Source organism: Globicephala melas, chromosome 9, assembly GCF_963455315.2.
Source record: "Globicephala melas chromosome 9, mGloMel1.2, whole genome shotgun sequence".
NCBI lineage: Eukaryota > Metazoa > Chordata > Mammalia > Artiodactyla > Delphinidae > Globicephala > Globicephala melas.
In genome coordinates, this window is record NC_083322.1 from 88,083,753 (window position 1) to 88,155,841 (window position 72,089).

Sequence of the window (72,089 nt, forward strand, 5' to 3'; positions counted from 1 at the left end):
AAGAAAAGTACAAAGCAGGTTACAATATAAACGTGACCTAAAACGCTGACACTTGCAATACACATTGACCTTGCAATACCCTGATTTGTTTTCTCTAGAATTTAAACGAGGCTTTTGGAACCAGATTTTTAAAACAAACTAAGCACGGTCCCTGAAGAGCCTCAGGTGACACCTTTTTTGTTTCTTTCCTAAAGTTCCCTGACAAAGTTTTCCAAATCATTCCCCTGACCTTAGAGCTGCTGGAAGTGGCACAAGTGGCTTGACAGTTTGTTGACAAGAACAGCAGCACTTCTCACTTCATTGGAAACCCACAGAGGCACGTTCCAGGTCATTAACTGACACTTTGAGGAGGAGTTGCTTGCTGCACTGGGGTAGTGGGATTACGGAAAATTTCTTTTACCGTTTTCACAGCCTTTTTTAAAAAATTTTTTTAATGATTTAAAAAATAGATTACAAGTGCACAGAATGCAAATAATAGAAATTCTTGATTCATGGCACACTCTCAGCATTGTTCCTTGCACGGCTTTATTTTACTTTGTTATTTTTATTCGCTAATGAACACCTGCTGAAACCAATGCCCAACCAAGAACTAGACCATCACCACCATTTTCCCTTGACTTCAGGGCACCCTCTCTATCCCTGTCCTCTGCCTCTCACATAGGTTGCTCCTCTCCTAAATTTGGTGTTTGTCATTCTTTTGCTTTTTAAAATGAATCTTACCAAATACGCTTATACACCTAAATAATATATAATTGGGTTTGCTTGGTTAATAAAATGATTATCACATTGTATTTTGTTTTCTGTACCCTGTTCTTTTTACTCAACACTGATTCTGAGACATCCATGTGGTAACACCGTAGTTCATTATTTTCACCTCTGTGTTATAGTCCATTGTGTGAGTCTACCAAATTCTCTATATATTTTCTCCTGCCAACAGGTATTTGGGTCATTTCTATTTCTTTTTCTAAAACAAGCTTTCCTGCTATGAACATTCTCCTATCTATTTCATATTACACAGGTGCTAATGATTCTTTTGGGTATGTACCTAGATGTGGAATTACTGGGTCTTAACGCGTGAACTTTACAGGTCAATGACAAATTATTTTCCAAAGTGGTTGTATTAATTTACACTCCTACCAGCAATGTGATCACACTGATTCACATTCCCTTCAAACTTGACATGTCAGACTTCTTAACTTTTATCAATAGTTGTAAAATGGTATCTCTGTATGGTTTTCATTTACATTTCTCAAATGTTTCTTTGCTCTATTTCCTTTTCTGTGAGATGCCTGTTTGAATCTTTTGTGCAGTTTTCTATTAGGCTACTTTTCTTTTACTTCTTTGTCTGTAGAAATCTTTATATATTCTGCATGGTAATTCTTTTTGTAGTAATAACTTCTCCCAAGTTGTAGCTTTTATTTTCTTTAAAGTATCTTTTGATCACACGTTTTGATGGCTCATTTTCATGAATCTGAATTTGTTAATATCACCTTTTATGATTATTAAACTTGTCTTGTTTAGAAAATTATTCCTTAATATCAGAAAGACATTCACTTATATTTTCTTCTAAAAGTTAAAGTTTGCTTTGGACATTTAAGCTCTTAATGCTTCTAGATTGGATTTTTATATATGAAGTAAGAGCTGATTTCAATTTTTTGGCCCCATTTGTTTATTAGTGTTTCCTTTCCCACTACTTCCAGTGTGTCTATACCTCCAGTGTATAAATCTCCCGTATGCACAGGTTTGATTCTGGGCTCTCTGTTGCATCCATCTGTCAGTTCGTTGGTGCAGTCCTGTACCAGAACTACACTACCTTAATTACTATAACTTTATAATAAACCATTGTATCTTTGATAAGCACCCCCCCATTATGTTCCTTCTTCAGTAATATCTTGCTTAACCTTGGTCTTTGGCTCTAAAATTTTATAATTTTCCTCTGTATAATATTTGCACAACTTTTGTTAGAGTTTTTCCCCTGGAATTTATAATTTTATGCTGATTGTAAATCAGTATTAATATTTAAAAGTAATATTTTGTGTCTGATATATAGAAATGAAATTGTATTTTTTGTATTCATCATATCGAAGTCTTCTATTAGTCTAATTTATTTTTAGATTCTTTGGGGGATTCCTATGTAGACATTTATCTGTAAATAATGAGTTTTATTTCCTTTTCAACCATTATGTGTTTAAATTTATTTTTCTTGACTTATTGTGCTGTAGAGGGTGTCTATAAAGTACTGAAGCGATGAGAGCACTTTTTTCCTGATTTTCAAAAGAAAACTTCCAATGTTTTCCTACTTAGCATGATTTTTGTTGTAGTAGTTTTATTTAAGATTGGATTCTAGTGAAATATTTGCCGTTTCACACAACATTCTGTTTTCACTCAGTTTGCGAGAACTTAGCCATCAAGCTACTCATAGCTGCAAGAGAGCTGGGAAATACAGTCTTTTAGCTGGTGGCAAAGGGCAAAAGGAGTTCTGTTCATTTGATATAGCAAGTCAGAATGGATATTTGGTTGGTAATGAGTAGGCTCTACCATATCTTGGGGATATTGCCCAGAAACCAAGATGGGCAGTTTGGCTAGTATCACTTGGATATCTTGCAAGATTTTAAAATGTCTTAGGCCTTTCTGTGAAATTATAAAAACAAATAATAACATTGCAAAAAAGCTGCAAGTTACTTTCTTAACCCACAGGTCAACCTTGTGTACTTCCTGATCTCAGAGCTCCATTCTGGACCAAATCCAAGACTCTCCTCTTATCAGGGAGGGAAGAGTAGAAATCACATCACTGATCATTTGATTTAAGAGGCTCAAAGTGGAATTACCAGGACCAGAAGTATGAAAACATTCACGGTAGAATGCAAATTCGAAGTCTTAACCGGTTGTAATCGTCGGTGTCGTTTGTTACCCCTGCACTTTTACATAACTGACTCTAGAGTGAGAAAACAGTTTACCTTTTGTAATTTCAAGACTCTAGGTATATATCATGAAATAGCCCAGCAAATACGGGCTCCTGAACTGCAGGAACAGTATATCCATCGTTTGTATCCCTGCATCTAGCAGAGGGCCCAGCACTCAGCAGATCAATATTTGTTGGATGAAACTGTTTTCCAGAAATGTTATTAGCCATTTGTGTTTCTACTTTAAATGTTGTGCATTTACTTTTTTTTTTTTTTTTGCGATACGCGTGCCTCTCACTGTTGTGGCCTCTCCTGTTGTGGAGCACAGGCTCCGGAAGCGCAGGCTCAGCGGCCATGGCTCACGGGCCCAGCCGCTCTGCGGCATGTGGGATCTTCCCAGACCAGGTCACGAACCCATGTCTCCTGCATCGGCAGGGGGACTCTCAACCACTGCGCCACCAGGGAAGCCCGCATTTACTTTTTTAATCAATTTGAAATTTATTTGGGGGAATAATATTGAGAATCTAACTTGCTTTTCCCCTAAATGTCCAATTTTCTCAATACCAATTAGTGAATGATGCTTCCATAATCCACTGATTTCTGACATCTCCTTTTATTCTAAGTCACTGTTTATAAGATGGTATATTTCAGGGCTAGCTATTATACTGATATGTCATTAATAAACTGCCTTAGTTATTCCTTTTAAAAGTCAAAATTACTCCTAGGCTCAAAACCTGCAAAGGGTCCTCGTTTAGTAAAACCAAAAGGAACAGTATCCAGAACATTATAAAACTAAAATATATCAATAGGGTAAAAATAGAAACAACCAAAACCAGTAATTTCACAGAAAGAAGAATATGAACATTAAAAAGTGATGTTTAACCTCACTCATAATCAGGGATATTAAAACCAGGGCGAAATATTTCACACTCACCAAATTGGCAAAAATTAAACAGTGAAGCAACTCCAAGTGTTGGTAAGACAAACAACAGGCTCCTTCATCCACCACTGGAGGGGATGTAAACTGGTGTAACCATCTGAGAAATGGTCTAGCATTACCCAAATTGAACAGGCATATACACTACAGCTCAGCAACTCCACTGTATTATTCGTAATAGCAAAAACTCCAAACAATCAAAAAGTCCATCAATGGGATGGATACACGAACTGTGGTATATTTATACAATGAAACTACATCAGTGAGGATGAATAAACTACAGCTAAATTCATCAACATGGATACATTTCAAAAATGTCAAAGACAGTGAGCAAAAAATACCCCCATGATTTTATTTTTATAAATTTCAAAAGCAGACAATCAAAACCACAAATTATTTAAAATAGTAAAAGCTAAAGGAAGAGATTGGTGTAATATTTACAACTGCAGATCCAATCACAGAGGGGTAGACTTTGAGGAGCATTGGAATGTTCTGTTTCTAGGTTGGACAACTGTACATTTTCATATACTTTTGTATATGTGCTGTATTTCATAACGATTATTTTTGAATGGTACAGTAGGTTGAATATCAAATACTAATCCTTGGAGTTTATAAACGTTACCCTGGAAAAAGGGTCTTTGAAGTTGTGATTAAGAATCTTGAGATTACTCTGGATTTATCCAGTGGGCCCTAAATGCCATCGTTAAGTGTCCTTATGAGAGGAAGAGGGAGATTTCACACAGACACGCAAGAGAAGGCAATGTGAAGATGGAGACAGACATGGGAGTGACGTGGCCACAAGTCAAGGAAGCTGGCAACCACCAGAAGATGCAAGAGGCAAGGAGTGGATTCTTCCCCAGAGCCTCTAGAGGGCAGACACCTTTATTTCACAGATGAAAAGATTTTGGACTTCTGCCCTCCAGAACTGTGAGAGAATAAATTTTCGTGCCAAGCCATCATGTTTGTAGTAATTTGTTATAGAAGCCTCAGGAAATGCATACAAATGGTGAAGAATGGGAGAGCTGCCTAAGAAGGGTTGCTAAGGAGACCTAGTAAAATTCCAGACATTTATAGTAAGATCAATCTGCACAGCTGAATGGTTTTGTCCAGCAATATTCTGCAGTCTTAATGTAGGAACAGAGAAAGCTGAAAGAATGATCTGTGGTTGGGCTTCTGCTAGGCAAGGAAGTAGAGGATGCTGGCATGAGAGTGGAGTAGCTAGATAGGGAAGAAAGTGAAACCAGAAAAGGTGGCCAGAAAGTCAGGAGACTGACCAGCAATTCTGATAAGATCAAAGAACAGATGCAATAGGAATTAGAATGAGCGAACTAGAAAGATGGCTGGTTTGGTAAGAAAGATTTCAGAGGAGGGGCAATTAGGGTAAAGAGATCTAGTGTGTGGTTATGGAGCTACGAGAATCAAGTGTAATGGAGTCAAGGAAAAGCAGAGCACCGCCCAGGCACTTGAGAATGATACTGTGATTAAGGCCCTATTCATTCATCTGAGATCTCTACCACGGTCATATACCTCCCTTCTCAGTTCTGATGATACACCAACACATAGTGTAAAAAGACTTTAACTTAATGTAAATCAATTTCTCTAGTTCTTAAAACAATCTGGTAATGGTCAGAACAGACTTTACATTCCCCATGTGGGATAATGGCTTGAGACTCCTTTCTGTAAATTATTGCCAAATCTAGTTTTTCAGCTCTGTCCAGAAGGTACTTTTTGTCAATAGGAAGCGATACTACTCAAACTTTAATATACATACAAAATCACTGGAGGAATTTGTTAAAGTGCAGATTCTGGTTCAGTAGATCTGAAGTGTGGCCTGAAATTCTCCATTTCTTCAGGCTCCAAATTGATGCTGATGGCTGCTAAACAGTGGCCAAATCAGATTAAATATTTCCCTCTCTAAAAAGGTGATCCTTAAAAGCATGGCCCATTTGGAAGTGATCTTCCCATCAAGGAAATGAAGCTTCAGCAGAACCAATGATGAATCTGTCACTTCAATCTCCTGGGGTCATGATGATGGTTAATGGGGTACTGTGAATACCCAAAGACTATCAGTGTGTGACAGGGAATCAAAGCTATCCCTTGGAAACACACGAGATAGTTCATATCCATTAGAATAAGTGAATTTAGCAAGGCTGCAGCATATAAGATCAATATACAAAAATAAATTATATTTCTATATAAAAATATTGATTATAATGGCATCAAAAATATTAACTTCTTAGGGATAAATCTGACAAAACACGTACAGAATCTGTACACTGAAAACTACAAAACACTCCTGAGAGAAATTAAAGACCCATATAAATGGAGAGCTGTATTATGTGCATGAGTTGAAAGACTCAGTATTAAGATACCAATTCTTCCCACATTGATCTACAGAATCGACACAATTTCAATGAAATCCCCATGAGGTCTTTTTTGTAGAAACTGACAAGACGATTCTAAAATTCATATGGGAGCTTCCCTGGTGGCGCAGTGGTTAAGAATCCGCCTGCCAATTCAGGGGACACGGGTTCACATGCTGCGGAGCAACTAAGCCTGTGAGCCACAACTACTGAGCCCGTGTGCTGCAACTACTGAGGCCCATGCGCCTACAGCCCGTGTTCTGCAACCATAGAAGCCACCGCAATGAGAAGCCCGCACACTGCAACGAGGACCCAATACAGCCAAAAATAAATTTATTTATTAAAAAATAAATAAAATAAAATTCATATGGAAATGTAAAAGACCTCAAATAGTCAAACAACTGGAAAAAGAAAAACAAAGTTGCAGGGCTAGGCCTACCTGATTTCAAGACTTATTATAAAAGCTACAATAATCAAGACTGTGGTATTTGTATCAAGATATGGGTCAGTGGAACATAGTGCAAAATGACCCATATGTATATGAACAACTAATTATTTTACAAACATACAAAGGCAATTTGGTGGAGAAAGTATAGCTTTTCAACAAATGGTGCCAGTACCATCAGATACCCATAGGCCAAAAAAAAAAGGAACTTTGGTCAATATCTTGCATCACGTACAAAAATCAACTCAAAATGAACCATAGTCCAAAATGTAAAACCAAAAACAATAAAACTACTAGAGAAAAAAATAGAAGATATTTATGACCTTGGGTTATACAAAGATTTCATAGATACAACACCAAGAGCACAATCTACACATGATCAATTTGAATTCATCAATATTTAAAACTGCCCTTCGAATAAGAATGAAATGACAAGTCCAATAATGGATTTGTATCTAGACTGTATTCTTTTAAAGAACTCTCAAAGCTCAATAAAAAACAAATAAAAGTAGGCAAAAGTTTTGAATAGGTACTTCACCAAAGATATACAAATGGCAAATAAGCACATTAACCATTACAGAAATGCAAATTAGGATCACAAAGATATACACACCTATTAGAATGACTAAAATGAAAAAGACTGACCATACCAAGTGTTGACGAAGACGTGAAGTAACTGAACGTTCACACTGCTGGTGGGAATTTAAAATGGCACAACACTGCAGCAGTTTCTTAAAAAGTTAAACACTTCAACCATATGATTCTGCAATCCCACCCACTCCTAGCTGTTTACCAAGAGAAGCATATGTTCATACAAAGACTTTTATATAAATGTTCGTAACAACTTTATTTGTATTAGCCCCAAACTGGCAACAGCCCAAATATCTACCAGCAGGTGAAGGTATAAACCATATGTGGTATATCCACACAGTGGAATAACAGCTATAAAAAGAATGAGTTGTTGATATACACAACATGGATCTAAAATAATTATGCTTAGTGACAGAAGTCCAACAAGAAGAATACATGTTGTATGAATCCATTTACATACAACTCTAGAAGATGCAAACTAACAGTTAAAGATCTTTGGTTGCTGGGAAATACGTGGGATGGATGGGTGAGAGGGATTATCAAGGAGAATGAGAAAATATTGAAGGGTGATAGATAATAGGTTCATTACCTTCATGTGGTGACAGTTTCATATATACATGTATATTTAAATAAAATAATACACATATACATATTGGGTTGGCCAAAAAGTTCATTTCGGGTTTTTCTGTAAGGTTACAGGAAAACCCGAATGAACTTTTTGGCCAATCCAATACTTATTGAATTGTGTTCTTTAGATATGCGTTTACTGTGTATCAATTATATCTGAATAAAACTGTTTTTAAAGCTCTAAAGAGCTGGGGACTTCCCTGGTGGTCCAGTGGTTAAGACTCAGTGCTTCCACTGGAGGGGGCATGGGTTTGATCCCTGGTCAGGGAATCAAGATTCTGCATGCCACATGGTGCAGCCAAAAACAAAAAAAATCTAAACAGCTGTATTTTTCAAATTTGACTAGCAAGCAAGGCTTCACTTGTAATTATTATTCTTATACACGTAAAATCCAAATTGTAACAGTTAAGAAATAGACTCTGTATGACAATATTATAAAATATATTAGTATTATCTTAATCAGTTTAACTGATAAGTATTTTCCATCTATTTGTCCATTCCACCACACAAGAATTGTTGATATTGATCAAATTTTACATATCACTAGAATGACCAATATACAATATGGTGTAAATTTGCAGTTTTGTGGTTAAGTTTACTACACTGAAACAAAATGGCAGCTATTATATTTTCAAGTGACTATATAGTTTTCTTTTTCATGGATTCCAATCACAAGTATAATGTAACTATAATTAGAGAAAGATAATAGGAGAAAAATGACTTACTCTAACTTCCAAACACAATGAAGAAACAAAACAATCATTGTTTGCAGATGATATAATTATCCACAGAAAAAGTAGGAGTATATACAAATTATTAAAATTACCAAGAGGTATAGAAAGACTGCCTTGTAGAAAATCAATAGATAATAGAAAAATCCTGTACACCAGCAGTAAAAATTACAATTTAATTTAGAATATAACTTAAGTGTTACTATGTATAATAGTAACCAAGACACAAAGTAAATCTAGGTCTTTATGCAGAAAATTATAACTTTATTGAAGGACATAAAAGACATAAATGGAGAGATATACTTTGCTCATAAGTACAAAGCCTTGGCATTATAAATATGACAATTATCCCAAATTGATCTATAAATTCAATGCAATTCTTTTCAACTGAAACCCCAAAGGTTTTTAGGAACTTGCCCAGCTGATCCTAAAATTTCTATGAAAGGGTATAGGGCTCATGACAGCCAAGACCACTGTCAATAACAATAATGATGGTGCTGTGGTGCTTATCCTCTCAGATGGTAATTCTTTCCATAAAGTAACATAATTAAAGGGTGATAGAGCTGATATGATATTGGTATAGAACATAAAGAGCTACAAATAATACGGAAACGATAAATGAAAGAGGGAACAAAAAGAACTTTAAAAAATTTTTTTTCTTTTTTAGGTAAGAAGTGGGTTTATTTAGAGAGAAACACTCCACAGACAGAGTGTGGGCCATCTCAGAAGGTGAGAAAGGCCCAAAAGATGAACTTTTACATAAAGGGTACTATGAAAGCTGGCTATGAATATTAAAAATTATAAAAATTAGATCCCTACCTCAAACTATATACAAAAATATACTCCCAATGGCTTAAAAACCTAAAAACTAACATTTTCAGAAGAAAACAGGGGTGGATATCTTTGTGATGGTGAGAAGAGGACTTCTTAAGACACAAAAAGCACAAACTATGAAGACAGTGAAATCAGTATTACGATAAACTTTTGTATGACAAAAATCACAAAGTGAAAATACAAGCTATGGACAGGAAGAAGACATCTGCAAAGGATTAGTATCCAGAATAAAGAGCAACTCACATCAATACGAAAATGACAACCACAACAGAAAAATTGGCAAAGGATATGAATAGGCAGTGCAGAGTCGGGCAAACCTAAGTGGCCAATAAATACAGAAAGGGACCACCAAACTCAAATAGCAATCTAAGAAATACAAATTTAAAAACATCAAAGACACTATCTCAAATCCATCATACTGGCAACAGTACAATAACATCAAGCATGGACAAGAATACAGGGCCACAGGGACTCTTACATATTGTTAGTGGGAGACTAAGCTGATACGATACATGCACCTTATTGATCAATTCTGTAATACCTAGGTTACAACTGAAAATGTGAATACCTCACATTCCAACAGTTCTACTTCTAGTGATATGTCCTAGAGAAGCCTTCACACGTTTTGCAAAAGTATTTATTTCAGTGCTATTTGTGCTATTTCTAATAGTGAAAGGTGAGAAAAATCTACTTCAGTAAGGAAAAGGCTGTATCTGTAATGTTTTATTTCCTTAAAAAGACAAAACCAAATCTGACATAAATAAAACAAAATGTTAACATCTGTTTTCTTTAGTGGTGGAGACTTGGTTATATACTATTTCTTATACTTACCCATCTTAAATGCTACACAATTTTAAATTTTTAAATTAAGTGTGAAACATAAAGTACATAACAAGCAACTGACCTTAACATTTACAGTAGACTAAAAATTAAGTATTTTTATCTAAGTGACTTCAATTCACAAAAACATTAGTAATAATGCTGTTTACAAAAAATTCTTTGCAACCTATCACCTAGTAAGTCAAAGCTTTTATTGCTTCTGTCCTGGAAATTATCCTATAAATCACTTAACCCTGTAATGTTGACTCAAAATCAGAGAGTGAAAGGCAACAGAATCGACTCTTTCCTAGATCTACTGTGATCTCATTAGCTATTAACATTTAATGTCATTAACTTTACGTACATCTAACATCAACAGAAAAATATACATCAAAACATCTAGGACTCTGAGGAATATAAAGGGAGACTCATGTAATCCTGAAGCTCATCCTACCTCTCTGCCCAAGACCACCACCCTCCCCCCACCTTAGCCCTGTGGACTCAAGAATCTCTATCTTACATGCTATCAGAATTTAGTAGTCATAGGCAAAATTTATAAAGTAATGCTAAACACTGTTCCAAGGACTTTATATTTATTAACTCACTTCAACCTCATAAATACTTTGTGAGGTTAGCATTCTTATTCCTGTTTTTCAGATAAGCAAACTGAGGCATACAGAGGGTAAGTAATTTGCCTGAAGTTAATGAGCTAGTAAGTGGTGAAGCCAAGATTCAAATTCAGGCAGTTTGGCTCCAGAGCATACACTCTTAATCAAGAATCTTTGCTGCCAACTGGACAGTCAATTAGAAAAGGTTTATCAGTAAAACTTAATCTGAAAGTTACAAATAAGCATTTTAAAAATGAGATTGAAAGAAAAATGGATAGAACCAGTGTCTCCAAAGCATTTTTTCTTTTATTTGTTGCCAAATATTAAAAAAAAAACTATTGTGATATTCTATTTCTTGCTTTGTAAATCCATTCCATTTTGCATTGCTCATGCCTTTAAGAGGAAAGTTCCTTTGTAATATAACAATCAGTGCACTCTTTCCTTTAACTTCTTTATTAAGCTGGTTGCATAAAAGATATACATTCTCATATTGACAATGCTTGTCATGAACAAAAGCAACAAAAATAAGGCAATAGAAAGATGTGCTTCACATATAAACAATTATGTGGTAGTAGGAAATCTGGGCCTGTACAGCAAAAATATTAGGTAGCAAAATGTGAATAAGCCCTATATTCAGAAGACACCCAAATGTGTGAGCAAAGACAGCACACCCATAATAGAGCCCCCTTAGGTTCCCTGTTTATTATGTATAATTCCTTAATTATCCATTTGTGAAATAAGAATAACATTAAGAAACATGAGATCCAAATTGCATTCATTTTCACAATACCAATACTAAACTCAAAATAGCAACTTCATTGAATATAAATGTTAAATGTTTCAAAAGTAAAAGGCAACCTTCATTTTTTGTAACCCTATGAATAGTCTGCAAAAAAAGGTAGATTATTTTACTGTACTTACAAGGAGATGAGGCCTCAGCCTGCACTGAAGGAGTATGAGCAACAAAGGACAGCAAACAAATATCACTAGGAGTAATGCCCATACATATCAAAACATCTCGGTGAACCATGTTCTACTTATATAGCCAATCTATTAAATAACCAACATAATGGAAGCTTATACCTCATGCAAGAGAATTACTAAATTAACTATACATCTAATAGAAATTTCTAAACCCCACTCCCAAAACAACTTTAGTACACCTGTCAAGTACTGTAGGTCATTTAGAAAAACAGAAATAAAACATACATGCAGCCTTTGTATTAAAAATTTTTCATAACATATAAACAATGTTCAGATATAAACTGTGAACTAAATGTTTTTTCTAAATATGATTTACGTAATCAAGACTTTCTTAAACAAAGACAGGTCTTAGGAATATGATCTGTACAAACTTACAGTAGTGTATATTCCAATAGAGATTTTCTTCCTATTATGATATAACAATATAACTCTTTTCTCAGTGAAGATGTATGTTAAGGCTTAAGGTGTAAACACTTTGGAAGGCAAACAACTTAGTGAAGAAATTATTGTCCATTTAAAAATGTGTATCATCTCATAATAGGCCCCAGAATTTTCAAATTCACATGTGAGAATACATTTACATCTTAAATTTCTAGGAAAGGCACAAGCTTTATGTAAAAAAGCAGCAAAATTTTAAACCCACCAATTTATTGAAAAAGCCATTACTTTTATTAGAAACAAAAAATGCTTCTCAAGATGTTGGCAACAGGTCATAGTATAGACATCTACTTCAAACAGTGTACTGTACTTCTCCCTTCAATTATATTCCAGTTGGAGGAGGAATACCTCCTTGGCTATGGGAAGTAGAAGTATTTGAGGGACTGTGTAAGCTGGTCTCCTTGTACACAAACCATGCATTTCCTCCCCAAAGTATCATATTCAGAAAGCCAAAGATCTAAGAAAGAGAAAAATAAACATGAAAATCTAGTATATAATTAAAATTTCATAACTTTGTTTTCCTGTAAATATTAAATATCTACAGGCTGTCTACCATTATTTCATTTAAAGTTTGAACTACACATAAAGTGGAATTAAAAAAGGAAGACTTTGCATTTCAATGCCAGATTTGGATACATAATGACTTATTCCCAATGAAATCTCTAAATTTGTAACATATAAAATCATGACTAAAAGATACCTTATTTTTGCATGCTCATTATTACAAGATGGGATTAAATTTGAGAAAAGTAACTAAAACCTTCCTTTTATTACTTTATATTTAGACTTCAGTGCTTCCCGGTGAAGAGGAACACAGGAATCCATGGTTCCTTCTTTGGGAGGGCTTTTACTTTTCTCCCATCTGAATGGTTATAAACATCCTTTGTGCATCTTTTCCTATTTCCCTACTTTATCCCCCTACCACCATCTCCCTTACTTCCACAGCTGCAGCCAGAAGAGAAAAGGAGTCACAGAAGAACTTTACTTCACATCCTGCATTAGTCAACCTAAAATAAATTAGCCTTCCTAGGTATAAATCTGAGAAGATTAAAGTCTCAGAGATGAACAAACTGAAGATACCCTATTTTCGGTTTTTTATAAATACAAGAATAATAGTGACTTATGAGGTAAGAGTGAGGTAAAAAGCTTGAGCACTATCATATTACTGAAGGCCAACTGCTTTCTATCTTTTTGTATATTTGGATATAAAAACAACATTTCTGAAACTGTCCATCTCAGATCACTGTCAATATATATATATATAAAGACTTTTAGATTACAAAGTTATAAAACAGAAGTTTGATCAAATTGCTTTATAAGGCAGGACTGACTTTATCCACTGGAAAAATATTTTCCTGAAAAGACATGAGACCTCCCTAAAAATAATACCCTTGTTATATTAATAATGTATCTGTATTTGGATAAAATAACAGACAAAATAATATTGAAATTTAAATAGACCAAAATTTTAGGATTTTTTAAGGAACTCTAAAAGTATTTTTTCATACACCCAAAGCAAATCAGATTAGAGAAGGGGCTTGCTTTAAAGTCAGATCTGGTTCAAACCTTGGCTTTGCCAACTTACTAGTTGCATCACCTTGGGTGAATTAACATATGAGCTACGTCTTTTCCCAGTTGTAAAATGAAGACAGTAATACCACTTTCCACATTCCTCTCAGAATTGTTGGATAACTTAAATAAGATATGAGTGTAATGACCTTAGCACACAGCCTTAGTAAATGTTAGTGACTATTATTAGTGCCTTTTGGGTCAAAGTCTTGCCTAATCAATGTTAATGAAAAGAAAGACTCAACCATGATCTTGTTCAAACCTGTTTACAAGTAATAATTTTCTTTAAAAACTTTTTTTTGTTGTTATAAAGGTAAAGACTATATGATAACTCGGATTCTGATAAGGCTGGTAAAAATAAAATACATTCATCCAGAGATTTATTAAAAACTACTGTTTTCTTGAATCACTAATAAGGTTTTTCTAATAAGTGAAATAACATATTTTATAAACACTGCATACTTACCACAGATACATTTAGGGATCCCATACTAGTCACAGAGCCAAAATGACATATCACTCTCTGTTGATTACAAGGCAGAAGTTCCTGGACAATATTGTGACCGGTAGCTGTTTTAATATCTGTAAGAGCTTTAGCCCAGGCTGAAGTGCTCACCAACCACAAAAAAGTGGCAACAAGAGTAACAACAAAGTCCTAAAGCAAAAATAAGTATGAATTAATGATGAACAGTTAATTTAAAGATACTAAATTTCAAATCCATGATGAAGGAATTGAGATCACAATGAACCCTATGGTACTGAGAAATGGCCTTCATGACATACTTCATCAAAAAGGCCACAGTCAACACAGCAAACACTGCTGTTTACTATTGCCAGCCCAGTGCCTGAGATACAACAGTAAACAAGACTTAGTTATCTCCTGAGGAGTCAGATTTTCACATGGAGAAATCAAAGTTTTACACAGCCCTCACCACAACTTATCTAAGCCTCTCCCTCTCAGGATCATATATTGGATCCTGTTATCACTAATAACTGTATACCTCCATCATCTCTGTTTTAATCACCCCCTCTCCAATATCACCTCTCTCTTTCTAGCTTACTCCCTCTGACACCCCAACCTCAAAAATCCTTTGACCTCACTGAGACCTACAATCTCATCTTATTTCCCTCTTTAATTTATATTCTGAGGTCATTCATTATAATCTCTTACATATACTCTCAATTCCCTTACCCTTCACCTGCTTCCTCATACTGCTCTGGCAAACCTCTAACTTTAGTTAAATCTACCTCTAATAATGAAATCGTGAAAAGCACACATCCTGGATAACTAGTCTCTTTTTAAATTCATGACCACAAAATTTTAAGAAGACGCATTATATTAAGAAAGGGACAACAAAAAAAATCTCTCTCAAGACACCTTGTCACTATGTTTTCTAAGAAAGTGTTTGCCACTTATTACATTCCAAGAATAGGACTGAAGTTTTTAATATTTTGGATAATCTTTTACTGAACTAATAAGATAAAGAAAAAAATTTATTTTCCTTAATCTATTCTGCTGGGGAACTAGAATTCTGTCAACGAGTACTGGCTACAAAGATCTAAGTAACACTTTTTTAAAGTCTGCATTTGGATAGTGTAAAGTGTAAGTTCCACCTCATTTGGTCTTCCTTTAAATTAACAACCAAAGTGGGAACAATATAAAATTTGTATCTTTTAATGTTATGTATTCTAAGCATTCAGATATGCTCAAGACTATGAGTTCTTACATATCTGCAGCAAAAATCTTTCCAAGCTCAGAAATGGGTTTTGGAGCTTATCACAGAATTGTTTTGTTTTTTAAATAAATCTGGTTAGTTTTAAATTACTTTTGCCAACGAACTTTTAGTCATTTATGTCGAATAAATACCAGTGGTCATGTATGAGATATAGAAACTGTGATATATATAGCTTGTCCACCGCGTCAAGATGGCACTGAAATAAACGTCTTGTAATCAGAGAACCAAAACAATGACTAATTTTACAAGCATGGTGGTACAATGTATTTGCATTTTGCATTTGAGCTCCCCACTGCTACTGGCCCTCTTAAAAAATGTATATCAAAGAGAAAATAGAAACATTATAGCTTAAATATTTTGCACTGGGGGAGTACTCCCTTTCTTGCTGCTGTACTCTGCTGTACTTTGTGCTGCAGGTAAACATTTTCTAAGCACTTGCTAGAAATACAATGCCTTTTGAAGAACTAATAATTAGTATGAGGTTATCACATGTTAAACAAGTTCTCTTTGGGCTAAAGTTCATAGTTTTGACCAACAGATGTCAAATCCTCTTAATTTTTAGGTTTCTTCCTTCCAAATTCCTAATTAAAAATACACTGTTTTTTTCTGATTATGCTCTTTATGTCCACGTCGTTGATGGCTTAAGGCATGACATTCTTGTATTTCAAAAGCAGGTACTTTTCTGAAAATGATGCACGAAGTAATCTTAGGGTGAGGGGAAGTGGGAGAAATGTGGGCCTCTGAAGACAGTCTGTGCGACTCAGGACTCTAGTCTCGCACAACCTGCCTGTGACAGCCCTAGTACTACCAATAAGTTAGGATATGACTCATAACAGGTCTTTATGATTTGGGACACCCTATCTTTGTTTAGTTTCACTTTATGCTATTTCCGACCCTCCACATGGCCTAGAACCCTTACGCTCCTCCTACTTACCATAAAAAAGTGCTACATTTACTTAAAAACTGAAGTTGATTTTTAAATGTCACAGTTGAAATTCTCCTAGAAATACCTTAGCAGAGAATTGAGAACATTGATAAAAGAGCATACCCTCATTAACAAATAGCACTTAAAAAAAAAAAATCCATGTCGTATTTGGCTATAGTTAAAAATTTAGTTATCACACAAAAAATTTTTTTACATTTATACAGTTAAATTAAAAGTAGAATCCAAAATTTAATTTAGAGGCTGGACTTTTACAAATAAGAAGTATCCACCATACATTATACCAACAAAAAAACCACTTACGGAACTAATTCTGGATTATTCCTCTATATGACCACTAATTGATTACTCTGAGGTGAAAAGTTACTTTTGACGCTCTGAATGATACAACTAGATCAGTTTTATAGTTTTATTAGACAGAAAAACCCTCTACAAAAATAGACCTGAATGCTGCTTTAAAAAGTGTCATATTTTTAGGGCTTCCCTGATGGCACAGGGGTTAAGAATCCACCTGCCAATGCAGGGGACACGCGTTCGGGCCCTGGTTCGGGAAGATCCCACAAGCTGCGGAGCAACGAAGCCCGTGTGCCACAACTACTGAGCCTGTGCTCTAGAGCCCGCGTACCACAACTACTGAGCTTGTATGCCATGACTACTGAAGCCCGCGTGCCTAGAGCCCGTGCTCCGCAAGAGGAGAAGCCACTGCAATGAGAAGCCTGCGCACCGCAACGAAGAGTAGCCCCCGCTCACCACAACTAAAGAAAGCCCACGTGCAGCAACAAAGACCCAAGGCAGTCAAAATAAATAAACTAACTAATTAATTAATTTTTCTTGAAGTGTCATATTTTTAAAGCTTACTAATCAAAATACAAGAAATAAAAAGCTCATTGCTAGATTTAACTTAAATTTGTTGGGATAATGACAAACTGGCAAGAAATGTCTTCATTTGGAATTTAAACTATAAAGAATTTTAACAAAATATAATAACTATATGATCACCATAGTTTTTTTAAAATAAGTCTTGTAAAGTTCACAGAAGTTATAAATTACTGATACATAATTTCTGTTGATTAGGCACTGCAAAGTAAAAAAGTTGATGTCGGGGCTTCCCTGGTGGCGCAGTGGTTGAGAATCCGCCTGCCAATGTAGGGGACACGGGTTCGAGCCCTGGTCCAGGAATATCCCACATGCCACAGAGCAACTAAGCCCGTGCGCCACAACTACTGAAGACTGCGCACCTAGAGCCCGTGCTCCACAACAAGAGAAGCCACCGCAATAAGAAGCCCGCGCACCGCAACAAAGAGTAGCCCCTGCTCGCAACTAAAGAAAGCCCGCACACAGCAACAAAGACCCAATGCAGCCAAAAATAAAATAAATTAAAAAAAAAAGGTGATGTCTATCTTTTTGAAAGGCACCTAACAACCAAGAAATATTTTATGAAAATGTCAGGTTTGAGAATTTCTTCTCAGATATATGAAATGGAATAAATATGAAGGGTAAAATATTGTTTTATTCCTTACTTACCATCTGCATTCTTATGATCCAGGCAGCAAAAATTAAAAATAAGTAAATAAATAAAACCTGTTATTTAATAATTTGGCCTACCCTTTCAAGTAACTTCACAAATAATAAGCAGATGTCAGTGGTCAGTGTTTTCTCAGGATATAAATGACCAGTATCACGAAAACACCTCTGTTGTCCCTTCAAGTCAGTAACACTAACACTGACTTTGTAGTTATTCTTTGGTAGTGGAGGTCCAGTTTAAAACCACAGCTTATCTCTGGATTGGCCACCAATAATCCAGGGCAATTTTACTAACTAAGTCTCAGAGATTATTTTTATATCTAGCTCAGTAGACCCTGAAGCCAAAAAAGGTATCAGGACTTCAAATCCAAATCCTTTGTTGCCATTTTAAAGATTCAAAATTAGCTCATGAATGCCACTAATGCCAAATTTTATAATTCTTATAGAATTACCTGGGTCAGATTGTAAATTAAAGAATTTAAGAACACAGACCAGGAGTCAGCAAACTTTTCCTGAAAAGGGCTAGACAGTGAATATTTTTGATCTCTGTCACAATGACTTAACTCTGACACTATAGCATGAAAGCAGTCATAGACTATCTGTAAATTATTTGGGTATAGCTCTGTTCCAAAAACCCTTTATTTGAAAAAAAAAAACCAAAAACAGTGAGTCAGATTTAACTTGTGTGCCATAGTTTGTGGATTTCTGATATAGACTATTAAGTTGTATTAAGGCATAAAGGGGGTCTCTTTGAGAAGAGAGAAAAAAGATAAGAAATAGGAACACAGTTATGGGACTACTAGCATGGTCAGCAATTCTTCGAATCAAAGGCATTAATTTCTACTTAATTTCTCTGCTACTTGCAACCTAATATGCTCTATCACATATTTGAGTTCTTTCCAGGTTAAAACAGAGTTAGAAACAAACAAAAAAACCTCTGTACTCTGGAGAGTACAGAGAAAGTGCTGCAAACAGGCTACAAGAATTGGGTTAAACATGACAAGGAGAGCAAGCTCAACCTCTTGGCAAGCACAGGTCAAAACACAATGAAACTTGGTTTATGCCAAGAACTTTTTTTTCCAGTGTAAGAAAATCCATATTTAAATTCAAATATAATGTATACTTGTATCTTATATAAATTATTTTTTTATAAAAAGAAAGTGATTACTTACAATCATGGGAAGTTTTCGACTATCACGATACAGGTTCGTGTAACCAACATATAGCAGAAGAGCAGCAATGCAGTACAGGAAGACAAAGACTGCAAAAGTAACATAGAATTCTGCAGCAGAAGAGTAATCTCCAATAAGGACATGACTTTTCCAATCTACATCACACACATTTACACCTTGAGGTGTCTGAAATGATGCTTCATTCAACCTATTAAAAAAAAAGTCTCAAATAAATTTATGAATTACTTGGACTCTTCCAACAGAGACAGAAATACATCTTCTGTATTTCTAATACAGAAGTATTAGAAAGGCAGAATATTGAAATAACATTTCACAAAAATACTCCCCAAATATATTAAAACATTCTTTTAAAAAAATGAAAAATTCAAATATTTAAGTAAATTAAAATTTTCATAAGAAATGTACATAAATCATAAATTATACCTCATAATTGGTTATGATAGACTGAATATAGACTGAATTAAACACTTTCACACCCAGATACTATCTTACTGTAATAAAAACTTAGCAGATTAACAGCGTTGTTACAAAATGGTTTACAATTTGAGACATGATATTCCATTCTAGGAGGGAGAGTCTGTGTTACTAGCACCAGGAGAATCAGTTGTAATGATTCACATTTTAACTCTGCATTAATTAGCTGCTAACTCCACCAAGTCTTTAATTTTCCCTATCCATAAATTACAAAAGCACTTATCACCAAAGAGGCTGTAACTGTTCCTTGTAATGGAATTTTATAAGAGAAGGATTGAGAGATGGAGAGGAAATGACTGATTACCAAGCACTTGCTATTTGACATATCTTTAATGTAAGATTTTATTTAATCATCAAAGCAACCTTAGAAGATTTAAATTTATTGAACAGAAAAATTGAGTCCTGGAGAGGTCAAGTAAGTAGTTAGTAAGTGGAAGAGGATTCACACCCTGACTTAAACACAGGACACACCTAATAAACCTTTTAATGAATACTGAGGTCAAACAGAACTTACAAACAAAATAGTCATAAAATAAATATTCAGAAAATAAAGTTTTATCCTAGTGAAAGAAACACAAGGAGCTCTTCACTTTATATAAATACATGTCTTAAAGCTATATAATGCACATTATTATTTAGTAATTGCAAATACATGAGAAATTTGGATTTTTCATAAGTTGTGTTTGCTTCCACAACATGGCCTCTCAAACTAAGGTGATAGAGCAAGCTTGTTTTGTTTTGAAATTTCCAGTCCACTGTGGCATGACAGAATAAAAGTGTCAAGGCAACATCATATGAAAGTTTCTTAATGTTTACTGTCATTTTCTGTATTTATTTCATCACAGTCCAGGAAAATAGTCTGCAGACAGGTACTGGTCCCACGCACCACACTTTCAATAGCAATGATCACTACTTACAAATGAGCATGCAACTAAAAAATTTCTACCCCCCAAGATCAGTAAGTTGTTGGAAATTTTAATGAGTCAAAAAGAGTTGTTAAACCATAAAAACAAACAAATAACTCACCTGAATGGATAACCAAAAGTAGCTGTAATCGTTTTATTGTCAGATTTATTAGTTAGACAAGCCACTTGAATTTCTGTTTTGCCCTTAAAACCTCCACAGGTGGCAAAAGCAAAGATAGAAGCAATCTACACAAAGTGAGACCAAAAAAGAAAAGAAGCATTACTGTACCCAAACATAGGTCATTAAAATTTTAAATATAGTGATTACTAAAAATTGGCTCGCTAACATTCTTAGAATTCTTATTTACAAATTAAGATTGTACAAATTATTTAAAAATTTATTTGTAACTCTCAACAAATATGATTTTATTTTCCCCTGAGTATAACATAGAAACTGGTATAACAGCCCATATAACAATACATTTTAACACACCATTGTAAAGCAATTATATTCCAATAAAGAAGTTAAAAAAAATACATTTGCTCAAATTACAGTGTACCCACTAAATATTAGTATGAAATTCAGAGGAAGTCTTATTTATTAGTATCAAAATCAAAAGGGGGTAAATTGGAGGTATTTTATTTGGAACCTAAGGGTAACTACAAGCAAAGAAGAGATCTTATTTCATGAGCTTATAAGCCTCACTTGTGGGTATTTCGAGGTCTCAAAAAGTAGTTGGAAATTTGTTTTCCTGGTCATAAATATGCTTAAAGAAATGTAATGGTGTTTTCTCAAATTCTATTCAAACAGGAAAAAAACTGAAAGCATCCTAAATATTGACAGGGAATCAAATATACTGTAATTCAATTCCACAAGGGAACATTATGCAGTCATTAAAATGTTGGGAAATACCTAACGATAAAGAAAATGGTTCAATACATATAAAGTTTGTTTAAGCAATGCGTTGTGCATGAGTCTACATCTATGCATACACACACAACAAAAATTAAAAAGTCTATGCATTAAAATTTTAAGTGGTCACCTCTGAACAGAAGACAAAAGATAATTCCTTTTTCTATTTGTATCTTACGAATTTTCTACAAAACAAAACAAACAAAAAGCCCAGATACAGTGTAGTGACCAAGAGCTCAATCCTTCAGCAAATGCTGATGGCTCTATTTATAAAATATATTTGGAATTTGATCACTTTTTACCACCACCATCACAACATCCTAATCAAAACTATCACCTCTTGCCTGAATTATATGGTGACAGCCTTTGAAACTGATGCTCCCTACTTCTGTCCCTGCCCCTGCTTCAGTCTACTGTCAACACATCAGCCAGCGTCATCTTTTAAAAATATAAGGCAGAAGGGCTTCCCTGGTGGCGCAGTGGTTGAGAGTCCGCCTGCTGATGCAGGGGACACGGGTTCGTGCCCTGTTCCAGGAAGATCCCACATGCCGCGGAGCAGCTGGGCCCATGAGCCATGGACGCTGAGCCTGCACGTCCAGAGCCTGTGCTCCGCAACGGGAGAGGCCACAACAGTGAGAGGCCCGCGTACCGCAAAAAAAAAAAAAAAAAAATATATATATATATGGCAGAAAACTTTATTGTCTGCTGAAAACTCTCCAATGGCTTCTGAGTTCTCTCCAAATAAAATCAATGTTCATATAATGGTCTACAAGATCCTTTCCTCCTTTAACATTTCTCATCTCACGTTGCTACTTTTTCCCCTGCCAAATCTCTTTACTATTCATTAAAGACATGGGATAAACTCCTTCAGAACCTTTGCACTGAACTATTCCCTCTGCCTGGAACACATGGCTAACTTCCTACTTCACAGCTTCCTGTTCCAATGTGACCTTATCAGAGAGCCCAGGCCTTTCCCTAACCTCACTATGTTAAATAACAGTGCCCCTCCCACCCCACACTATCTATTCTCTTTATTTGTACTGCTCTATTTTTCCTCCATTGTAATTACCAGTGCCTGACAGTACTTCATTATTTGTTTGCCCACTTTTCTCTAGGATGTAAACTCAAAGAGGGCAGGAACTTTGTTTTGCTCAAGGTCACAGACATCCAGCAAATAGATACAATTCAGTACAGGTCTGGTATCAAAACCGATACTGTTGAACACTGATATAATGCCTCTCATGGATTCATCCAGGACCTTGAATCAGGCCATAATCAGGATCATAACCATTCACGAAATTTTTTTTCCATGAAGAAGAGATATATGAAAAGGAATCTGGTTATAGATATGAAGAGTTTGGTATAATGTCAGCACATAGTTTGGAATCTTCAGTTAAAAGAGTTAAAAAATAAAGAAAGAAGAATAGATACCCTCTTAGCATAAATGTGCATGAATACACAGAGTGAAAACAGAAGGCCAGAAATGAGTCTTGGGTATGTACCCACGTTTAGAATTAGAAAAAAGAAACAGGATACACAAATTGAATCAATGGAATAAAGAGGCCAGAAACAGATCTGTGCGTATAGACAAATTATAGCAACAGAGCTGGCACTGTAGGGCACTAAGGAAAAGAGAATGGTGGTTTTAAAGATGTCACCACAAACTCCTTGATACTCCTCCCCTCAAGAGGTGGAGATTAATTTTCCCCCCTTAAATGTGGATAGGACACAGTGACTTGCTTCTAGTGAACAGAATATGGTAGAAGGACTGGGATGTCCTTTCTGAGGTAAGGTAATAGAGATTACAGCTTCTGTCTTCATTTCTCACTCCCTTGAATCACCTGCTCTGGGGGAAGCCAGCTGCCATGTTGGGAGGATACTCAGGCAACTCACAGACTCATGTGGTAAGGAACCGAGGACTACCATCAACCATGTGAGGGACCTTGAAAGTATACTGTCTGAGGCTTGCCAACAGTCATATTAGTTAACTAGAGGGGGGCGTGAGATGACTGCAACCCCAGCCAACCTCCTGGGAGACCCTGAGCTGCAACAACTCAGCTAAGCCACTGCCAGATTCCTGACCCACAGAAACTGTGAGATGATAAACTGTCTATAGTTTTAAGTGCTAAGCTTGGGGTAATTTGTTATTTGAAATCGATAACTAACACAAGGAAGGACGGTCCAGATGGGCTAAAGTCTTAACTGTAAAAAGTGAGTCTAAAAATTATGAAGACAACATAAAAGAAAACTTGTGATCACAAAGAAGGGAAGAATTTCTTAAGAAAAAAAAAAAGCTAACCATAGAGTAAATTCAACTACAGAAAAAGAGGGTTTTTTAAAAATCAAGTCAGCTTCTGAATGTAAAACAAGCTATAAACTAGGAGAAAGTATTTGCGGTAATGTCACAAACGATTAGTATCTATGTTTACAGACCTAACAGAGACTCTTGCTCGTGCGTACTACATCATGTGCACAAGAATGTTCACAGTAACATTGTTTATAATATCAAAATATGGGGAGGGGAAGCAACAGGAAAGTAGATAAACTATATTGATATACAGTACTTACAATGGGAAGTTACATAGCAATGAAAATGTACAAACTACAGCTACCTACTTCAACAAGGATGAATTGTAGAAACCTAACGCTGAGTGGGAAAGAAAAAAAGTTGCCTAAGACTACACAGGGGGTATTCCCTGGTGGCGCAGTGGTTAAGAATCCACCTGCCAATGCAGGGGACACGGGTTTGAGCCCTGGTCCGGGGAGATCCCACATGCCGCGGAGCAACTAAGCCCGTGCACCACAACTACGGAGCCTGCACTCTAGAGTTCACGAGCCACAACTACTGAGTCCACGTGCCACAACTACTTAAGCCCGCGTGCCACAACTACTGAAGCCCGCGCGCCTAGAGCCCGAGCTCTGCAACAAGAGAAGCCACGCAATGAGAAGCCTGCGCACCGCAATGAAAGAGTAGCCCCTCCTCGCTGCAACTAGAGAATGCCTGCGCACAGCAATGAAGATCCAACGCAGCCCAAAATAAATAAATAAATAAATTTCTATTAAAAAAAAAAGAATTAAAAAAAAAAGATTACACAGGGTATAATGCCATTCTTTTAAAAGCTCTGTTTACTTGTCTACATCACTCCTGCCACTGTCTTTGTTTAGGCCCGCACCATTTTTCCCTGGGACTAACCCAACAGACTCCTCCTTTCACTTTTAAACTCATTCCCAACACCATTCATCTTTTACTGTGGGCTTTAGAGCTGCAGTGTCCAGTAAGGTGCCATAAGCCACATGTGGCCACTGAGCACTTTAAAAATGGCTAGTCTGAAATGAGATGGCTGTAAGTGTAAAATATACCATGGTTTATGAAGACTTAGTATGAAAAAAGAATGTAAAATATCTCATCAATAATTGTTTATATTACTTGTTGAAACAATAATATTTTGGATATACTGGGTTAAGTAAAATGTATTATTAAAATTAATTTCACCTGTTTCTTTTCACTCTTTTAATGTGGCTAGTAAGATGCTTAAAGTTACTGTATGGCTGGCATTTGTAGTTTGCACTGTGTTTCTATCGGACAGAGCTGTTTAGAGTGATGTCACACTGATATGAAATAAAAATCTGGTCATGTCACCCCCCTGTTTGAAGAGATTTCCTCAATGGCTTTCCAGATCTTTTTAGGCCCAAACTTCTTTTTTTTTTTTAAGAAGATGTTGGGGGTAGGAGTTTATTAGTTAATTTTTTTTTTTTTTTTTGCTGTGTTGGGTCTTTGTTTCTGTGCGAGGGCTTTCTCTAGTTGGGGCAAGTGGGGGCCGCCCTTCATCGCGGTGCGCGGGCCTCTCACTATCGCAGCCTCTCTTGTTGCGGAGCGCAGGCTCAGTAGTTGTGGCACACGGGCCTAGTTGCTCCGCAGCATGTGGGATCCTCCCAGACCACGGCTCGAACCCATGTCCCCTGCATTAGCAGGCAGATTCTCAACCACCGCGCCACCAGGGAAGTCCATAGGCCCAAACTTCTTAATTTGGCATAAGAGGCAGGGCTGAGGTAGCCTCAACTTTATCCTTCTAGATTTATATGCTATACTCCCTGCCAGGTCCTGTACAACTCTGTCACACTGCACTATATACTGTACTTACTGTTCCTGAAACACACCAAATATTTATGTCTTGGATATGCGTGTTTATTCTGCCAAGATTCCCCACCTCTGCCCCCACCCTGGTTCTCCAACAAGCTCATCCTTTAAGGTCCTGCCCAGTTCCTTGTGGTGGTACTGTTCTGTCTCCTGGGCTGAATAGATGGACTTGAGTTCACTACCTCTATTATAGGCATTTTTCTTGTGTATCTTGCCTTATTAGAAAAACAAAACAAAACAAAAACCCAAAAGCAAAAATGATAAAAACTAGTTTCCCATTTAATACAAAAATTAGTATATAAATGGCATACTGTACCACAGCTTATTGCTTTTAAGACTACTGCCTTTATCTCTCCCTTGGCAGACTGTCATGTCTTTGCATTTGCTTTTATTCAGGATTTTCAGTGCCTACCTAGTAGGCCTGACATACACCAAATGCTCACTAAATAACTGCTTAATTAAAGGGAAAAAAATCAATTGCCAATAATGTACAAATAAAACCATATTTCAAGTCTTAAATACTCATTATTTCAAGCTTGTCTTTTTGTTATGAGGATAAATAAATGTCATGTTTGCCATTTTGGTCTTTATCTTATGGGAAAAAAGGGATAAGGTACACACTTTTTACTAAATGAAGTACAAACAATCTGAGAGTAAACTATCCAACCATCTCACCTCTCCCTATATTGCACTAGTACTCTGATTTCGATCAGAAGTTATATACTGGCAGCCCATGGGTGAAACCTGGCCAGAAGATAGATTGTGGTTTTCCCAGTATTCATGAAAAATGTGAATTTGTTGTCAATATTTTCATATCAGCATGCTGCACATAAAAATTTGGATTTCCTGTGCGGGTGTGGATAAAGATATGCCAGTATCAGACCTATATCCCCATAAAGCAACAATCACATGGAAATGCATGACAGATGACACCTAAGACAGGGTATGTGCTTTCCAGACTGCTGTCACTCTCTATTGTCTCTACAACCCTCAGAATGCGTGTTAGTTACCAGTAATCAATGAACTTCCACTATTCTTTTTTCTCCCAAACACTTGTTTCACTCATTTACTTTATGAGGGGTTCCTAGCAGCACTTTCGTTTGTACTTCTAGTCTAAAATGAGGTGTTCTAGTATGCTGATTTATATTTCCTTGCCACTTATGAAACTAATTCCCCCTTCTCTCTCTATCCCATAAAGAATGACTGAAACTGCTGATATGAAATTCCACCTGTACAGTAACTAGTAAGAATCCAGGGACAGGATGACAGCAAGCTTCTATTCAGGTCAAAAGGTTCCATATTCATTATGACAGTCTCAAGTTCTACTTATCTCTCTGCCCACTGGACCCACATTAGTGACACAAGACATGCCTCACTAATTTAGGTATCTAGAATATCTATATTCTGTATCTAATATCTGGTCCTCTAGAATACTACTCTCTAAAATAGACTGGAGTACTCATCTAACTGGTGTACAAGAAGAAAATATGCCTATTTATATCTACTTTTAGACTTAAACAAGGAAATAAAGCTTTATTAAAATTAACATACTGCTGAAACCCATGCTGGGTCTGTATGTCAGAGAGTCAGATGTCGGGGCAGTATGCTGGGTATCCTGAAGGTAAGGAAGTCCTATAACAGGGAAGGACAGACAGTGATACCTTCACCTATTCTTCCACTTTTAGAGTTCATTTAATAATGTCAGTGTGCCTGGCTAAGTGTCTTTATGGAATAAATTATTTACTTTTAACCAAACTAACCTTCACAAAATGGACTGGTGGCTTAAAAATGTCTTCACAGGGGCTTCCCTGGTGGCGCAGTGGTTGAGAGTCCACCTGCAGATGCAGGGGACACGGGTTCATGCCCCGGTCCGGGAAGATCCCACATGCCGCGGAGCGGCTAGGCCCATGAGCCATGGCTGCTGAGCCTGCGCGTCCGGAGCCTGTGCTCCACAACAGAAGAGGCCACAACAGTGAGAGGCCCACGTACCGCAAAAAAAAAAAAAAAAAAAAAAAAAGTCTTTACAGAAACTACTGAGTGATAATACAAAACCTCATGTCCAAAAGAGAAAGTAGAAGCATTAATACCCTCTATGAGCTGCATTCATGAGTCACATTACCAGGTAAAAACAAATTCTACTTAATCAGATCAGAAGTTGGCAAAAAAAAAAAAAAAGAAGAAAGAAAAAGAAGAGAAAAAGAAATTATTAGACAAATATCTGAAATAAGGATTTTTTAAAATTTGAAATATGAATGAAATTTACCCTGAGTGTATATAAATAATATGCCTTAAGATAATGACATAGTAAAACATGCATCTAAATTATAGATGCATACTAGGGCTTTGTGTATAAAATCTTACAATGACAGAGTCAGCCAGAGTTCCTAGTTCCTATTCTCAGACCCTGCTCAGCTCACAGAGGGTTCTACTGGGGAACACTGGTACTCATCTAATTTATGGGTATCTTTCACGTTTCTAGTTGCAGGGTCCTCACTGCTATTTAATTTCATGATTAATCTGTTCAGGAAAATGATGTAATTGAAATCTTCAGAAATATTAATAGATCGAAAAGTATATTGTATATGAGGGTTTATGTGCCAAATCAAATGCATGCTGTTTTACTAAATCAAATGATCATTCAGTACTTAAATGAACTATCATAGCATGTTTGCCTTTACAATCAGTCAGATTAGAATGCCTAGAGCCAAGGTATTGATTTTTCTAAATCAAAGTCTGAAGCATTTACCAAAGATATTCATTTTAAAAAACATTTTGTTATTGATGTTAATATTTCAGTTTACTCCCACTGTGCACTGAGCAGTGAAGTCAGTTTCAAAGTTCTTCAATTTCACTCTTCTATTATTTCCCTCTGCTTGGAAAGTACAATCATAGAAAGCTCTAAATAGCCTTCTAGTACAGTTCCAAAACCCTTAAGAATTTGGATCATGAGAAGTAAACTTGAGTTCCTGCTGAAATAAATAGCTAGAAGATTTTTGCTAGCTCAATTATTACTGTTGAAAACATCTTTATGTCACCTTTATTCTTAAACAATTGTTAACCTGAGTATGGAACTAGAAATCTCTGAGGAACCTAAATATACTTATTTTAAAATCATTTCAGACAGTTCTATTATTTTTATGTCTTTTGGAGCGAATCAATATTCTGATTGTTGATCTGGATGGCTATCTTGAAGTGAGTCTGTCACTTCACGGAAAACTGATAGTATTTGTTGCCACTGATATAATTTGAGCTTTTAAGCAAACATTAGTTTTCTTCATGTATTTTTTTTAGGATATTTGATGTAAGCTCAACTTGAGAGTATGTTATTCCCCGCTTCCCCATCCTGGTCTAGTGGTTTTATAAGTCATCTCCCTCCCAGTAGTTTTTTGGTCATTTCTACCAGGCCTTCTTAATCCCCTACTCCAGCAGTCCCCAAGCTTTTTGGCACCAGGGACCGGTTTCGTGGCAGACAATTTTTCCCTGGACGGGGGTGGTGTGTGTGTGGGGGTGGGATGATGGCTCAGGTGGCAATGCAAGCGACGGGGAGTGGAAGATGAAGCTTCGCTCGCCCGCCCACCGCTCACCTCCTGCTGGGGTTGGGGACCCCTGCCCTACTCCACAAATACCTTATCCTATAATGGGACCGCAAACTACCAACATAGGAGAATATTGCAGTTAACACAAATCCAGACCTTAAGCAGGTAGGTTGATTCAGGTCTTTGTTAGGGGGCCATTTCTCTCTCTCTCTACTTCTTTAAGTACTCCACTCCATGGAAGTTATAAAGCCAAACAATAGGTTGAAGCTTTTTCTCAGATTTATTTCCCAGATCCGGGAACAGTCCTTCTCCCACCCATATTTCCATTCCATTGCTGGTCGCCAATGATGTTTATCCTGTATTAGAAAAGCAATTCTCAATGTGTGGTCTGTGGACCCCAGGGAATACCCAAGACTCTTTCAAGGAGTCCATGAGGTCAAAAATATTTTTACAATATTATTACAACATTTTTTGCTTTTTATACTACATTGACATTTGCGCTGATTTGCGCAAAAGCATTGGTGGGTAAAACTGCTGGGCTTTAGTAAGAATCAGCAAAAGCATCAAACTGTTATTTCACTGCCATGCATTTGCAGTTAAAGAAAAAAAGCCAGTTTTACTTAAGAATGCCTTCGATGAAGCAGAAAAATTGTTATTTTTATTAAATCCTGATATTTGAGTCTTCTTAATATTCTGTGTGATGAAGTAGGATGTGCAAATACTTTTATTACTGAAAAGACAACCTACAGACTGGGAGAAAATATTTGCAAACGATGCAACCGACAAGGGCTTAATTTCCAAAATATACAAACAGCTCATACAACAAAACAACAAACAACCCAATCAAAAAATGGGCAGAAGACCTAAATAGACACTTCTCCAAAGAAGACATACAGATGGCTGATAGGCACATGACAAGATGCTCATGCTAATTATCAGGGAACCTCAAATCAAAAGGACAATGACGTATCACCTCACACCAGTCAGAACAACAGTCATCAAAAAGTCTACAAATAATAAATGATGGGGAGGATGTGGAGAAAAGGGAACCCTCCTACATTGTTGTGGGAATGTAGACTGGTACAGCCACTATAGAAAACAGTATGGAGGTTCCTTAAAAAACTAAAAATAGGGCTTCCCTGGTGGCGCAGTGTTTGGGAATCTACCTGCCAATGCAGGGGACGCGGGTTTGTGCCCCGGTCCGGGAGGATCCCACATGCTGCGGAGCGGCTGGGCCCGTGGGCCACGGCTGCTGACCCTGCGCGTCTGGAGCCTGTGCTCCGCAGCAGGAGAGGCCGCGACGGTGAGAGGCCCGCGGAAAAAAAAAAAAAAAAACTAAAAATAGAGTTGCCATATGATCTAGCAAATCCACTCCGAACAAAAAACCCCACTTTTACGGCATACCTAAATACAATGGTGGTCTGCAGGGAAAGCATTTAAACAACTGAGTTCTTTGCTGAACTAGTCACTTTTTTCGTTAAATACTATTTTTACTTGAAAAAATAAGTAATAAACAAAATATAGGTATTCAGACTTGCATATTTGTCAGATCTTTTTCTTGAAAAAGATGAGGCTTTCACTTCAAGGAAAACCAGCAGCATTTGTTGCCATTGATGTAATCAAACTTTCAAGTGATTAATTATCGTTATTTAAAAAAAAAATTTTTTTTAATGTCTCAGCTTAAATTTCTAACATGGTAAGTATCAATCGATACAACCCCATAAACAAAAGCTCTTTGAGGCTTTTAGGAGTATATATATTTAGGAGTATAAAGGAGTATAAAGGGGTTCTCAGACCAAAGTGTTTTGAGAACCACTGTATTAAAGCACTGCTGTTATCTTAATTTTCCCTTTAATGTTTTATAAGAGATTGCTATTTGTATGTGTGAAGTGAGTGTGTATGTGTATATATGTACATTCTAAAACCACTGACAACATATATATATATATAGTCTATGAAAAAAACATCTAGTATATCCCATGAGAGGGTTCAAGGCAAACACTAAGAGGATTCCGGGTAGAAGAAACAGAGCAAAGGCATAGTGGTAAGTCAGTAAGTCTATTACAAGTTTTACATGTATATAGAGTCCTGGTAGGCACAAAATGCCATTTGAAATCCTTTTTTCCCTTTCTACAATAGGGGAAAAAAGTGAACACAAATGGCAAGGTTAAGAGAAAGGTAAGTTTCTTAAAAGGTAGTCTGTGCCATAGACTGATAGCCTAAAAATATAAGTATTAAGCAAATGGATGAAAAAAGTATCGTTCTGAGTATGCCTCATCCCCTATACTCTGTAATATCATTTGTATTTTCTAGGCTGTTCCTCTGTGCTATGTTATAACCACAAAATTAGAATAAAACATGGTCCCTGTTTGTAAAAATCCTATAATCTACTTGGGATGACTAAACTTTTAGAGTATTTTAGATAAACTAGTACGTATTTCTGAAAGTTTGTTTTTTAAACAAATTGATATATGTAATGCTCAAACGGTTATGGGTTTTCTTTCTCATCGTTTTTCACACTAATTTTCCTGGATAATAATTTACCCCAAAGTAATGTTTTTAAATGTTCTTTTGAATTTGCTCATTAATTATAAGTATAAAATCAGAAAAAAATTCAAACTTGATAAATGAATCAAGAAAACCCTACTTGTTTTTAACTCCTCCTAAGATCCTGTTATAAACATGCATGTAACAAGAAAAAATTTACTTCAGGTACCTTATGTTTTTGTTTCTTAAGCCTGAAATTTTGGGTAATCTCTTCATTAATTTATTAAAAGACCAATCAGAAACACAAAGGTAAGTTACTGAAAAGACTAAGAACAGACTGTTTGAGTCCAGGATGTAGTAATCACAATCATGGGATCTGAGTACATTACTTAATTTCTCTAAGCCTCAGTAACATGGAGATGACAATGGTAACATGTAATATAGAGATAACAACCCTCATAGGTTGTCAGAAAATTAAATGAGAAAATACAGGTAAAGCCCTAGAACATATATTGAACTCAATAAATATCTCCTGTTAACACTGAGAGTAAACTTGGCCAGCACAAAAATATTCATAATTCTAAAATTCAACTTAATTAGTCTATAATTCCTTTATATACTCCCAAACAGTATCTCTTCCACAATTTTGTGTGTGTAGAATTAGGAAAGCATATTACTTAGACTTATTTAGAGCTAAACATTTGACCAGTGTTCACCCTAAGTAGCAAAAAAGTCCAAAACACAGTGTTCAATATTAAAAGGAGATAGTCATTTTAATGAAAAACTTTAATCTAAATACTAGTGATAACTGACTACAAAGTAAGATCCAAATTAAAATTTACTAGAAAAATATTAAATAATTGAAAAAGCTGCTTTGATAACATTAACCCTTGCCTTTTACTTCCATGTTCAACTCCTACACATGGGGCATCTAATCTCACCTAAATTTTATCTTATTACCTTGACAGGCTGCTAAAAGCAGGAAAACACGCAAACAAATGAAAAGTCTACAATAACCATTTCTAAAGTTTAAAATATGTAAACGAGAACTTAGTGATCTTGAAGGACCGGAAGATATGTTAGTCATATAGGGCTCAAACTGTATCCACTGTCTGGATCTAGTCTTCCTAGAAACATAGCATTTCAGTTCTGAAGAACCTACTAAGACCTGTTCAAATACATTATCATTAGTCACATATTTATAACTCAGTCATTCCAACAGCCCTGTGAAGTATTGCTATTCCCATATAAGTACAACAAAAATTCAACCTTTACTGAGTACTTATTACACAAACAGAACTAAGGCAATGTCACTGCCAGGCACTGTAACTAAGGGCCAGAAGTAGATTAAAGTAGATTCATATATATATATATATAGAGAGAGAGAGAGAGAGAGAGAGAAAGAGAGAGAGAGAGAGAGAGAGAGGCATGGTGGCTACAGTTCAGAAGCAAAATAGAAATGCTTCTGCTTTGGTGACTGTATTTTTATTTTGTCAATAAATATTTACTGGGTACTTGCCTTCAAGTCTATGAGGCCTTCATATTTGTGACCCCTTGAAAGTTACATATTATCAGGTTATATCTTAATCTAACATCTTCTAGAACATTGCTAAAGGTAAGCTGATTTGGGGAATTATTCTTCTAGTTATATGGATAGTAAGTAGCCTTTATCTAGATTTTAGATTTGTTTGTAAATGTATTTATTGACTATTTTTAGAGGTAATCTCAATCAACACCTTATGAAACTTGACCAATTCATTCAAAACACATTTAAAAATTCCTACTATGAGCCTTTATCCTCTAGAGCCTTGTCTTATGCCTCTCTGCCTCTGTTTTAGACCTTCTATTCACAAGTCTCTTCTCTACAGCGCACACACACATTCACTCATTCCCATCTTTAAAATAGGTTACCACCCAACCTCTCCCATCTTCACAGTCAAATAGTGGTTTACTCTCACTGTCTTCTCTTTCTTACCATACATCCATTCAGCCTACTACCATCTGGTTTCTGATTTTACCGAAACTGCTCTTACTAAAGCCTCTTGATTACCCAAATCAAGGGATGCATTTTAGTAATTATTTTTCTTAACCTATTGCACCTAATATTGCTGAGTACTCTCTTCTTGAAATATCTCTAATAGTGATGCTAAGATGTTATTTCTCTCCAACTTCCTAACAATACCTTTTTCCTTTGCTGCCAAATACCTGCTGAATCTCCAGTCCATACTTGTCTTCTAAACTCTAGATCCATGTATCTAACTGCCTACAGGATACCTCCACTTATATGCTTTAAAGAGACCACAAACTCAATCATTCAAAACTTACTGACCTTCCACCAAACATCTGCTGCTTCTCCTTAGTGATCTGTCTTAGACAGATGTGCCACTACTAATCCGAGTCAGAAATATGGCAGTCATCTTACAGCCCTCTCTTTTCTTCACCCTACAAATATATTCAAATTTCTAAACCTCTCTTTTCTAGTCCCACTGCAATTAGTTTTAGGCCTTCATTATGTTTCAAATAACAGATTTCCCTTTCTTCAATTATGACCTTTCCTCTCCAATTCATTCCGCACACTGCTGACAAAATAAAAACTTCTAAAAGGCAAATATAATTATATTACTCACTTGTTTATTTACTCTTGAATGAGTGAATCCACCCTACACGGTAGGAATTCTGGGCTTAGATGGAAGCTGTACGATAAACAACCCCAAATTCTGTACCTGCACATATGCATTTTCTTAAGGAACGGGCCCAGATTATCAAAGGTTAACCCAAAGGATTAAGAACCACTGGCCCATAGGATAAACTCCAAACTATTCTGCAAGCCCTTTGAAACCTTTCAGAATCATCTCAAACCACACCCTCCCTCCCGGTATACGTTCCAGTCAACCCCAATTACTTTTAAACTCGCAAATAGGGTTATGCTGCTTCAACTTTTCACACCACTGAACGTAAGATTCTCTTTGCCTGGAAAGCCACTCCCCAACCATTCCCCAAGTGAACAAGTACTCATCCTTCAAGTGTTCTTTCATCTGAAATTCTCTCTAGCACCTCCAAGCAATCGATTTCTCCTTCCTTTCACCTACTACACTTTGCCTATACCTTTATTATAGTATTGGCCATATGGCATATTCATATTTGTTTTCATGTTTTTCTTATTAGGTCATGAGGAAAAGACCATGTTTTATTCACATGGTCTAGTGCTAGTGCTTAGCTCAGCACCTGTATATAATACACATTCAAATATTTGAATAAATATTCTCTACACCATGAACAACGAATACTCTTTTCATAAAAGATTCTCTTGTGTGATAGTAAGTTGTTCAAACTGAAAGTAGTATTTCCTTAAGCTTAAAAAGGACATTTTTCAAAATATGTCAGACCTACGATTACTAATAAACTTATCACTGTTTTAAAATATTAAGAAAAAAATTAAGTCTACATTTAAAAAAACTGACGAATAATATAAGCATAAATATAAACAACTGCCTCCTCATTTATTTAAGTGAAATTTTAAGTTAATTATAAATTTAATTATAATCCTCAATGATATTAAACTACTAGGTATAAAAGACTTTTTCTTAAACCTGATATTTGATTAGCTCAGTTAAATGTGTTTTTCATCCTGCAATTTAAAATTTTTATATACTCAAATAAGAATCTTCTTTATATTTAAATCTGGGCTTAGGCTTAACAGAACCCTAAATATATACATTTAGGTGTCTTTAAAGTAAACATTTGTGTGAAATTAGCACTATTTCAGCTTTCAGAAAACACCAAGTAAAACTTTGGGGGAAACGTAGGAACCCTTGGGTGCAGGAAGGAAATCAGGACTGAGCACCCATTAGAGAATGTGAGCTTCTGTGTTACTTTTAAAACGTCCTCGTAGGTTATTTAAAACAGAAAATCCTAAGTTCTTACTCTTCACCACTTTATCACTAACATACGGGGTTGAAGAGTTACGGATGTAAATGCTGCTGGCTAAACAAGCAACTTGCCTGCACGCTGGACAGATGCCAGCTGCCTATTAATACGGGCCTGAAAACCACCACTGGAATATGTCCTAGGCCACGAACTCCGAAGGCACTGTGCAGTGCCTGGTGTATTCACCAACTCCTCCAAAGTGACTGATCATCACCAAGGTCGAAGTAATAAATCTGCTTTGATGCTAATGACTGAGAGTGTTCCCAGGGAAGGACTAAGAGCTGACTGCAGGATGTTGCTGGGAAATACCTAAAACAAACTGGATGGCGATTCCTAACTTGTGTTTCAGTCGACCGGACTAACAACGCATTTTGCTTAGACCTTCTCCCCTACTCCGCCCACCCCCGCCCGCTTCCCTGACCCACAGTTTATTTTTATCCATTTTTAACTTGGGGCCAATCTTAAAAGCAAATTAAGACCCGAGAGCTCGTCAGATCACTTAGGAAGGCACACCAGCTTTCGACGGAGCGCGGCCTCCAGTCCGCACGGGGCAGAAATGCACGGGCTCTACCGGAGGCGCAGAGGCAGCGCCGGCCGGGGTGCTACTCCGGCCCGCCGGGTTTCGGTTAGACCGCAAGAGGAAGTTTTCTCTTCCCTTGCGGAAAGCAGTGAAGCCAAAGAGAAATTTAAACCACCACTCCCCGAGGGATACCCAGAGGTGAGCTTCGGTGTGGCAGGGCGGCTCCGCCTGGGACGGAGGCAGCCGAGGGACCCGTGATTCGACGCCGACTGCGGCGTCCCCGCCCCGCGCAGGCCCAGGCCGCGGCCTCCTGTCCCCTCCCCGCGCTTCCAGTCCCGTCCGGTCCCGTCTCGGGGACAACGGCGGCTTCGCTCCCCCGCGCGGAGCGAGCCACACCCCGTCTCCCGGAGCCCCCAGCCGCCCCGCCGAGGACGCCGGCCGGGCCGGAACCGGAGCGGGAACGGCGGCGCGATTCCCCGCCCGGAGGTCGCAGGCTGTACTCACCCACTCGAGGACCTTGATGAAGCCGAGCGGCTCCTTGAGCGGGTTGAGGTTGAGCTGGAAGGAGGACATCCTCTGAGGGAAGGAGGGAAAGAGAATCAGGACAGCGGGGCGGAAGAGGAGGGGGACCGACAAGACAGAACTGCCCTGCCGCGAGAAAGGGCAAGCGGGGAGGGCTCGGGGAGGCGGGCCTGGGAGGCCGCGGGGCGGGGCGGGGCGGGGCGGCGGCTGTTGAGACGCACGCCGAGGCGCTGGGGCGGAGACGGAGAGGGGCGGCCGCTGGAGGCAAGGGCGGGCAGAGGCAGGGAAGGGGAGGTGTCTTCCCGGGCCACACCTGACCCAGCCGGCTGATCCGCTGGCGAACTAAGTAGATGTTGGACGCCATGCTGCGTGCTCCGCGCCCCCTTCCCTCAAATCCAGCCCGCGGCGCTCGGGTTCCTGTCGCGCATGCGCGTGCCCAGTTCCAACCCTGCGTAGCGGGGGCCGCTGACCAGCGCGAAACCCCAGGATTCAGTTAGGTCTCGTCACGCCTCTCCGGGCAACAGCTGTCTTCCCCTGGCTCCCCTTCACAGTTCCCAACTTTTACCTGGATTTATAAAATATTAATACAGATGAAGCCATGATTCAAGGCTGGTGTTAGGGACCTTTTATTAAAATGGTGGAAAGTTATTGCAGAACAACGGACTTTGAGCGACCTTGCCGTAGGGTCTCTCTCAGAACCGTGATTCACCAAACATTCTTACAGAAATTAAATTTATTGTCAGAATTATCATTGGAGTCAGGGTTGGAGGAGGTACAAGGAAGGTTATACCTAACGGAAAAAGGCTTCGCCGGACAGGCGTCTCCTGTTACCCAGCTCTCCTACCCAGTCGGTCCAGTTGTCTCCGTGGGGCGCTCTTGGAGTCTTTCTACAGAAGGCTAATGCCTGCTCCCCCTTCGAGAGTCGCCTTAGGTGACGCCTCCCTTCTGGCACCCAGTTATCAGAGCCCCGAAGAAGTGATCTTCTTACTGGCTTCCCCAGTATCCTGGAAGTTATTGCAGAGTTGGAATGCTGGCCTTCTGGCGTGTTTGATAAGGGGGTTGACACCACGTAACACTAAGTAAATAAGGAAGAAAGGCGTTTAGCAATGGAATCTCAATATACCAACTTCGAAGTACCTACCTATATATACTAACTGATTTTCCAAGCACTTACCTATGAATTAAGTTCCTTGTCATTGAAGTTATTCGTTACTGACCATCTTTTTAGGAAGCTAACCCTTTCTCATTTGAGACCTATTTACCTCCTTGTTTGCTTCCCAGAGAGTACAAAGAGCATATTTCAATTTCCTGGTCCACAGAGACAACCTTATCCTTTTGATCCTGACTTCCATTCCTCCATCCCCAGCACAGTGCCTTATGTTCAGTGGGCACCTGCTGAATGACTGCAGATTCCTCTTACTTAAAAAGAAGGCATCAGAAACACCCCTCAGGGCAGAATCAGTGGAAGGTGACCATGCATTGGTATCCAGTGCATCTGAGACCAGTGTAAGTGATACTTCAGGTCTTCCTGCTTCCCCCCCTTTTTAAAAATTTTCTACTTTGTTTCTGCACCTTTTCTCCTGGCACCCAGTTATGGGAGCCCCAAGGTAGTGATTTCCTTACTACTCTTCTCGTTGTATTCTCTTTAGTCCATTTTTCTCCCATTCTGTTGAGGCTTTTGGGTTGGCACTGGAGTTGGGTTGTGGATAGCAATGCTATTTGGCTTGGCCTTCATATTCACCAAGATTCAAATTAGACTCGCATGTTATATCCAAATGAGATGTACGCTGACAAATCAGAACGATGCTCACTTTGCAGCTTATACTGTAATGTAGTAACCCAGTTTGGGCATTTCTCCTTTTTTTTTTTTCTTTTCATTTTTTGAAGGTCTCAGAAATCGGAATTGGCCCGGCCCTTTCTCAACTTCTGAGAAGCTTAACTTTCTGTTTCCTCTCTTCTGCCTCTTTTTGCTTTCTCTCCTGCTTCTGGTTCACGCCCACCAGTGGAAAGCATGGTTGTTTCTCTTCAGGAAACCCTTAGTGCCAGAGTATGCACCTTGAACATTAAGAAGTTCTCTCCTCCTTGGCCATGTGCCACTAGTTTGGAAAAGATAGAGATCACTTAAGGTAGCAGAAGAGTAGTGTCTGGTCACTTATCAGAACTCATTTACGGGCTCTGACTGGGCAAAACCAAGCAGGAGTGAGCTACTGCTGTTACCCTCAGTGATGTATAGCCCAGCACTGCTTGTGCCAGTCGGGTGAACTCAGAGGAGCTCCTACTTTCCTGAGAAGGAGCTGGTACTGGCTGGTAGAGCAAGTGAGATCTGATTAGGCCACCTGATAGTTGTGAATTTTTTGAATGCTGGAAAAACAAGAGTGTTTAAACAATAGCATCTCACTGAAGGCACAACTGTTCAAAATCTGGGAAGAATGTTCAGATGACTCTATAACATTGACTACAACACTGGTCATAGTCTGATTTGTTCTTCAAATCTGAGGAAAGAGACAGAAGTTCTGGGCACAGCATCTTCCACCCTCTACCAGGGCCATAATGGAAAATAATACTTGTAATGCAAAATTTCCTTGGCTGAGGTAGTATTATTGAGAATTATCTCTGGTAGTATAATTATGGCTAAGTTACCTCCATAATTTGTTATTATTTTACTCTCTCTTTGCTGTTTATAAAACATGTGCCAGGTTATGATATTGGGATTTAAGGATGTGCCAGAGGTCAGGAGGAAGCTGTGTTTAGGGAAATCATATCATTGGCTAACTATGACATTCTTTTGTGTTTCTCAATGGCAATACAGTGTTCTGATCATTTTATTGGGAAAATGAGACAGTAACTCATTCTCAACCAATGTTTATCCTTTTTTTTTCCTGAAAAGATAGTGTTTAATACCAATGAGTTCAAAATCTGAGTTTTGCCTTTAAACACAGTTCTTTTCACTGATGAATTCAACAATCATTTTTAGAAAATTCCAGAAATCACTCTAAATTTGTTTAAATTGTACAAGCGACTGTAGACTGACTCAATGGACCCAGTAAATTAATCTCAAAATAATTAAACTGAAGTCTTTTAAATTTTAAATGTAATTTTAGATTTAAATATAATTTTAGATCTAAAATATAATTTTAGATCTAAGTCTAGATTTAGATTTTAGATTTAGATTTATAATTTTAGATTTAGATTTAGTTGCAAAATACAAAGGGTTCCTGTATACACTTCAGCCAGTTTTCCCTAATGCTAACACCTTCTATAACCAAGATACATTTGTCAAAACAAAGAAATTAACATTGGTATATTACTGTTCGCTGAACTACAGAATTTTTCAAACGTCACCAATTGCCCACTAATGTCTTTTTACTGCTTCAGGTTCTGATCCGGGATACCACACTTAATCTAATGAGCTCTTTTTGAAGGGGTATTCAGGAGTGGAGGGAAGTGTGTGAAACAAAATCATTTTACATTCTGTTGAAAATTGAACAAAATGGATGAGAAGGTTTCAGTATATGACAAATTGCATTGAGTCCAGTAGCCCCCTGCTCTGTGGCTGCTGCCTGGGTGTCAGCATCTGCCCCACTTTGACTCTCTTAGGTGATGGTGTCCAAATTTGTGGCCGTGACCTACTGCAGCATATGACTGATTCAGGCGCATGCCTAAAGCATGGCGTCTGCTCTCATAGCCCTGGGCCTCACCACCCATTGTACTAAGTGTAAGTTTCTGGAGAGCAAAGGAGCCCTCCCATTGCTCTGCAGTCCCTCGGAGATGTGGTAAAACTCAATGGTTAGCAGCAGGGCTGTGTTCTCAGATGCCTGGCTTTAAACCCTACCTCTACTTTGTGACTTTCAGCAGGGGGTTTAACTTACCTAAGTTTCCATTTTCTCATTCTTTTTTTTTCCCCCTATTTTTTTCATTTTTATTTTACAAAGAGGAAATGAAAGTTGTAGTGAGGTTTAAATTTTACAATCTTTAGAGATCATATAGACGAGTACAGAGTAAGCACTTAGTAAGTGTTACCTGTTATAATCACTGTGTTCCAGAAATAGTGGGTGGATCAATCTCCCAGCTGGGTGGTTAAGAAGCAAAAAAGACTCAATGCGAGAGGCGAAAGTCATTTAAGGAAATCAAACTTTTATTTATTGGCGAGAAGAGAATTAGAGTTCTAAGGAAGACTATTTTTTTTTAACATCTTTATTGGAGTATAATTGCTTTACAGGGGTGTGTTAGTTTCTGCTTTATAACAAAGTGAATCAGTTATACATATACATATTTTCCCATATCTCTTCCCTCTTGTGTCTCCCTCCCTCCCACCCTCCCCATCCCACCCCTCTAGGTGGTCACAAAGAACCCAGCTTAAGGAAGACTATTGCATTAATGAAAGAAATATGAAACTTGGGAATAGAATTCCAGAAAACAAAGAAAATGCAATTTTTCACTACTGCAAATCGTGGGGCAAAGGTCATGCTAATCCTCTCTGTATGGGTCCAGTTTTAATCTATTTGTAGCTGAAGTAAGCACAGTTCTCATCACGATTTTAAGTTTAGCTCACATTTAAGCAATGAAAAACGAGAAACATATTCTACTTTGTAGAGGCTAATTTCATGCTAATCATCACAAGTACTGTAATTAGGTTTCTAAAGAAAAAAGGCTTATTGTATAATAACTTTTATAATAACCTGGAGTTTATATAGTGTTCTGTGTTTTTCAGAGACCGTTCATAGTCATTTTTTTCACGTGATCCTGGAATGAAGGGAGGGTATAGGAATTATGATCCACATTTTGCTGAGAGGGAAGCTCACGGGGAAGAGAGCCTATCAGGAAAGGCCTCATAGAAGAAGTGAAGCTTGAGAGATGTGAAGGGAGTTCCACAGGTAGATGAGGGGGTTCCCTACAGAGGTGCAGCAGAAGGTAGGGCATGGTGGCAGAGGAGAGGGGAGTATATTGAGGCACCAGATACCTCAATACGGGTAAGGGGAGCAGTGTGGAGGCAGGGCTTTATATGCCAGGCTAGGAGTTTGGACTTTATTCTCTGTCAGTGAGTTGCTCTGAGGCAAAGGAGAGAAACATGGTCAGATTTCAGTTTAGGAAAGTCACTACAGCAGTAGTATAGAAGATAAACTCGAAAGATCTTTAGCAGATAGGTTCAAGAGAGCTGATATTTTCCAACTCTATTGGTCATGAGATCTCAGGTCCCAGATGTGGTGACTATGAGGAAGAGCAGACAGCAGGTTTGCACCAACAGCGCTATACTGCCTGCAGCAAGAGCGCGAGATTTAGATGCCCGGACCACTGGTTCCTGCCCTGGCTTTGTCAGATCTACAGATTTTCCTGGAGCATTACCATTTGATTTCCTTTGGCTTACTTCTGTTTGATGGGAGTATTTGTAAGGCACCAACTCTGCATATGTTGATAATATCAAAGGAGTACTTCTTTTTATTTTTCTTAACATTTTTATTGGAGTATAATTGCTTTACAATGGTGTGTTAGTTTCTGCTTTATAACAAAGTGAATCAGTTATACCTATACATATGTCCTCATATCTCTTCCCTCTTGCGTCTCCCTTCCTCCCACCCTCCCTATCCCACCCCTCTAGGTGGTCACAAAGCACCGAGCTGATCTCCCTGTGCTATGCAACTGCTTCCCACTAGCTATCTATTTTACATTTGGTAGTGTATATCTGTCCATATATACACTACCACTCTCTCACTTTGTCCCAGCTTACCCTTCCCCCTCCCCGCATCCTCAGGTCCATTCTCTAGTAGGTCTGTGTTTTTATTCCCATCTTGCCCCTAGGTTCTTCATGATCTTTTTTTTTTTTAGATTCCATATATATGTGTTAGCATATGGTATTTGTTTTTCTCTTTCTGACTTATTTCACTCTGTATGAAAGACTCTAGGTCTATCCACCTCACTACAAATAACTCAATTTCGTTTCTTTTTATGGCTGAGTAATATTCCATTGTATATATGTGCCACATCTTCTTTATCCATTCATCTGTTGATGGACACTTAAGTTGCTTCCATGTCCTGGCTATTGTAAATAGAGCTGCAATGAACATTGTGGTACATGACTCTTTTTGAATTATGGTTTTCTCAGGGTATATGCCCAGTAGTGGGATTGCTGGGTCGTATGGTAGTTCTATTTTTAGTCTTTTAAGGAACCTCCATACTGTTCTCCGTAGTGGCTGTATCAACTTACATTCCCACCAACAGTGTATGAGTGTTCCCTTTTCCAAAGGAGTACTTCTGGCAATAATTAGGACTTGGGAATGAAGCCAAACGTGAAGATATCACAGGCTGGTCTCAGAATCATATCCAGGGATGGAGGGGTAGAGGCAGCCTAGGCTATGTAGCATGGTGGATATGGAGATTTTAGAGTCCAATTCTGAGCCGTTTTTAGCATAATTAGTTATTTTTCCATATTTTATTGTCTCCCTGGAAAGCAGAGTGCCCCCTAAGTTTTACACAGAGATTTAAAGTTTAGTATTGTATTTTACTCCCTTGAAATCAGGTGGGAAACAAAACCCAGAATGTCCACTAGTTCTGTATGGATGGTTTGTTTATTCTGTTTGAAGTGCAGAGAGCTGACTTCCTGCCAGGGAAAGAGCAGGGCTTGATAGATGTGGAAGAGTAAAGTGAGCAGATGGAATGCTTTGCTTTTAGCAAGCTGGACGGGCTCGCCTCAGGATCTGAACTTCCTGTACCTAACATAGGAAACACAAAGGAATGCACGGGAACCCTTCCCTCGTGATTCTTGCCCTGTCGATTTTGTGTCAGGACCACCATGATCTTCTGAGTGACACTGTAGCATTTATTAAGAGAGAACAGATCACCGAAATGACCACTTTCAGTGTTGACCAGTCACATGCCCAGGAAGTCTGTCATCTTATCAACAACAAAAACCAATCTTCTAATGTGATACAAAAGGGTAAAGAAAGGCCCAAGCAGGGACTGGCCAGGAAACATCTGACGCTGATAGAATGATGGCAATGGAAGTTTGTTTATAATTTCTCTAGGAGGCAGAAAGAAGTGTTTTATACAGTAACTTGTTTTCTAGAAAGTCAACTGTAAATGTAATTTTTGTAAATGTAATTTTACTTTAAATACACTTCAAGAGTTGGCCATTTAAAGTATTCTTTTGGAGAACCTCCTTGTGATCATTCTTTTTTTTTTTTTTTTCTTGTGATCATTCTTTATGCTTCATAGGTTTGTATTTTTTATGCTCTCCACCCATCCCAATTTTTTTAAAGCAACAATCACTTGTAGTTTTCTTACAAGGTAAATAAATTGGTCTTTCCTTTCTGAAACAATTTCTTTGATTATTGTTGTTATTTTTCTTGAGGGAAAAGCAAAGTTTGTTGTTAAATTCTTCTGATTTCTTATTTGTCTTCATTTTTATTTCATTTCCTAGAATGACTAAATGTTGAGAAGCCTAGGACTTTATTGACTTTGACTTTGTTATCAAGGCATAACCCTAAGAGAATGAGGAAAGCGCCAGCCACCACCCGCCCCCCAACACTGGAGAATTATTGCATTAAATAATCTATTACAGCATAGCACTTTAATGGAAAATTATCTGATTATTTTTTTCTCCTGGCAGTGAGAAAAATGGGAGTTTTAAAGGGAGTGTAGGAAAGAAGGACTAATCTTAGAATCTGGGGCACCATCCCAGGAGGACAGTCTTAAATAAAGAAGAGGATCCAGGCTGCCAAGGAATTGCAAAAGGGATTCTGAATGCCTGGGAAGTATGGTGGAGAAGCGGCTCAGTGTTGAAGAAAAGGAAAATGAGAAAGCAGAAATAAAGCAAACTTGGATTCCTGCATAAATTAGTTTAGGGAAGACTGAATTTTTTTAGCATATGTAATTTCAATGGTTGCCAATCATTTGAGAAGGAGACCTGAAGAGATACCTATTCCTTCCAATATTTATTGATCACCGATACGGACCAGGCACTTTGCTCATTTTCAGTCATAGAAAGTGGAACAAGATAGTCTTGTCCTCAAAGAGTTTACTTTCTAAAAGGAAAGATAGGCTGAAAGAAAAAAGTGGTAAACAAAAATATTTTTTCAAGTTGTGGTATGTGCAATGAAGAACACAAAACATATACTTTTTATATTTCTTGTTTTCTGTTCTTCAATTTTACTGCCCTGCAAAATTTGTGGTAAAACAGAAATAAGTTGGCAATGACTGCCATCTTCATAATTTACATAATCAACTACCGTTGGCTTAGATCCTCTGTAAGTTAGGGCCTATGTAAGAAATTCCATGTAGGATTTCCAGGGATAACATGATGACACTCGCAGAATCTTTTGATATTCTGTAGACTTAACATTTTAAGCACTGAGGGGCTCCTCAGAGCCAATTCTAATAATTAAGTCGGTGAGGATGACTGCTGCCTGTGAGGTTTATATTAAGACCAACTTTCAGGGACTTCCCTGGTGAGCCAGTGGTTAAGACTTTGTGCTTCCAATGCAAGGGACGTGGGTTTGATCCCTGGCTGGGTAACTAAGATTCCACATACCGTGCAGTGCGGCCAAAAAATAAAAATAAATTAAAAAAAAAAAACTTAAAAAAAAAAAAGACCTACTTTCTGTTTGCTAGCCCCACCACCAACAATGCCCATCCTTTGGCCAATTTCCAGAAATTTCAGAGTTGAGAATTCTAATAGACTGTCCTGAAGGAGAGGAAAACAGAGAGGTGTTTAGTCATATGCTGGTGACAAGAAAGAGAGAGAGGAATAAGGAATATACCCAGAGCCCCACAAAAAAGAAAACTGACTGAAACTGTTCCATGTAGGAGAGTGAACTCACAACAGTTCCAGAGGAGTAACCAAGGTAAAGAGAAGAGGCAGAGTGGAGAAGAGAATTCCTCCTAAACTGAAGGGTAGAGTGTGGGGAGCCACTTGTGGTCCCCGCTCGCTCAGCTGTTAGAGGGGACTGAAATATATACTATGGTAGGCTGCAGGCACAGTCCTAAACATCCTTTTATGCATGTGATTACTAAAGCTATTAGAAATAGGAAGATGACTTATGTTATTTTTATATTGGAAGGATAATTGTGCTGTAGTTGATAGAATGCCGAGGGACAGCATCCTTTTGGGAGAACACATCCTCCACCCTCATTCCAAAGTATTCCTGGTCAGGTGTTTTGACCCAAGGATGGCTATGTGATCCAGGCTCAGTCAATCAGAGTATTTTATCTCCCTAGTCACCGTGATTGGCTCATGAAAGAGTATGTGATATAAGTTGTACCAGTCAGAAGTCTTTCTGGATATTTCACCAGCTATCCAGAAAAATACCCTTCTCTAGGATCACAGGCTCTAAGAACTCTAGAGGTCTGGGACAGCCAGTAGTTCATCTTTCGGCCACATGGAAAGTCAACATGAGGATGAAGCCCAGCAGAGGCAAACAATGGATAGGGAGTGGGGGAAGAGAGGTCCTAACTGATACTATTGATATATCCATTCTAAGAGATTCTTGTGTGGGTGAAGCTGAGTAGAAGGCCAGGTTTCTAGCAGTCTCTGAGGATGGGGCAATCAGGGCTGTGGCTCACTATAGAACCAGTTGTCCTTGTCAGGAAGAGCTAAGCTCTCCCAGGAAATCTACAGCGGAAGGGGACTGATGATAGCAAGTAACCAGGATGGGACTCTTTGAAGCTACTTGCCTTTGTGCAACTTCAAGATTAGTGTATACCTGCCTACTCTCCTTGAAGCTTTCCTGTGTCCCCCACTGCCTTATGTCAACCAGAATTACTCTGTTCACCTGGGAAAGTTTGTGAAGAAGAAATAGGAAGACCAAGATAGCATCCAAGTCCAATATAATTAGTCTACTTATCTTTCTCACACATCAGACTTTAAGATGTTTGAAGGCAGGTCCTGTTCCTCCCACTAGTGGATTTTCACGCCTAGCACAGCCCCGGAACTCAAGCATTTCAATGAAGCATTGAGTGAGTGAATCTGATATAGCGTATAGAGTTAGAGGCCCTGAAATATTCAGCCTGAGAAATTCACTGCTTTGGATTAAAGCACTGCCTCTCCAAGCATCCTCTTTAAAAATGCAAATACCAGAAGAGACATGAGGTATTTCCCTGTCAGCCAGCAATTCTCATTTTTTGGCAGCTATCAGAGCAAGGGGAACTATAAAAATTGGATTTTAGAGAACACTCTTAGTGTGATTAGAAAGGGCACAAATTTGTGTAGCTAATTTGGAAAACACTTTGGCATTATCTCCTAAAGTTGAACATTCGTATACATATGACCCAACAATTAATTCACTCTGAGGGATGGACCCAGGGGAAACCCAAGCAGATATACATCAGGAAACGTGTGAAAGAATGTTCATAGTTGCACTGATCACGATGCAAAAACCTGGAAACAACTCAAATGCCCATCAACAGGAGAGTGGATGGATAAATTGTGATATATTCACACAACTGAATATTTTATGGCAATAAAAACAAATGAACTACACTAATTCTCAGCAATGTGGATAAATGCTAGCAATGAAACAAAACATTAAGTAAGGAAAGTAAATGCTCAAAATGTATACAATATGATATAATTTTTATAAAGTTGAGAACAACTAATATGAGTATACTTTATAGAAAAATATGTAGATGCAATAAAACTATATATCTGAAAAAGCAAAGGAATTCTGGATCATGGTTGTATTTGTGTGGGGAAAGATGAGGAACGGGATGGGAAACCACATGGTTAGATGACGGTTATGTCAAGGTTCTAGCATTTGTTTTGAACGGTAGGCTTGCAGCTACTTATCACATTATTAAGAACCATGAAATAAATACACAAGTAAGTGAAAACAAAACCAGAAAGCCTGGGTTCCCTAGGAAACAGCCTGATGCTGGTGCTTTACTTAGAAAGTTCAATCTCAGAGTAATGATGGTAAGGGAAAAGGGAAGGGAGGCAGGGAAGGGTGGGAAGTGATGCCAGGAATGTTTTCACGAGCAGCTCTGAAGACACAGGGCCAGTGAGTCCACAGGTGTGTCTGTTTAGCCACACGGGAAGTCTTCAGGGAGGATGTTCAGAGAGTCTGTGCCTTGGAGCAGTCCTTGGGAGGGAGGAGAGACAGGAAAATTGTCAGTCTGGGTCTCTCCAAAGGGAAGGTAACTTTCCCTGGGCACCACTTCTGGGTTGCTTCTCTGGCCCCTTTTGGTGGCAGTTAGGGAAACCAGATTTCACAGCCTGTATTTTAGCTAAGTCCAGAAGTGGTGGGAGAAGAAGCCAAAATCTCAGGGCATGGGGCTTCTTGGCCCAGCTGCCCAACAGTCGCACGGGGCAGGTCCTGACCCTCCCAGGCAAGACTCTGGTTGACCCCAGGTGGAGTAAGTTCCTGTGCTGTGGAGGCAACTGAGCCAGAGCTGGTGGCCGAGTATCCAAGCCAGGATGGCACGGACGGAGTCTGAAAGTGCACGAGACATGTCCCATATGAGCAGGGGCTTGAGAGTCAGACCCAGGTTTGAATCCTGTGTGAATTTGGATAAATTCCTTAACTTCCTTTGAACCTCATATGGAATATGGGAATAGTGACAACTGCTTCCAAGGGTTGTTGTGAGAACTCAAAAGAGATCATGTTTATAATGCAAACAGCAGAATCTTTGGCACCTAAGAAGTCCTAAAAAAGTGGTATTCCCCTTGATCCTGCCCCACGGCATCAAGCAGAATTGAGACAGTACGGGGTGCAGGAGCAGACCTGGCTTCCTTCCCCTTCACGTCTCCTCATCCCACCTCACCCGTTCCTGACTCTGGGCAGCCCGAGGGCACTGGGCACTTGTGTGTTAGGATGAGGGAGAAAAGACAATTTTTACCCCCTTTCCAATACCCATAGTCCTGAGGCTGTACCTCTCCTCTGCATTCTCAGTTTGAAAAGCTATTATGTTTACAGAGATGGGTGCTTCAAGCAGGCAAATAATCTGCCACCACCTCAGAACAATATTCTTCAAATATTTGTCCAATATTTACTTTGGTTGTGGTCAGAACTGGCCATCTTTCACCAGTGTAGCCAGAGTTGGACATGAGAATCTGAGGTCACCAATGGCAGATTTCCAATTCACTTCAAGGATGTGTTTGCCGTTTATGACTTGCTACACTGGCCACCTGTCCACCTGGTCATTCCTTTACGTGTCTAGAGCCCCTCAAAGGGTGACTAGGTCAGCCAGACCCCTTGGTAGCTGATGGGCATCACTTGAATTCAGGATCCCCTTTGTTTCTGGTCATTTAAGAATATCCATTTCCTGAGTTGCTTGCCTTATACAATGAAGTGCAGTGCCTTTCATAATACCTCCAAAGGTTCTTGTGTTTGAATACTTGCCACCGACTAAAATAAACACACACTGCTCTTTTGCTGGCAAAATATAGTATTGCAGAAGTGGAGGTTTTAATTTTATAGGTTCGAGCAACTTAAAATTTTCCTTTCTTGTTCTTAATTTCCTACCTACTTTGTGGGGAAAACGAAGTTCCTTGGGGGCTGGAAGAAGCTTTCAAAAGGGGCTCTCCTTATCATTAATGCATATTTTACACATGCTCCAACTCTGAGACACTCCTCCTGAGAGGCTTTCTGAGGACAGAGAACATTCCTAATCGCTAGGTTGCCTCTCTTCCCTTGGAATTAACCCTGTGGCCTCCATAAACATGTAAAAAACTCTGGAGGAGTGGCACTGTTGAATGCTCTTCACAAATTTCCTTCAGCCTCCCCCTCCTGGCTCACATCCTACGTCTACAGATGCATTTGGCTGCCATTTTTCTCCAGTGGGCAGGGGGCAAGGGGTAGGAAGTCATTTGAAGACCTCATACCACTGACCCCAGTATTACCGGAGAAATTATTTTCTGCCTGTTCCTGTAATGTCTCTTGGGCCCTCAGAAGCGTGGAATTCTACTACCAGAACTTCTTTCCTTTGGCTGAATTTTGATTGTTACTAAAAACCAAGTGCACTGGAGGACAGCTTTGATAGCAGCCATCAGGGCCTGTTACAGGCGGCAAGATACATTTGGACCTTGATTTCCCCCTCTCTTGCTGGCATAGCTGTTCCCTGCCTTTAACTTTCAAATTAGAAATGTTTGTTTATGGTAACCATGGAAAATAGTGTAGATTAGCGAAGTCAGCAGAGGTGGGGGAACCCATAAAAAATAAAACACCAGAAAAGTGTCACCCAAAACGCAACATAAAAAAAAAAAAGGAACATTGAAAAAACCTGAGAGAGACTTCCTTGGTGGTCCAGTGATTAAGACTCTGTGCTTCCACTGCAGGGGGCTCGGGCTCAGTCCCTGGTCAGGCAACTAAGATCCCACATGCCACGTGGCACAGCCAACAAAACAAAACAAAACAAAACACCTAAGAGCCAGGAAAAAAGGCTCCTCAAAAGAAGAAACATACACTATGATATTTTCTGCCCTCACTTTTTTAGTTTTTGCCCCGTGATATTGGGCCATCTTTTATGAAGCTCATTGCTTACGAAAACCAATAACTTTAATGTTAGGATGTCTCCTGATGCAACATGAGATAATATGGTAAGTAAACAGTAGGCAGTTGCTGAATCAAAGGAAGGGCTCATTCAGGAATGAAATTGGCCCAGCACAGGAGCCCCTTTTAAACATTTTGTTTTGTTTTGTTTTAATTAATTAATTAATTTTATTTTTGGCTGTGTTGGGTCTTCGTTGTTGTGTGCGGGCTTTCTCTACTTGCAGTGAGCAGGGGCCACTCTTTGTTGTGGTGGGCCGGCTTCTCATTGCGTGGCTTCTCTTGTTGCAGAGCATGGGATCTAGGTGCGTGGGCTTCAGTAGTTGTGGCACGTGGGCTCAGTAGTTGTGGCTCGCGGGCTCTAGAGCACAGCTCAATAGTCATGGTTCATGGGCTTAGTTGCTCTGCGGCATGTGGGATCTTCCCGGACCAGGGCTCGAACCCGTGTCCCCTGCAATGACTGGTGGATTCTAAACCACTGTGCCACCAGGGACGTAGGGAGCCCCTTTTAATCAGACTCTTCACTCTCTGTGGGGCTAACCCTTTGGCCTGGACTTTATTTAGGCGTGTGAGTCAAGCCTCATTTTCTTCCATTTCTAATCTTAGAGAATCCATTTATTCCTTTTGTCAGTTGTCAGGACTAGACCCAGAAAATGTTAAGAATTTGGTGTGGATAATAATTACTAATATTATACGGCTCCTTGTAGTTTGCAAAGCATATGTACAGGCATTATTGCATTTAGTCCTTTCAATCACCCTGTGAAGTAGGCATTATTATTACTATTATTATCACAATTTTGCAACTGGGGAAACTGAAGGTTAAAGAGGTGATATGACTTGTCTAAAATCATAGAGAAAGGGAACGGGTCTAAACCCAGATTTTCTCACCCCAAGTCCTGTTGTTTGTGTTGATTCTGCACCCCTCACTCTTACATTATTACTAAGAACAGTGGTATGGTGGCTGGCATTTGGGGTAGTCACAGGATGACAGGTACATGTCATTTAATCCTCATACCAATCCTATGATACGGACTTTAAACTTATTTTACAGTTGAGAAAACTGAAGCTCAGAGAGGTTAGGTATGTTATCTCAGGCACATAACTAGTAAGTGATGGAGACAGGCTTCAAACCCAGGCCTGTTTGATTCCCCAGCTCTTAATCACTCCACTCTATGACCTTGCTGTGTCCTTTGGTTTCTCTTTCAAGGTTTCCAGCTCTTTCCAAATGTTTGATTCAACAGAGCAGAAGCAAACAGTGTGCTCTCAAGGGCAAGGAACTGAATTACAGGCTGTGGGAGGATACAGAATGAACCATGGGTCCTCCAGGACTTGTTCTGGTGGGAAACATAACTGACCAGTAGAGCAGAGCTACAACATGAATGCATTAGTCAGGAGGGGCATGGAGCCCAGTGCGGGGACAGGAAAAATGGGGCTGAACAGTGCACAATGAGGCATTAAGTCCCCCACTAAGGGACTTACTATGGATCCTCTACCCTGAATCGTTTGCATTTTGTAGGCAGATGGGTTGCTTAACACCAAGATACCCTTTACTAATGACCTATGGCTCAGCGGGTACAATGTCACCAGCGGGTGTGAAGGCAGCAGCCTGTTCTGAACACGGCAGCACAGACTGAGGATTGTAGCATCCTCTGGTTGGTTACAAACGCTCCAATACTGAGTAAACCCGAAAAGATAAACTTCTTGGAGGTAAAGGCCTTAATACCGTTAAATGCAACTTAGGAGTTTGCTTTAATTAAAAACCATAAAAAGTTCTCAGTCACCTTTTCAAGGTATTTAGCTCATTCCCTTGCTGAGCGATGCTGGCAGAGGGGTGGGGGAAGTTGGTGAGAGAAGGTCTGGGAATGAAGGTTTGCCCAACCCCATGAAGATGTGGAGGAGTGGGAGCACACACGTGTCTTTCATTTTCCTCCATTCTCCTGGGAAGCAGTAGAGCTCCTTTTCTCCCCGTCATGGCTTGTGGTTCTCAACCTTGGCTGTACATGGGGATCACCTGGAGGGCTTTTAAAATCTACGTGTGACTGGGACCCACCACCCAAGGATCTCTAGTATTGTAATCCCAGGTACTTGTAATTCTTACAAGCTCCCCAGGTGATTGTGAAGCACAGAGGGTATTAGTGCTCTAGAATTTCACAATCGGAAACAAAGAACTGCCGCAAGCGTCCAATTAAACTTTCCACCATTTTGATGAGTTTGAAAGGGAAAGAGCCATTGCAGACTGATTTTAAAGACAGGGAAGAGAGGCACAAAGAAGAGAAACAATTTGCCAAGGCCAGAGGGCTGGTGAGGGCAGGGCTGGGGTAGGAGACAGCCTCCTTTTCTCTTAGTTCTCCCACATCCTTTTTTCTGGAAGTATATTATAGTATCAACTGTACTGATGGCTTTGTTTGCACACACCCAGGAGTGAGATTTCTTCTCTTTTTCCGGACGGCCTTTCCGATTAGACCCATGATCCTGTTTTCATGTGTTTCCTGGTATGGAAGCCCAAATCTTTCTTTTGTAATTCTTACCACTTTGCCAGCCCGAGCAGTGGGTTATCTGTTTAGAAGGGGTCAGGGACCGCCAGTTTGGTGTGTTCTGTACAGAGCATAACATGTGAACGTGCAGTGAAAACCCATCAGTGAGGGTGGAACTCACACCTAACTCAGTCTCAGCTTTCAAGCCACTGGATCTACAACAGTTAATTCACTTAGAACACAAAGCTAAACCCCCAAGGAGGCCTGGCCTGGAGAGGCCACCTGAATTGCTGTCTGCTTAAAGGTGCACTCATGTTTCTTGATTTAACTGGGTTAGTACGTGTGTTTATGTTTGCCATTTGACTTCAGGGCAGGGCTGGTTCCTGTGTGCTGGCAGTTCCCAGTGAGTGCAGGCTCTGAGTGACTGGGGCAGGTGTGCAGGAACCCTCAGTGACTATTATTTCATTTGGTTCCTCCCCCAGCCTCACAGTTTATGTATGAGTTGTTATGTGACCAAGTCCTTTTTTTAACTGCCAGCATGTTCTGTTCAACTGGAATCATGTTCTTTAGACACTGCAATATGCAGGCTGGCTCCCAATTTTGCCAGGAGTGCTAAACTCAACTGTGACAATTCTCAGCCGTAGTCGCCGAGCCGCCCTCAGTGAAGCAAACAGCATGCTTACTTGCTGCAAGATAGAGTTGCAGTAGTATTTAATAACAGTCTATGGCTACCTGAGGAGAAAGCTATGTCTGGCCACTTCGATCAGCTTCTCTCATCTTGTCTCCTGTCTAATCCCAGAATAAATCCTGTGGGCCTTGGGGGAGGGCATTAAAAAGGCTTCTGGGGAAGAAGATTAAACTTGAAACAAGTGGCGCAAGCAATGTAATGCTCATTGTGTTGTATCTTCTCCGGCGTGAGCAGGAGGGAAGGTGGTTTCAATGGAAGGCATCCAGTTGAGGAGTTGCTCTGATGTAGTGTCCCAGCTGAGCCATTTACTATCCAATTTTGGACAAGTCCACTGGTCGGTTCTCAGGTTTTTCCTTGGGGTAGTCACAGAGAAGTGTCTTTCAAGAACTGCACAGAGCTGGGATCTTTTCCTCTGACTTCTTCTGGAGGACTAGCATCTGGCTTACCCAAGATGACCCAGGGAAGGGGCAGAGCTAGCATTCTCTGGAGGGAGAATGTTAGTATCACTTAAGACTCTTTGGTGGCAAGCAAAAGAAATCAACTCTTTAATAAGAGTTCACCTACTTAAGAAGAAATGGACTTGTTAGAAAATAAGTTCGGAGGGCTTCCCTGGTGGCGCAGTGGTTGAGAGTCCGCCTGCCGATGCGGGGGACACGGGTTCGTGCCCTGGTCTGGGAAGATCCCACATGCTGCGGAGCGGCTGGGCCCATGAGGCATGGCCGCTGAGCCTGCGCGTCCGGAGCCTGTGCTCCGCAACGGGAGGGGCCACAACAATGAGAGGCCCGCGTACCGCAAAAAAAATAATAATAAAAAATAAAGAAAATAGGTTCCATGAGCGCAGGGGCTAGCTTGTTCACTTCTGTTTCCGCAGTAGGACAGTATCTTGAATACATAGTAGTCATTGACTATTGACTATAATACGTAAATGTTTGTGGAACTAAAAGAAGATAGAAGGTGGATCAAAGAATTGTTAGGAAGACTGAGAACCACCTTCAGAAAAGGATAAAAATGAGAATATCTCTGGAGGGGTTTAGGTAGCAGGAACTCAGTCCCTGACAGTTCCCATCAGGACACCACTGCTGGAATGAATGCTCTCCAACTATTCTTATGTTTTTGAGTGTCTGTACTTATGCATCAAAATCCAGAGGGAAAGTGTATTAGACAGAGTTTTCCAGAGGAAAACAGAATCAATAGGATCGATCGATCTATCGATCTATCTATCTATCTATCTAGAGGCAGAGAGAGATTGGTTTGCAATAAGGAATTGACTCACACGATTATGGAGGCTGGCAACCCCAATGTGCAGCTGGGCTGGCAGACTGGAGTTGGAGACCCAGGGACAGCAGATGTTTCAGTTCAAGGGCTGTCAGGCAGGAAGCGTGATGTTGGAGATGAAGCCCAGAGGTAGTATGATGGAGAATTCTCTCTTACTCAGGGAGGTCGGTCCTTTTGTTCTGTTCTGTTCTATTCAGGAGGAGGCCCACCCACATATGGAGACCAATCTGTTTTACTCCAACTGATTGAAATGTTAATCTCACCCCAAAAGACCCTCGCAGAAACAACCAGAATCGTGTTTGGCCAAATATCAGGGCACCCCACGGCCCAGTCAAGTTGACACATAACATTACTCCCTACAGGGAGGACACAACTGGCCTAGCTGGAGTCACGTGACCACCCCTCCGGCCAGCACAAGGCAGGGTGTTTTGTTTGGTGATTCTGGAGACCTTGCACAACGGGCAGATTTTATTTCCCGAAGGGGAAGTGGGAGCTATTACCAGGAGAAAGGGGAATGGTTACTGGGGGGTCAGCTGCCTCTTCTCTCAGGAGAGCCTCACTTTGGCACTTGCTTCAGTGGGACTGACATCAAAACACAGTCCTCTGTTTTGTTTTGGTTTTTTTTTTGCGGTATGTGGGCCTCTCACTGCTGTGGCCTCTCCCGTTGCGGAGCACAGGCTCCGGACGCGCAGGCTCAGCGGCCATGGCTCACGGGCCCAGCCGCTCCGCGGCATGTGAGATCCTCCCAGACCGGGGCACGAACCCGTGTCCCCCGCATCGGCAGGCGGACTCTCAAACACTGCACCACCAGGGAAGCCCCCTAGTCCTCTGTTTTGACAGCCTCTTCTGGCCCTTCTCTGTGAGAAAGGGGAGCAGTCAGGATGAGGAAAGAAATAATTTCTGTGCCTTTGCCCCTTCACCTCCAGTCACGAGTAGAGGAGACTGTTAGAGGGCAGACAGTCAGCTCTGGGCCCTTACCCTTAAAGGCTTGTGCTCACGATTCAGCACTCAAACACTGGCTCATTCTGAAAGGTTCCCACCACACTGTAAAGGCTGCTCCCAAGATACCTCTGCCCCAGAAGAGTTTTAATCGATTGTATTCTGTGTATTTCCCTTCTTTTCTGTTCTTTACCTACCAGAGGTGTCATATAGTTGTGGCTGCTGCTAAGCCATGCAGTGTGGAATTAAAAAGGCACCCTTTCCTCAAGATACTTTACATTCATGGGTCAGAAATTGACATAATGTACTGATCTAGTTAGAACAAGATGCTGCTATATACCAGAAAATTGACATAATAAAGTCTACCATATTTACTATGTGAATGATACCACCTTACTTATGGCCCCTTGTGCAGTGTACAGTCTGTTCACCTGTCCATGGCAGGTCTGACTACCAAGAAAGAGGGAGACCACCAGAGGCCAAGGAAGCACAACTTGTTCAACGCTCTTGTGAATGGTGTATATGTGTGTGTGTGTGTGCGCGTGTGCGTGTGCGCGTGTGCGTGTGTGCGTGTGCGTGCGTGCAGGGGCAGGGGTGATGGCGTGTTCCCTTTCTTTGGGTTCTGACCAATAGCTGAGCCACTGATCAGGTTTAAGACTGTGAGTCTAAGACTCCTCTAGTATGACAAGTCCACCATACTCCCCAAAGAAACTGCCCTCGAGGAATTAGGAACCACAGCTCTCTCCTCTTCGGTAAATTCCAGGGAGACATGCATAGCTCAGACTGGACCAGCAGGGAGAGGCAATGGGCAGGTCTTGCCAATCGAGGGAACATCTGCTGTGACATTCTCTTCAGAGATTTGTAAGCCTGACTTCTAATTAGTACATTATACAGGACTGACTCACTGTAAATTCCATGGATCCATGGTGAAGTAGACAAGATCAATAGTCTAATATGAAAACAGATTAGATAAAAATAAATAGAAATTCTAATTTTTTTCACATAACTCAATGAATCATGTGGTACACATCCTGGGGGGGAGCATAGCTCACTTTGTGGACCATTGATTTAGAAACTTACTCCCCTTACAGCACCTGCACAGACACTAACTGATTACAACCCTCCCCCTGAGCTTGGAGGCATCTTGATACTCCATTACAACACAGTGGTCAGTGGTTGCTAGAAGGGGGGCAAGTTGGCAAACTATGGCTGGAAGGCCTTATCCTGCCTACTGCCTGTTTTTTTGTTTGTTTTGTTATTTGGTCGCGCCCTGCAGCATGTGGGATTGGATCTTAGTTCCCCAACCAGGGATTGAACCTGTGCTCCATGTAGTGGAATCATGGAGTCCTAACCACTGGACCTCCAGGGAAGTCCCTACTGCTTGTTTTTATGAATAAAGTTTTATTGGGACACAGCCACACTCACTTGATTATGTATTGTCTGTGGCCACTTTCCTACTCCAGTGGCAGAGCTAAGTAACTGCCACAGAGCCCATACAGTCCAAAAGCCTAAAATGCTTATTATCTGACCCTTTACAGAAATGCAGGAAAGCTGATCCCTGCTCTAGGAAGCCAGTATTGATCACTGTGTGTTGGTAATGAAAGGTACACTGGTGTGCCATCCCTGCTCTGGAGTTAGGCTAGAGTTTAGAGAATAGCTCATAGTGCTAAAGAGGCCAAGTTTGGCCTTGCTGTTTTCTGTAGGTACTTAATCTTTGCTAGCTCTCTTAGAAATAGAATCCATTGGTCACAAGGACACAGAGAAGTGAGTGTGGTTGCAACTGGTCACCTAAAGTCCATGTCCTACACAGTACGGTCAGCAGTGTCCACTTCACCCTCTCCTACTTGCCTCCAGGTGGATGTGCGTGCCCCTCAACACAGGTAGCACCAACAGCCCGGAGGCCTCCGCCGCTAGAGGGCTGCAAAGACGCTGCACATCAACTAGGGGCCGCGGGAATCTGTGCCGAAATGTTTAAATTTCTCAAGAGGAATTTTTTTAAATTCAAGATTTGAGGTAGCAATTGGGAAAGGAACTGAAATGGTTTGTTTCCACTAGTTCGGACAGTTTCCAACTCTGACAACACTACCCTACCCCTTCCTCTTTGGCTTCAGCCACTGCAAGTAGGAAAGAGAAGAGAATCAGTAACAGCTGGTACAGGAGGTGAAGAGAAAAGGAAGGCAAAATAACAGATAATTATGTTCTGAAATATTAAAAGTGTTTATATATACTAACGTGGTTGAATCTGAACCTAAGTAAAGTCCACCCCTGTCGCGTTTGGGCAGTTCTCACAAACTGTAAGGTACCAGCCTAAGTCCTTACACAGAGGCTAAGAAATCTCCCGGGAGAGAAACGTCATCCGGGAAGAGCGCAGCAAACGAGCTGACCTTAACCTGCTGAGCGCAGAGTGTGGGCCACTAGGAGCTGAGCGCGGGAGGCCTCCTCCCCTCCCTCGCGCTCGGCCTCGCCCATTTCCCCGAGGCCCCGCCGCCCCCACGCGCCGCGTCTGCTTTCAACTTTGAGGAGAGGGCCCGAGAGCTAGAATAAGAACGGCAAAATCTGCTCCTTGAAAGCTGTCCGACCCTGGGTAATAAGAATACCGTTTTGGGCTTCCCTGGTGGCGCAGTAGTTGCGAGTCCGCCTGCCGATGCAGGGGACGCGGGCTCGTGCCCCGGTCCGGGAAGATCCCACATGCCGCGGAGCGGCTGGGCCCGTGGGCCATGGCCGCTGAGCCTGCGCGTCCGGAGCCTGTGCTCTGCAGCGGGAGAGGCCACAAAACAGTGAGAGGCCCGCGTACCACAGGAAAAAAAAAAAAAAAAAAAAGGAGTACTGTTTTGGCCACGCCTAATGGACTGGAATGCAAAGAAAAGGGCGGGAGCTCCCTGTTCCCTGGGTGGCCACCCGTGGCTGCAGACATCACGTTTGAGGACCTCGGAGATTCCCCTGGCAGCCGCTCTTCTGTGACCCCAGGAGGCAACGGCAAGGCCATTCGCACAGTTTAGCAGGAGCAAAGGGCTTGGCAGAGGGTGTTCCTGGAGAGAGCCAGGGCAGGAAGAGAGCAGTGGACACTCCATTTCCTGACGGGATCTGCTCTGCGCTCACAAGGGGACACTGGTTAAGGTACGACCCCGCTCCAGCTAAGTTAAGGCTGGGCCATACCTGATTTTGTTATGTTTTGTTTTTGTTTATGACAGCAACCCCTCTTTTGGGAGCTTCCACTTTCCTCCATGAGGCTCCAGTGGGGCTGTTAATCAGGTGGCTTTGGCTAACCAGTCACAGAGGTGGTCAGTGTTGGGAGACAGGGTCCTCCCTGGGCTTCTTGTGCTCACACGCTGGGCTGCGCCTGCCCGGAATGCAAAGTCCTGACCAGTGTATTATCTCAGCCATTTCTCACGCTGTTTATGTGGTTGGTAACCTTGTGAGACAAGATATTTTCTCCTTCTGGACAGAGCAGGCTTGCTTGCTATAAAACCAGTGGGTTCCCCAAGCTCAGTGTTCCTCGGCTGTGGTGCACACAGCTGCGTGCGTGGTGTCCCTCTGGGTTATGTCATCTGGCTGCTCCCATGAGGCTGGGGGAGGCCCAATGCAGTGATGCTGATGTTTACGCTGCATGCTGTGATGTAATTAGGTCTCTTATCTCTGATCTGTCCCTTGTCTTTTGGCAGCATGAAAGAAACAGCAACAGGCTAACTTATCAGCTTGAAAATAGGGTAAAATGTAATCACAGAGAGGGTGGACATTTGGTTTCCAGAAATGGACCCAAACAGGACTTCTCTCAAGTCCTTTTTAGAGATTGATGTGGATTTAGGAGAGAAAATATTGTGTGCTTCCCCGAGTTACTGCCTGTTACTCAGATTCCTTCCCATTAGAGCTTTGGTGGGCTATAAGTTACACGTATGAAGAACGGGGATTCAAATGCTAACCTTCTGTGTGCTCTCCCTGCCCCAAACTAGCCCCATCTCCACCTGTATGCAATGAACACCACTCCCCTCCTGATTTTTTTCCTGTTAGCAAGGGAACTTGCCCCCCTGAGGTCCGAGAGAAAGCTGACCAGAGTGTAAAAGTGGATGCCACAGCAGAAGTGACATTTTGTACCCTGCATAGCCTAGAGTACATGTCCACAGGCACTGAAACTGCCATGCCATTGAACTTGTGTCTGAACAGCTCGGCACCTGCCTCTGTGGGGACACCTGCCACACTCCCTTTCTCCTCACACACCCAACTTGGGAGTGAACCCTCTGAGCCCATCTGATGCATTGCCTAGGTCTTGCCAGGAAATGGACCTCTAACTATTTAATTTCCAACAATCACTGTGGATTTGGGATGGTGGTCATTTTAACTTCAGAATTTAGGTCCTAGGCTTCATATAATTCAGATTTCAGTACTATATGAAAAACTACTGAGGTTCATTTGAGATGTCTTGACCACCTTGATGAGTATGATAGCAACAGCTATAAAACCAGGTTTGGTTGGTGGGGTGTCCATCAGTAAACCGTTCATCCAGGGGTGGAGTGAGTCCTGTTTCACCTGCTCAGAAGGACGCCTCTCTTGTACTTTGCACAAAGGCGCCACATGTCCTAATGCTGGCCCTGGTTTGGGGCCACAAAGAAAAGGCTGAGAGAATAGCAGTGGTATCCTGTCCCCCACCCCACCCCACCCAATCATTGAACCCACACCAGCAACGACTTACCTGAAGATTCATTGTTAGATGAAAGAAAGTGAAAACCTCACCTGGTTCCACTGGTTGCCATTACCCACAGCTGAATAAAATTCCTTAATGATGAATGAAGACATTAAGGAAGATCTCCAAGGGGACAGAAACAGGAGAGAAGCTTTCCTTCTAGGAGCATGGATGATGCATCTGGCCTGGGTTTGAGGTCCCGATCTGTTATCCTGTTCTGTGCCCCTGAGCCTGTCACTCTACCCCCGGCGCCCAATGTGCAGGCAGGACCACCTCCTTCTGAGCACCAGCCCCCCTCAGTGGGGTGACGTCCTCTCTGTTTTGCCTTGGGCTCCAGGCCTTGTGTATAACAAATACGGGAGATTTTCATCTTCCCTCACAAAGCTTATAGGCTGGAGGAATGAGAATTACCTCTCTCGTAGGATGGGCACAATTCCAAAAGAAATAATTTAGCTTACTTCCTAGACACCAAAACTCAAAGTCTGGTGACAGCTATCCTATTCCTCTGCAGCAAGGCCAGTGGAAAGGCTTTCCCTGAAGGAGCCCAGAAACCTGTGGTTTCATTTCAAAAGCCATCTTCTGCCAGGCAAATATGGTGCAAAGGACTTCTGTGCAATAACATTGAGAGATTTTAGGCCAGATTTTAATTTTTTCTGCAGACGGTTTTTGCAATTTACTTTAAATCTCTTCATTGTGAGCTACAGCACTCATAGAGAAAAGTATATTAAACATAATATACGATTTAACTTTTTATGTAAAGTAAATGTAACAGGTCAAGAAATAAAACACTGCTAGCCCCCTGGACCCCTCTTGCTTATCCCTTCTCCATTGTAGTTCCCCCTTTCAAAGATAATCACTGTCCCTACTCTTATGGTCATTCACTTCTTTGCTTTTCTTTAAAATTTGACTAGGTAAATAGACATCCATGGACACTGTTGTTTGATTTTTATATCAAACTATTTAAGTGTATAGAAGTGGATCCATATAGTGTGTGTTCTTTGTATCTGACTGCTTTTACCAACATAGTGTTTGTGAGGTTCCTGCACGTCATTGCACGCGGCTGTAGTTAATTCATTGTCACTATTATTGGATTGAGTAATCAACAGGTGTTTACAAATCCACCTAGTTGTAGACATCTGCTTGTTACCAATTTGGGGATTTTATGAATACATCAGCTCTGAGCATTCTCATCGATGTCTCCCTGTACTCAAGTACACACATTTAAGTAGGGTAGATACCTTGGAGGAGAATTGCCAGGTCATTGGATATGTCCAGGCAGGTTGTCTTGAAGAAGCATCACATTCCGCGTTTGTCTGATGTTGCCTCTTGGTGTCTCACTTGTTCTTCCCTGGTATTTTCTATACTTTGGAAGTTAGGTGTAAAGGCTTGATTAAGCTAGTCTCATTGTGGTTTTAATTCACATGTGTTGGATTTCTAACAAGACTGAACACCTTTCCATATATTTGTTGGCCGTTTGGATTTCTTCCCTTGTGATGTGTCTATTCAAGTCTCTTGCCTACTTTTCTGCTCTGTTGTTTCTCTTTTTCATACTGATTTGTAGGAGTTCCTTATTCTAGATATGTGTTGTGTCAAGTGGAAAAAAATGCACAACCTAAAAGTTGAGAATTATCTTTTATTTGGTGGATAAACTGAGGACTTAAGTCCAGGAGACAGTCCCTCAGATAGCTCTGAGGGACTGTTCCTAAGAGGTAAGGGAGGAACCAGGATACACAGGAGTTTTTGCAACAAAAACCAGGTGGTCAGAACATCAAAAATTATTGCTAACTAAAGAAAAAACAGACATCTCAAGTTAATGAATTTAGCACTTTTCTGTGTATGGGAAGATGCAAGAGTCTGGGTTCACTGAAATCATTCCTTTGATATGCTCCTTAACTTTCTAGGACTGGTATCCTGTTTTCTTCCATCCTGTATCCCCTGAGGGTGCACAGTCCAGGCAGTAGTGGCTGATGGCTTGATGGCCTTACTGATACGGCAGGTGACATTCTTTGTCAACAGTTGAAAATATCTTATCCCACTTCGTTGTTTGCCGTTTTACTTTTGTAAGAATATCTTTTGACGAGCTTAAGTTTTTAACTTTAATGTCCAATTTATCAATATATCTATGACCTGTTTAAGGAACTTTTCCTAACCTGGGGTCAAAAAGGTATTCTTCTAGATTTTCTCCTCAGTTGCCTTTAATCATTGGATCTAAAGTCCTCTGGGAAGTGTTTTTTGTGTATGGTGTGAGGTACAGGGAAGATTTCATTTCCTCCCCACAACACCATGTTTATTAAAAAGATGGTCCTTTCCCAGGTACTCCATAGAGCTACCTTCGTCATGACCCAAGGGTCCCTATGTGTGTGGGTTGGGAGATCTCCATTCTGTCCATTGTCCTATTTTTCTACCCTTGCACCAACACATTTTCTTAGTTACTCTAGCTTTATACTAAGTTTTGACATCCAAATGTTCAAGTTCTCCCTCTATATTACTTCGAGAATGCCTTGGCTAAGATTTTGACATTTTGCACAAGAACTGTCTCCAATTTGGAACTTCCCTTTTGGAATAAGGATCATGGGGTTATTATTCTTTCCTGGGCTATGTTCTCAGAAGTGATTCACCTAAATCCCCAGTTGGTCCTTTCCAGGAACTTTGCCATCTGTGTCCTAAATAAGTATCTGATTTGAGTCCATGCAAGTCCGTTGTTTGGAATCCCCATATTTGTTACATTCTACTTCTCGGAACAGGCTGAAGTGTAGCAACTGAATCTCAAATAACTGGTGAACTTTTTAGGACAAAGCACCTGATCTTTGGAAATGGATGGCTGACTGAGAGGTCATCCTCCCCTGGGGACTGCACCCTGGAGAGAGAATGAGCTCTGGAGTCAGGTTTTTGGGTTCACTTCTCGGGTATACCAACTGCTAGTCTTGTGACCTTGGGCAAGTTAGTCAACGTCCCCATCCTCATCAGTAAAATGGGATAATAATAGTATCTACATCATGGGTGTTTGTGAGGATTAAATGAGATAATACATGAAAAGTTCCTAGCATAGAATAGGTGCTTGGTAAATGTTAGCCATTGTTCTTTTTGAGAAGAATTCCTCTTCCCTCCCAGGGCTTTGAGACTCACATAGGAGAATGGAGGACCGACATTCCTCTTGCGTTTCTAGATGCAGAGGGCTTTCCTTTGCACAGTCATTGGCAAGGTGGCCTAACATTACTATCTGTCACTCAGCAGTATGAAGGGAAAAAACAGTTGGTTTATGTCCTTGGCTGAAAACTACCTAGCACACTCAACTCCTTCAATTCTTTGAACTTAATGTTTCCAAGGTCATAGAAATTACAAGTGGAGAGAGTCAGGGTGATGCCCCAGGGTCCTGTTCAACAGCAGTTTCAGATCAGCCCTTCCTGACTTATTGGTGCAGTGGGGTATTGACTGCCCCGGGGAGCTCTCCCACATCAGGGGTGTGTGCACCGCTTCAAGGAGAGTCAGGGTTGTTAGGGCTGCTATATATGTCAGGGAGAAACATAGAGTGTACGTTTAGTTTATTATTAGGGAACCAACATGAAAGAGCCCTGTGGAGCAGAGCAATGAGATTATACCTCTGTCTGGAGAGCAATGAGCGAGAGAGACAGAGACAGACAGACAGAGACAGGGAGGGGGCGTGCCCTGGAGCACACTGGAGGGGGCTAAGGGCCTGGAGGAGGGCAGAGATGTGATCCTAGGGGAGTCAAGGGGCTGGGGTCAGGAACTGCACTGCGTAGTTGTTGTTGCGCCGTAGTTGGTGTTAGCCAGAACAGCCTACACGCCCAGGGGCAAGCCAGCCAGCCTGCCCCTCCCCCAAGCCATACCAGTTGGTAACAGTGCAGAGAAGTGGCTTTGGCTGTCCTGGCCTCACGGCCATCCCCTGAAGGTCTCCACTACCTCCGAAGCCCTTCTAGAAACAGAGAGGGAGGTGGCGGTATGGGAGGGACAGTTCTAGGTCTAGTATCTGGGTGGAGCTGGACGGAGGAGGGTGCACTTTTTGCAATGAAATGGAAAGATGTTTGCCATGCCCTGAACGGGGGTTGCAGCTACACAATTATACCTATAGCATGATCCTATCTAACGATAAATGCATGTATTGATATGTGCATCTGTCTGTCTCAAAGGATCCGAGAGGTTATTTCCATGGCATAAAATTTCTGTTTCTGGGCTTCCCTGGTGGCACAGTGGTTGAGAGTCCGCCTGCCGATTCAGGGGACACGGGTTCGTGCCCCGGTCCGGGAAGATCCCACATGCCGCGGAGCAGCTGGGCCTGTGAGCCATGGCCGCTGAGCCTGCGCGTCCGGAGCCTGTGCTCCGCAACGGGAGAGGCCACAACAGTGAAAGGCCCGCGTACCGCAAAAAAAAAAAAAAATTAAAAAAGAAAAGTTACTGTTTCTGGGTGGAATTATTGGTGCTTTTTTATGTCCTTCTGTTTTCTGCATTTGTAGTATGTATCTGCAGATTTTTGTAGTTAAATGGGTTTTTATATTATTTTTATAATTAGAATAAAAAGGGAAGGAACATTATTAGGACGTTTCCTTTAACTTGTCTGGGATGAGGGTGGATTTGTGGATTCCCATTAGAATCAGCATTTGGAATCAAGCCTCACTCGTATTATACTCGTAATAAGTATCATTCACTTACACACCTGTAACAGGTTTACCTCCACATGTTGACCACTGACCAGCTGCTAAAATGTGGGGCTCCTTCCAGTTTTAGGCTGAGAGCCAAAAGATCCCCCTGACCTCCCCCCGACCCCGACTCCTGAAAGGTTCTGGCTAAGGTTGTTTGCATGGCAATATGGGAAAAAAATAAAACCGGAATATTATGTCTATCTGGATTGGGAAAAGACTAAGGGGGCATCTTTTGTCTACTTATCCTCAATATCTGGCAGTGATGTTCGTTATAACATCAGTCAGCATTGCCTTCTGCAGTTGTTAGTGGAGGCTAATGTCAGTGACCCAAGAAAATCAGGGGTCTGTTCTCTCAAGTAGCAGAAGGAGGGAGGAGTCCAGGGCTCGTGTGGTGGCTCCAGAGATCCGCAGTGCCCAAGCTCCTACTGTCTCTGCCTCACCACTGGGCTCACAAGACCACAGCTGGACCTTCAGCCATTGTGTCCTTGTTTAGGCTGGGACTGGATGAGGGAAGAGGAAGACATGCCTTCCAAGAGGCCTCACCCCAAGGCTTGCACTTGTATCTGGTGACATCCAATCCACACAAGAGACTCAGACTTGTTAATTTAGTTAATTTATTTATATATAAACAAATATTTATTTATTTTATTTAAATATTTATATAGGTAGGCAAACAACCTGGCACATAGCCCTGAGGTCTGTTACTTAAGGAGAGAGACTAGGCCCTAGGCAGGCAACTAGCAGTCTCAGATATTCTAAAAGCTTATTTATTTATTTTTTTGGCCACTCCCATGCGCAGTGTGCGGGATCTTCCCTGACTTGGAATCTAACCTCTGTCCCCTGCTGTGGAAGCACGGAGTCTTAACCACTGGACTGCCAGGGAAGTCCCTAAAAACTCTGTTTTTTTTTTTGCAGCAAAGTCCATAATTTATAGTGTTCCAGAGATCTTAGGGTCAAGGTGGACTTTGGAAAAACTGGGGAAAACCAAAGGTGTCACAAAGAGTCCCCTGGGAAGCGTCTGCTCAACAAGATGGTTCTTTTGCTGCAGTTGGTCAGCCCCATGTTCCCCCTCAGGGCAGAGTGTAGCTGATCCGCCCCTGGGCTGGCATCTGTCAGTGCTCAATGGTCTCAGTACAGATGATCAAGGAGAGCTAGCACAGGAGCAGGAGATTCTTATTTGTCATTCCCCTGTTCCCTCTATTCACATATGGTTGGGCCCCCTGGCATTCTTTTGACAGTCACTAAAGTTGCAGACATGCTTGGCATTGCAGTTTTTAGAGGGAACACTGTACCCTTTTTGGGGGTGGGGAGAGCCTTGAGCAGTGAGACCCAGGGACCCCCAATGGCCAGAGATGGGCTTCGTGTAAAAAGAAGAACTGTCATGGAATCTCTCTTTTAAACATGTACTCCTTAAAGTATGGGAAAAAAAGTTGTGCGAATATACATTATCTGGGCCTGAAAATAATGATGGTCCCTTTCAAAACCTGGGTGGGACAGACCTTAACTGCAGAGAACCTGCTGACCAGAATCAGGTAAGGCAGGGGGCAGTCCACGGAAGAAAACATAAAGCTGCTTCACGAACTGGCCCTGTTCTTAGCATAGGGAAGCTGCCCCTAGGAGGAATTCCCAGGGAGAGGCAGGATTTAGAAGGAAGATGGTTTTCTAGGAGGCCAGTTTTGAGTCAGGAGGAAGGTTGCTTCAGGATGTTACATAAGAGGAAACGGAGCCCTCTACTCCACTCCCCCCCAACCCATCCTCATCCCCTGCAGTCTAAACTTTGATTAAGTACAGATCACATCAGGGCTGTGATCGCTTTGAGATCTAAGAGGCTCGTGGAGCATTCTAGCTTTGCTTATCCTCTAACTCTGGAAAACTGCCTTGAAATGGGAAACTCAGGACTTCCCTGGTGGTCCAGTGGTTAAGACTCCATGCTTCCAACGCAGGGGGCATGGGTTCGATTCCTGGTCGGGGAAGTTCTGCATGCCCCACGGCCAAAAAAAAAAACAAACTAAAATGCCTCCGCCCCTCATCGATCTCCCAAATGCATACTGGAGCCCTCCAACAGGTTACTGCCCTTCTCTCGGCCCTCTTCTGCCCTCTGCTGGAATGTTACTGCCAGCACCACTAGAGTTTACTCTCAAAGCTTTCTAGAGCTTTTGGTCAATTCTTGATACTTCTTTTTGGTCTATAACAGAGAAGCTGACATACAAGTTACAGACCTTTGTAACTTATAACTGAATACTAAGTAAAATCAATGCTATATTTACACAGAATGAGTAATATCACTGTTAACAAGCAACTGATGAAGACGGTTGCTTTTTAACTGAACTTAACTATCAATCAAGAAAAAAGAGGGGCTTCCCTGGTGGCGCAGTGGTTGAGTCTGCCTGCCGATGCAGGGGACACAGGTTCGTGCCCCGGTCCGGGAAGAACCCACATGCCACGGAGCGGCTGGGCCCGTGAGCCATGGTCGCTGAGCCTGCGCGTCCGGAGCCTGTGCTCCACAACGGGAGAGGCCACAACAGTAAGAGGCTTGCGTACCAAAAAAAAAAAAAAAAAAAGAAAAAAAAAAAAGACAGTAAATTTCTTGTACTTAAAAGAAATGCTTATTGATGGCTATACTATACAAGATATTGTGCTCGTCCTTAGAGGGACACATAGAATGAATTATACAGTTTCTGTTTGCAGTGAGTTTATAATCACATAATTCAGGAGGAAGGGAAGTAATTATAAAACCAGACGGCTCAAGGTAGGTCCCATGAGACAGTACGAGACCGTGATGGGGCTCAGATGACGGAGTGCTCAGGTTCAGTTAGAGATCAGAGAGGTCTTGGACAAGCAGCGAATGCAGGTAGGCTGTGAGGAGGTGTGAGTGTTCCAGTGACAATGAACAATAGGAACAGGTCTCAACAGAGGGGAGAATGGGCTATCTTGGATGAGCTGTGAATTGGAGAGTGGTCAAGTGTGTCTAGAGAGTAGAGCACATGTAGGGTGGCAGGGAGAAGCTGGGGAAGGCAGGTAGGAATGTAGTTCTTTTTTCTCTCTTTATTCCATATTCTGGTATTGTTTGAAGTTCATGGTTAATAAACTGAATTTACTTATTGTCACTCTACACACATACACACTCACACACTTATGTAACACATGCATATATATATATATATATACACATACACACACACAAGTATAAGAGACCTATATATATATATATCTGTGCCCATATGTTAGTAAAAGAGTGGAATGAGATTGTCTTAGCTTTCTTAGAGACTAATGCTGAGATCTATCAAATAGTTCATGTGGGATTGGATCAGTAAACGCTATGCAATGAGATAATATTTTGAGATAGGAATCATTTCCCCCCACTTTTATATTTTTATTGTGAAATGAAACCAGATACAGAAAACTACAGAAGTATAGCTTAATGAATTATTACAAAGTGAATATCCACCTTGTATGAACAAACATCCAAACACAACTGCTTCCTCTCCCTGAAAGTAACCATCATTCTTCTATAGCATTTATCCATACTTCCTCACGTTTGTCTTTCTAGTTTGTCAACCAGGTGTGTAATTCTAGACACTGTAGTTTAGTAGTGTCTACCCTTTGAAAGTTTATTTGATATATCAAGTCACTTTTAATCTACAGATTCCCCCTCCATCCTTTTCTTTTCCTTAAAATTTATCGGTAAGGGCTTCCCTGGTGGCTCAGTGGTTGAGAGTCCGCCTGCCGATGCAGGGGACACGGGTTCGTGCCCCGGTCCGGGAAGATCCCACATGCCGTGGAGCGGCTAGGCCCGTGAGCCATGGCCACTGAGCCTGCGCTTCCGGAGCCTGTGCTCCGCAGCGGGAGAGGCCACAACAGTGAAAGGCCCGCGTACCAACAAAAAAAAAAAAAAAAAAAATTATCGGTGGAAGAGCCTGGGCCACTTGACCTGTAGTTCGCGGGGTTTTTTTTGTTTTTGTTTTTTTGTTTTTCTTCTGGCCACACCCCAAGACATGCGGGATCTAAGTTCCCCGACCAGAGATCAAACCAGTGCCCCCTGCAGTGGAAGCATGGTGCCTTAACCACTGGACCGCCAGTGAAGTCCCTTGACCTGTAGTTTTGACCCTGTGATGGCGTGTGCATGGCATGTCTTGTATTCCTCTGGCCCCCGTGTTCCCTGCAGATTGACAACTGGATCCAGAGGCTCAATCCCACTTGGGTTTGAACTGTTTGGCAAGATGCCAGGTGGTGAAGCTTCTTTTATCTCCTAACCTTTGACTGTGTGATGTTAGTAGCCATTGATTCTCAATATCTAGATCCACTAATTTGTTGGGCTTTACGATATGGTGATATTCTGAAACTATCATTTCTTTTTCATTTCATTTATCAGTTAGATTACATCTATAAGGAGATGCTTTCCCATGGCAGTGGTTCTTTAGAGAAGGGTACTGCTAACATGTAATCCTCGGATATTCACACCCTCCTAAGTCCGACCCCTTAGCAGTCATCTCTTGCAGGACTTCGCAGAGCCCAAACTGGGCCTAGAAACACTGGCTCAGTCTTTGTCTGGCACTGGCCACTGGTGGACCCAGCATCAAAGGATCCCTACCCCCTTGGTGACCCACTCTTTGTGGGGTGGGATAGCTGTCTCTGTTCATATGGTGGATTAGATACTCTAAATGATCTTCCAGTTGGAAAACACCAAAATGCTAAGGAAATAGTTTTAAAATATGTTGTTGAGATTCCCTAAAATCTGCAAGGGTCAAAAAAATGAAAAGAAAGCAAGAATCTTGTGAGGTAATTGAATGACGAAGCTGGCTTCTGCACAGAGAGTTTCTTTCTTTTTTTAAAAATTTTTATGTTATAATATAGTTGATTTACAATGTTGTGTTAGTTTCAGGTGTACAGCAAAGTGATTCAGTTATTCAGATTCTTTTTCCATATAGATTATTGAGTAGAGTTCCCTAAGTCCTTGTTGATTATCTTTTTTTTTTGGCCCCAACCCCGAGACATGCATGATCTTAGTTCCCCGATCAGGGATAGAACCCGTGCCCCCTGCAGTGGAAGCACAGAGTCCTAACCACTGGGCCACCAGGAATTCCCTACTTTATATATAGTAGTGTGTATATATTAATCCCAAACTCCTAAGTTGTCACTTCCCCCACCTTTCCCCTTTAGTAACCATAAGTTTGTTTTTGAAGTCTGAGTCTTTCTGTTTAAATAAGTTCATTTGTATTCTTTTTTTAGATTCCACATATAAGTGATATCATATGATATTTGTCTTTTTCTGTCTGACTGACTTCACTTAGTATGATCATCTCTAGGTCCATCCATGTTGCTGCAAATGGCATTATTTCATTCTTTTTTATGGCTGAGTAATATTCCCTTGTATATATGTACCACATCTTCTTTATCCATTTCTCTGTCCATGGACATTTTGGTTGCTTCCATGTTTTGGCTATTGTAAATAATGCTGCTGTGAACATTGGGGTGCATGTATCTTTTTGAATTACGGTTTTCTCTGGATATATGCCCAGGAGTGGGATTGCTGGATCATATGGAAGTTCTATTTTTTAGTTTTTTAAGGAACCCCCATAGTGTTCTCCATAATGGTTGTATCAAATTACATTCCCACCAATGGTGTAGGAGGGTTCCTTTTTCTCCATACCTTCTCCAGCATTTATTATTCATAGACTTTTTGATGATAACCATTCTGCCAGGTGTGAGGTGATAACCTCATTGTAGTTTTGATTTGAGTTTCACTAATAATTAGCGATGTTGAGCATCTTTTCATGTGTTTGTTGGCCATCTGTATGTCTTCTTTGGAGAAGCATCTACTTAGATCTGCCCATTTTTTGATTGGATTGTTTGGTTTTTTGATACTGAGCCGCATGAGCTGTTTGTATATTTTGGAGATTAATCCCTTGTTGGTTGCTTTGTTTGCAAATATTTTCTCCCATTCTGTGTGTTGTCTTTTCATTTTGTTTATTGTTTCCTTTGCTTGCACAGAGAGTTTCTGCTAAAGGGTAGAGATCTTGACTTTCCTCTTTGATAGCTGTGGGTGGCTCAGGGATAGGGGATAAGGCTAGGGCATGCCCAAGGGGGAAGTTTGTTAGGAGACCTTTTTGCTTAAGGTTGGGAATCCAACAGGTTACAATCTAAGGGTAAGTGTGAACAAGAAATAAACCTGATGTGCTACAGACGATGGCAAGGAGACTTGCCTGTTTCAACCTTGCCACGAGGAAGGAATAAAAAGTCTCCCCTGAGAATCTCTAATGACAAGCTGGTTTTCATAGAGTTATGATCCAAATTTATGTAATCTGTGTGGTTAAAAAAAAAGTGAAACATATAAATTAAGAATGGTTCATGGTTGATTGTGTCTTTAGGAAAATGGTAGAATTAAACATAAACCCTTTCTGGAGGCATACAACCTCAACAGCTCCAGAGATTTTCTATAGTGAATTTCTTCATTTCTAAGTAAGTGAGCAGTTCAAGGTCAAAAATTATTTTTTTAAAAAAGGGGCTGGTGGATATGAGGCACATGACCGAGGTCTAGTTGGAAAAATAGATGTCGGAAACAGACCTGAAAGACTTTGGATATTGTAATTTATCAGATGCAAACTATAAAATAGATATGTCTAATGTGTTTAAATAAAATAAGCCTGCAAATATGATTAGAAAAGAGACTGTAAGTAAATTTGAAAAAGGAACAAATAGAATTTTAGCACAAAAAAGATAATCATTAAAAATTAAAATTCCAGGGATGGTTTAAATATCAGCTTTTAGAGGAAGCTGAACAGAGAAATGATAAACTGGAAAAGAAATTCAAAGAAATTATCCGTAATGCAGATCAGAGGCACACAGACAAAAAATGAGACAGGTAACAAGACTTGGAGGAGAGAGAGGATCTAACAGATGATCAGCCAGAGTTCTAGAAGGAGACAGTGTCAATGAGGTGACATTCAAAGAGACAATGGTTGAGAATTCTCCACATCCGATGAAAGCAACCAATCCTCATATTCGGGAAGCCCAGGAAATCCCAAGTAGTATAGATAAATCTTCCAAGATACATCATAAGCAAACCAAAATAGTAGCACAATAGCTTTAATTTGCTAATAGAAAATAACTTTCAAACTAGAATCCTGTACTCAAAATATACCTCAAGTATTAGGACAAAGTATTTTCAGAGAAACAAAATTTGAGAGTTTACCAACAGACCTTCATCAGAATCAAATTAAAGGAAAAAGTTCTGG

At 40.4% G+C, this 72,089-nt stretch overlaps 1 protein-coding gene and 1 non-coding gene across 2 annotated transcripts; both read right to left on the reverse strand.

Annotated features, from left to right (window-relative positions):
* Positions 1-8,872: 8,872 nt before the first annotated feature.
* SYPL1 (synaptophysin like 1) lies at positions 8,873-36,839 on the reverse strand. Its single transcript, XM_030834388.3, has 5 exons — positions 36,650-36,839; positions 20,746-20,870; positions 19,225-19,432; positions 14,316-14,504; positions 8,873-12,737 (listed from the first exon to the last, which is right to left on the reverse strand). Exons 1-5 carry the CDS (start codon positions 36,716-36,718, stop codon positions 12,603-12,605), a joined length of 726 nt encoding a protein of 241 aa, XP_030690248.1. The 5' UTR covers positions 36,719-36,839; the 3' UTR covers positions 8,873-12,602.
* A 4,247-nt stretch (positions 36,840-41,086) lies between these two features.
* On the reverse strand, positions 41,087-41,190 carry LOC115840928 (U6 spliceosomal RNA). Its single transcript, XR_004034629.1, has one exon. It is a non-coding gene; the product is annotated as a U6 spliceosomal RNA (small nuclear RNA).
* Positions 41,191-72,089: the final 30,899 nt, after the last annotated feature.

Bases quoted from the DNA above. Each gene is read 5' to 3' on its own strand.
- SYPL1 (XM_030834388.3), bottom strand. From the start codon at position 36,718: ATGTCCTCCTTCCAGCTCAACCTCAACCCGCTCAAGGAGCCGCTCGGC. The intron at 20,871-36,649 runs GTGAGTACAGCC...CACTTTGTGTAG, and splicing joins TCATCAAGGTCCTCGAGTGG to ATTGCTTCTATCTTTGCTTT. The intron at 12,738-14,315 runs GTAAGTATGCAG...TCTCTTTCTTAG, and splicing joins GATCCCTAAATGTATCTGTG to ATCTTTGGCTTTCTGAATAT.